The sequence below is a fragment of the Dermochelys coriacea genome, chromosome 1, assembly GCF_009764565.3.
Source record: "Dermochelys coriacea isolate rDerCor1 chromosome 1, rDerCor1.pri.v4, whole genome shotgun sequence".
NCBI lineage: Eukaryota > Metazoa > Chordata > Testudines > Dermochelyidae > Dermochelys > Dermochelys coriacea.
This window is the reverse complement of record NC_050068.2, coordinates 116,896,185-116,951,533: the sequence shown is the minus strand read 5'-3', so window position 1 is coordinate 116,951,533 and position 55,349 is coordinate 116,896,185. Positions and strand designations below refer to the sequence as shown.

Here is a 55,349-nt window from a genome sequence, read left to right as displayed (position 1 = left end):
CTCAGAACATTGGACTTGATTCTTCTCTGACACTAATGTAAATGAGAACTCACTGTGAGATCAAAATCAGGACTATTAATGTAGCCAAGTCTCAGATCTGTGATCAGTTGTGTGGGGTGTGACAGGCCATTACTGCTAGGCATGATAAGTAGGAGAGCCAGACTGAAGCTCTGGATGATATCACAGACCCAGTCACGCTACTAACCACCTTGTACCTATTGTCATGTGTTACTCCTGATGGGGCACCTATCCATTCATACATTCAGCATCAAGCACAGGCTCCTGCTTTGGCCCATTCTTCCCACATCGCAGTCCATCAGTGAACTAGCCTGTCAGCACCACTCAACATCTCCTGCAGACTAAGGACTTGTTTATAGGCAGAGTTAGAGCACGGCAAGTTGGGTTGTAAATCTACACCACTCCAGAAGGCTGCACAGTAACAGACCCTGTGGACAGTTACTGTGCAGTAAAAATTCACTAGTGCACTTAGAGCTACTCTGATTTGACACAGCAGTATGCAAAACACACTAGAGAGCTTTTAGTGCTCAGCAGCAAGGTCCATGTGGCAGTTAGTGCGTGGCACCTTGGAGCATTGTAGATTTACACCCCAGGATGCCATGTGCTAACTTGCTGTATGGACATGTCCTAAGCCAATCCTTCCCTACCATGTGACACCTCCCGGTGATCCATCAACAACATGTACCTATGCCTTTCCTTAGCCCCCATGTACCTCTGTTTCTCAGGCCATGCCAAAGCACCCGATCCCTTCTCTGTTACCAGTCCTTACCCACCATCCTAGCACCCTTGTGTGTCTATTCCTTCCCCTTGGAACACAATCACCTTTGTAAATCTAACCCCTGGCTCTGTAACCCTGACCCCCTCCCAGCAGCCTACTCAGGGTCAGTTGAACCAATCTATCTCTGGAAGTCCTGCTCCTATATGGTAATGACCCAGTCATAAATGCAAGGTCAGAGCACAGTTGGGTGACCCCGTCCCAGCCCATCTTTCCAAGCAGGCCCAGCACCCTGGCGCAGTGCTTCAAACATGCTGCGACTGTTGCCATCAGCCCAAAAATCTAAAAAAATGAGCAGTGGTTTGCAGAGAACATCCCCTAATGCACCCCCTTCTCCTCACATTATAGATAGAGGATGTGTCTTCCCTCTCTACACAAACATTAAGACTATGAGGAAACCACATAGACACAGTTGCGTTCCAAATAAATGTTTTTAATATATATATAAATTGTTGCTCCATACCGTAAGCACTTAGTAGCTTCTGCAATAGAAGACAGGGAGGCCCACTGCATGGCTTCCCAACTATTTAAAGGGGTATTTCCCAATTCCTATACATTACAGGTATTCTGTGTTGCGCTACTATAGTTTGCAAGATGAGCATGCCAGGAATATCCCATTGACCCACCTAGCAGTGTGCCACCAGACAGATGGAGACACCTCCACTGAATCTTTAGGATGCCAAAGGCTTTCTCACTATTACTGGCCGAGTGGTTTAGAGGGTATGATGATAATGGGTTTTGGCTTCAGTCTGAGGGTTGACAATGGTATCATGAGCCATGATTGTGTGAGATATTGTCCACAGGTACCGACTTTCAGCTTTCCCTGGGGGTGCTTCATCCCCGCTCTGCCCCAGGCCCCACCCTTGCTCCGTTTCTCCCTGTCCCACTCCTCCCTGCCCCAACGCCTTCTGCCTGGAACTGAACAGCTAATTGGCGGTGGGTGGTAGGCGCTGGGGGAGAAGAGGGAGGAGCTGATTGGTGGGGTCCACTGAACAGCTGATTGGTGGGTGGCTGGTGGGTGCTGAGCACCCACTGCTTTTTTTCCGTGGGTGCTCCAGCCCCAGAGTTCCTATGGAGTTGGCCCCTATGATATTGTCTATCTCCTGTGAAGGAAACATGTGAAGCAAGCAACCATATCATTATGCATCTCTTGTGCTGTAGTGATTGGCAATAGGCTGGGATGGTTGTGGCAGGCGTTGTTTAAGCTGGGATGAGGGATGCTCATATAAGGTGTACTTGGTCACAGAAGGAAGGGGTGATGTGCTGTGTGTATGTGGGGCGAGGGTGTGTGTAAATTTCCTATCTAGCAGCCACCCTGCTGGGAACTCCTCTTTGATGAAGTGCCTTGAGAGTCCTGATATCACCCAGATGTGAGAGACATGGCAGGACCAGGCCATGACATCCATGAACAGGAGTTGGGCATTGCAGTCAGCCATCATGTTGAGAGTGTACGTTGTATATCTATTGATGTAAGCGTATACATCTATGCTCAGCTTCCTTATGGTGACATAAGTGCCACCCTCAACTCTGAGTACAGATGGGAAATGCAGTGACAGACTTATCAAACGCCCACGTATTCCTCTGATGCGTTTGACTATGCGTTGGGAAACAGATGTAGTCAAGGATGTAGTTCCGCAGGACCTCAGGAATTGGTGCACTATGTAGGAGGCAGTGGACTGGGTTATTCCTGTGGTCTGGCCTATGAGTCTCTGTAATGATCCAGTAGCCAGAATACCCAAGGCAGGGATGACCCTGGTGGGCTCTAGGAGTGCCTGGCTCCATTGTAGGATGGTGTGGAGATTATTGTTGAGCAATTTGCAGAAGTCATGGATGGACTTCTGGGTCAGCCTATATCTCTGTATGCAGACTTGCTCAGGTAGCCCAAGAAAGCTGCTGGGAGGTGTCAGGGTGTGGGTATGAGTATCTCCATGCCCCCTCCAGCTCAACACTGGTCTCCATTTGCACTGTCGCTTTCATCTCTATTAGGAATAGTACTATGTAGCTGTTCCAAATGATTTTCTGCTCTCTGGCCTCTCTGTCTCAACCCAGCAGCCCAGCCTCCTTCTTACTCCCTCTTCCATCCACTGGTGACCCTCCCTGCTCGCTAGCTCTGACCCAGCCCTTTTCCCACTTCCTGAGAATGCCCTCCCCGCTTCCTGGCCCTACCTGGCTGGGTTCCACCTGCCCCACCTTATCTGACTACCAGAGCTTTTCCTACACTCTTCTCTTCCCCTGCTATGTCCCACTACCCCCCTGATCACCTAACCCAATCCCCATCCCTGAACATCTAAACTCTGTCAAACTCAAAAATGTTTCCTCATTCACGTCTATTTCTCTAGCTAATGCCAATAACTCTCACATTCACCCTGAAGTTCCTTCCCATCTTGGGTCTTTTGAATGGGCTTATTGCTGCCACTCACCTATTAGTGGCCCACATGTGGCTTTCCTGATGCAGGCCATAGTAGGTGACAGGTGTCCGGTTTAATCCCTCCATGCCTACAGTGAGACAGGCATGCAGCCACCTAGGTTGAAAAGGCCAAATAGGCACCCAGGGGATTCTCTTTCAGCTAGGGGACTGAAAGGTGGCAGATGTTCTGATGGTTCAGACTGGGACTGCACCTACGTATGATCCCCACATCCTATGGCCGTGGCCCTTTGCCATTGCGTACTGGTTGTCCTTTGAAATGTCAATAGGTACTGACAAGTGGGAAAAGAGGTACCTTGGGAATTTTGGTATTGCTCTGAAAATGTCAATGGTGCTTAAGCAGTTGACTTAGGAACCTATCTGCATCTTTAGGTGCCTAAATACCTTTATACATCTGGTCCTGTGCCTAAATGGTAAAGTTTTACCAGTTAAACCAGTGTAGTTATACTGGTACGGTTATACTAGTCTCCCTCTGTGGGGAAATTCTTATTCTGATATATGGGTGTTTTTTTTTAAAATGTAGCTTAAACAGCTTCCCAAATGATGTAAGCTAAAACTGGCCATCTTATACTGGAATGTGTCCATCCTGGGAATTATGCTGGTATAACTATATTGGTTTAATTTCATATCTTAGCTTATACTAGTATAACTTTCCTGTGTAGACAAGCCCTGAATAAGTCACTTACACTGAGGCCATGTCTATATTACAAAATTATGTCAATCTCAGTTACGTTGGCATACAGCTGCTGCAGTTATGACATCACTTGTACATTTCAACACTTTGCACCTTGTGTCAACAGCACATATCCTCACCAGGAGTTCTTATATCAATGCAGAGAGCAGTGCAGTATGGGTAGGTATTCCACTGTGCAACTTGCCACCATCCAGCACAGCGTGTTTTGGAAAGTTTTTGCAATGCCAACCAGGGGTAATTGAAAGCATGCGATCAATTTTCCATAATGCAGTGTTCTCCATCCCATAATTTCATCTGCCTCCCATAGTATATTACACTAATAATATAGTATATTATTAATAATAATTAATACTTAATAAAGATTAGTTTTGTTCCAAAAATAGAATTTTATTCTTTAACATGAACCAGGCAATTAAAACACATTTTAAACTTGATAAATTAAGGGAACAGAACTTATGAAGGGGCAAGAAAAGCTCCATTTCAGGTACACCTACATCAACAATGGCTTTCACAGGTCACTGTATGGGAAGCTGCGATTGTCTTTAAAGTCCCCTTGGGTGGAGTGGTGAGCATGGAGCTCTGACCACTGAGATTACATAGAATGTTGAGGGGGGGATCCCAATATTGAGATCTCTATGGACTGCAGAGGGAGGTGAGCACAGGATTGTTGAACCTGCAGATCCACCAAAGTCTGCAGCATCTCTGTTCTGTCTGAAAAACGCAAGCATATTCTGCTACACCTCCCTCTCCTTTTCCTGCTCCTTTCTCCTCCCCACTCTGTCCTTCTCCAGGCTGTCTGCCAGTGTGATCCTCCAGGTCCTGGTCTCATTCTCTGATGCAGGACTGGCTTGCAGGATCTCCTGGAACATGTCATCCCAATCCTCTTCTTTTCCCTCTTTGTCTGGCTTAGTCATTCTGAGGGTGTGGAGGTGGAGATACTGATGGCTACAATGTCAGCAGCTGCAGATACAACACACAGAGGCACCATTGTCAGTGTATTCATGACAGAAACTGAAACTTAAGATACTGAACTCTCTCCCCTCATTCCCCAAAAGTTGCAAGCACCACATTTTCACTTCTGTTTGGGATTGACAGAACATGGGGGAGGGAGGAGGGGCGGAGTGTTGGGAAAATGAGGGTGGAATAGCTTGCTGGCATAATTATGGTTGTATAGGGCAATAGAATTGAATACTGGCACCATTTTACACAGGTAATTTTAGCTGATATCTCACTCCTGAGGGTAACAGAGGCAGAGAAAGCACAGCTGGTGCTGAAGTCCCGATGCTCCCTGGGTCCGTATGCTGCTATCCTGTGTATTGCAATGGTGCCTGTTGAAGTAATTGCTGAATGGTGTGGGAAAGTGTTGTACCACAGCAGAAGAAATAAGGCAGCCCTCCCAGAAACCTACAGCAGAGAACTGCAGAATGCCTCCATGAAAATTCCATCTAGAATCCTATAAAGGATTCATAGGACATCCTGGTCCACATAAACAAACTGCTCTGTGTGGCCCCCTCTGCCTAACCCTAGAGGGGAATGAAAAGTAGATAGCAACTCTACTTCTCTTAATTTCTTCACTACCTTTACTAGCACAAGTAAAAGAAGAGTAAATTAACAGATCTATCCTGCTATTTTGGGGGTTCCATCTATGTAATTTCAAAGCAAACTGCATACTTACCAGAGGTTCCTTCCCCTGCATGAGGCTCACCCTCAAAAACATGTTCTAGCTCGCTGCGCAGCTGGATTTCCCCAGTCACCTGTCTCCACTCCTCCTCCTCCTCTTCTTCCCTACTCAAGGCAGGGGCCTGTGATTCAGGCTCTTCGGAAGTACTCCCCGGTGCTGTTGGGCATGGTGGTGGAGTCTCCAATGAGGATGACTTGCAGTTCTATGTAAAAGCGGCTAGTCTGCAGATCAGGATTGGATCGATTGTTGGCCTTCCTGGCCTTCTGGTACGCTTGCCATAGCTCCTGGGCTTTCATGTGGCACTGCTGCTGGTCCCTGTCATACCCCTTTTCCTGCATCCCCTGAGCAATCCGCTCGTAGATGTCCACGTTTCTACTGTTTGGTTGGAGCTGTGCCTGCACAGCCTCTTCTCCCCAGGAGAGCCCAGGAGAGCCGATACATCCTATGTACTCCAGGCAGGAGCACATCTGCAGCGTGTAGCTGGCCTGGTCGGCTGGGCAGTTGCACTCAACAATGGAGAGTTGCTAGGTGTACTCATCAAGCTGGGCAACAACAAAAAGGAATTTCAAAAATTTGGGGGGCTTTAAAGGGGAGAGATGGCTTTCTGTCTACCTGACCCCGGGACCCCTACAGTGTCCAGAGCTATCAGTGTGGGGCATTGTGGGACAGCTCCTGGTGGCCAGTAACAGCTGACATAAGCAACACAGTATCTACTCTATCACTGTGTCGACCTGATTTCATTGACCATGACCTAAGCTGCTTGGAGAGGTGTAGACTGACCACCGGCCATTTGACCATTGTGTAATCTACTCCTGCTCAGAGCAGGTCTAAGGGCTTGTTTACACTTATATTTTATAGCGCTCTAACTTGCTGGCTCTGGGGAATGAAAAATCACACCCCTGAGAGCAGCAAGTCTGAGTGCTTTAAAGTGCTAGTGTAGACAGGCTTTGAGTGCTGGGAGCCGCACTCCAAGTGCTTGGAGCTTATCCCCTCATGGAGGTGGATTACCAGGAGTGCTGGGAGAGCTCTCTCCCAGCGCTTACCCGCGACCACACTTGCAATTCAAAGCGCTGCCACTTTGAAATTTCCAGTGTAGCCATGCCCTAGATGACACAGCCATCTGTATTACAGTTTCCACTATTGCTAGCATTCATGCTAGACCAATGGTGACAGACCTGTCTAAATGTTTAAGTTTCTCTGTTTTTTAGGTACTGTCAATACTTTAGGCCTGGCCTACACTAGAAAATTAAGTTGGTTTAACTATGTTGATCAGGGATGTGAAAAATCCACATCCCAGAGCAGCATAATTCAGATGACCTAAATCCCTGTGTAGACAGAGCTAGGTTGATGGAAGAATTCTTTCATCAACCTAGCTACTGCCTTTTGAGGAGATGGATTATCTATGCAGAGGGAAGAACCACTCCCGTCCGTGTAGATATTATCTACATTGAAGCACTACAGTGGCACACCTGTGCCGCTGTAGTGTTTTAAGTGTAGACAAACCTTTAGTATAACTTTGGTACGGTTAAAAGAAAAGGAGTACTTGTGGCACCTTAGAGACTATCAAATTTATTAGAGCGTAAGCTTTCGTGAGCTACAGCTCACTTCATCGGATGCATTTGGTGGAAAAAACAGAGGGGAGATTGATATACACACACAGAGAACATGAAACAATGGGTTTATCATACACACTGTTACTGGCCTAGTGGATGGGGGTAAGCAATAGACATGATATAGCCTGATTTTAGTAAGTCTTTTAACACAATCCCATGACATTCTCATAACCAAACTAGGGAAATGTGGTCTATATGAAATTACTATAAAGTGGATGCACCTCTTGTTGAAACACTATACTCAAAGAGTAGTTATCAATGGTTTGTTGTCAAACTGGGAGGACTGTGTATATTTCTTGAGATCCCACAAGGATCTCTCCTGTACTATTCAATATTTTTATTAATGACTTGGATAATGGAGTGGAGAGTATGCTTATAAAAATGACTTTGACAAATTGGAGAACTGGTCTGAAATCAACAAGATGAAATTCAACAAAGACAAGTGCAAAGTGCTTCACCGATGAAGGAAAAAATCATATGCACAACTACAAAATGGGGAATAACTAGCTAGGCAGTAGTATCGCTGAAAATGATTTGGGGGTGACAATGGATCACGAATTGAGTACGAGTCAACCATGTGATGCAGCTGCGAAAAATGCTAATATCATTCTGGGATGGAAACAGGAATGTTGAATGTAAGACAAGATGTGTAATTTTCCTGTTCCGCTTGGCACTGGTGAGGGCTCAGCTGGAGTACCGTATCTAGTTCTGGATGCCATGCTTCAAGAAAGAGGAACAAATTGGAGTCCCAGAGGAGAGCAGCAAAGATGATAAAAGGCTTAGAAGATATGACCTGTGAGGAAAGGTTCAAAAATCTGGGCATGTTTAATCTTGAGAAAAGGAGCCTGAGGGGGAACCTGATAACAGTCTTCACATATATTAAGGGCCGTGTAAAGAGCATGATGATCAGTAGTTCTCCACGTCCACTGAAGTAACGGGCTTAATTTGCAGCAAGGGTTTAAGACAAACTTTCTACCGCTGAGGACAGTTAAGAATTGGAATAGGCTGCCATGGGAGGTTGTGAAACCCATCAGCGCAGGGGTTTAAGAATAAGTCAGCAAAACGCGTCCGGCATGGTGTGAATTTCCTTGCTCCTGCCTCAGCCCTGGGCTCTGACCTCGACAGGGTTGCCCGGGGTCCAGTTTTTGACGGGTTTTAAGGGGACCCTTGCGGTCTCTGGTCGGAAGTGGCGACCGGACACCAAAAGTCCAGTCACCGCAACTCTGTCGTGGCCCCGCTGCCACCAGCCCAAAGCCCCTTTCGCCCCCAAGCGCTGGCCCCAGAGCCAGGGAGGGGCAGAGCTGGAGGCACCTCCCAGCCTGGCTGCGCAGGCCACTTCTCCTGTGCAGGCGGCTGCCCGGGGCCCGGTCCGACGTGCCCCCGGGGACCTCCCACGGCTGCAGGAAGCTCCCGGAGAACTCTGTGCCACGAGCTGCTGCCGGCCCGAGCGGGAGAGACACGGTCCCCTCCAGCCTCCCTCTGGTCTTGTCGGCGAGGTAAGCCTTCGCCTTGCGGCCACCCGGCTCTGGGTGAGCCCTCAACGTCCCTTCCAGCCCTCCAGCTCCGGGAGGCGGCGCCGGCCCCCGCCTCGGTGAGACGAGCTGCTGCGGGCGGAGACCTAAGCCGGCAGGGCCACGTCCGGTCAAGGCGGGGGCCGCTGACTGGCCTGTGCTGGGCTGGAGACTGGGCCTCCGTTTCCCCAGCTGGACGTGGCATAATAACGCAGCCCGTGACGGTGATGGGCAAAGGCAGGGGAGCCGGGCCCAGGCCGGGCCCCCTTTGCTCTGGCAGCCGCCGCAGAGGCCAGGGCTCCGCGCAGCAAAGCGCGGCGGCTCCGGGCTGCCCGCGGCCTGCACGCAGCCCGGCGCCTAGCGGGGCGCGTTGCCCCGGGGCAGGCAGCAGCGCTCTGGCTGGGACGCTCCCCGGCGACACCCGCAGCCCGAGCCGCGGCAGGATTTGCAGGCGGCTCCTTGGCGGCCGGCAGCCCCCGAGGCTGCTCCTCCGCGGGCTCGGCCCCGGGGCCGCGCTCCCGGCCCGGGCGCCTCTGCTCCTCCCGGGCCGCTCGGCGCTTCCCCTCCCTGCCCAGGGCGCGGCTCCCCCTCGCCCTCCCGGCCCGCGCGTGAAGCGCGGCTCCCGCTCAGGCCGGCTTTCTCCTCCTTGGCCGCTCCCCGCGTCGAGCGGGGGCTGGGCTTGGCGGGGGTGAAGCCCCGGGGAGCCGAAGGGGCGCCTCGGCACCGGCCACGAGGCTCTGTGGCCCCGACTCTTCCCCGGCCGGGCTGGGCCAGAACCACCGCAACTTCTTCCGCGAGGTGGTAGCCCGGGCTAGCCCCTCCTGCAGCCCCGCCGCCCTCGCCGGGAAGGCGGGACTCTCCTGCCCCCCGCCCAGCGCAGCAGGTGCAGGAGGCGGCTCGCTCGCCCTGGAGCAGGGAGTCCCGGGGCCGCGGTCCCCTGTGCGAGCGCAGATCCGCGGAGATGGATTCGCTGTGTGCCGGCCTCCTCCCTGCTTTGACACGATGTGCTGCTTGCCGCCGTGCTAGTGGGTATCCGCAAAAACAACAGGAGGGCTTGTGGCACTTAGACACTAACCAATGTAGGAGAGCATAAGCTATCCGATGAAGTGAGCGGCAGCTCACGAAAGCTTAAGCTCTCCTACATTTGTTACAGAGTAGCAGCCGTAACAAGTACTCCCTTTCTTTCTACATTGGTTAGTCTCTAAGGTGCCACACGCCCTCCTGTTCTTTATGCTACTTGCCTTTCTCAGCGCCAGTAAGCAAGGCTTTCAGTGTATCGGAGCCAGGGGAATCCCCCCCCCCCCAGCCCCAGCTCACTGCCAGTTTCCTAACTGCTCGTTCAGTAATTTCCCAGGCACAGATTATTCATTTGTTCTCCTTTCTAAGTTTGTCTTCCACGTACATGACCGATAAGATAACCTATGTGTATACTATGATACACTATTGAACAGCTGGTAGCTCTGAGACCGCGTTGTGACTGTCTTTGCTGATCCTTGGCACCCTGGAAATGTCACAGAATCAGACTGGCTTATAGAAGGGCTAGTTCAGGGGTGGGCAAACTTTGTGGCCCGAGGGCCACATCTGGGTATGGAAATTGTATGGCGGGCCATGAATGCTCACAAAATTGGGGGTTGTGGTGAGGGCTCCGGCTGGGGGTGCTGGCTCTGGGGTGAGGCCAGAAATGAGGAGTTCAGGGTGCAGGAAGGGGCTCTGAGCTGGGGTTGGGGTGCAGGGGGAGGGGAAGGGCTCCAGATGGGGGTGCGGGCTCTGGGGTGGGGTTGGGAATGAGAGGTTGGGAGTGCAGGAGGGTGCTTTGGTCTGGGACTGAGGGGTTCAGAGGGTGGGAGGGCAATCAGGGCTGGGTCGGGGGGCTGGGGTGCAGGAGGGGGTCGGGATGCAGGCTCTGGGCAGCACTTACCTCAAGCAGCTCCCAGAAGCAGAGGCATGTCCTCCCTTGGGCTCCTATGTGGAGGCGCAGCCAAGCGGCACTGCATGCTGCCCCGTCCACAGGCGCTTGGGTAAGGGCAGCGTGTGAAGCCCCCTGGCTGCCCCTACACAAAGGACTGCATGCTACTGCTTCCAGGAGCCACGCACAGTGGGGCAAACCCTGACCCCACTCCCTGGCTGGAGCGCTGGAGTGGGGCAAGCCCTGGACCCTGCTCCCCAGTGAGAACTTGAGGGCTGGATTAAAACATCTGGATGGCCAGATGCGGCCCCCAGGTCGTAGCTTGCCCACCCCTGGGCTAGTTTAATCAGGCCAGCTAATGCCATGCAACAAGGAATATAACATACCCAAGGCTCCGGTATGTTATATTCTCCTTAAAACCATTGTAACGGCAGCAGGAATAGTCGCTTACTAAGAAATTTGGATTGCAGGTCCCTTATTCACCAATTCAGAAATACTAGCTTCTTGACTGCATATTATCCATTGGGCAGTGAATCGGTGCTGATAAAGAGATTTAAACTTCCTTGCCTCTTCTAGCGTTCCCCTCAAGTCTGCAGTTCACACAGAGCCGCTGAGCATTCTTCCCTCTTCAGTCTTTAAAGTCTCAATTCAGCAAAATGCTCACGAGTATGCATAATTTTAAACATATGTTTAAATGCTTTGCTGGATTGAGGCCTAATATAAAGTAATGAGAATTGTTTTTTCCTAGTTTCATCTGGAAACCTGTCATTCCCTGTTATTAACATGTCACTTTGTCTGGTGAGTTTTCCTGTATTCTTCAGATATCGGACTTGATGTTTTATCGACAGGAAATGTTCTCTTGGTTTGTTCTAATACCATATTTTAAAAATAGTTTTTTCATTCCTTTCTGAACATCACAACTTCTTCCTCTTTTTTGAAAGAATCTCTTTTTATAAGACAAATGTCAGCGGAAACAATTCCCTCCCACATTTTTCCTGATCATGACATGAAGATGGTTGCAGATAATGTGGCTCAGGGGCTACAGTTTGCTAGCATGAGTGGAAGAAACCCAAGAGAAGCATTCAGGTCTAGCAGACTGAGATTGAGTGCGTCTTGCCTATGAGGAGCAACTATTAGTCACAAGTCCAGATATTATGAAGTATTTTGCATACCACTCTGTACCTTAACCTCCCTGAACACTCTTCTGCCTATTTCAAAGAATAGTTTGAATCAAGAGTGGAAACTCTTAAAATGTGCTGCTAAGAAGGAAAAACAGCAGCAGCAACAAAACTGTGCTACTAAACGAATGGATGAGAGAGTGAGGTTTAAATAGAGTAGATATTAAATGGTGCCCCGATTCTGTATCAGAAGTTCCAGTCATCATGCTGGTATGATCTGCTAAAAAGGAATAGGATTTAAGAACCATAAATTGTCAGATTTCAATTTCAAAGCTTAGGTAGCTGTCCACATTTTCACTACCTTTTTCAAAGGCTGTCTATGATTTTTTATATCTCACCCAGTTAGGATGCCTGCCTCTAGAAAAAAAAAAGGTTCCACTAGAAAATATGCAACCTGATAGAAACACAAAGAATTAAACAACAAACAAATCTTGCATTAGTTTTTATGCATAATCCCTGAGTCTTTGTATTCAATTCAGGATAGAGTATGGAACCTTATTATTCATATAACTTTTGTTTTTTAGCTCAGTGGTTCTCAACCAGGTATACACATACCCTTGGGAGTATGCAAAGGTCTTCCAAGGGGTACATCAACTCATCTAGATTCATAGATTCATAGATAGTGAGGTCAGAAGGGACCATTCTGATCATCTAGTCTGACCTCCTGCACAGTGCAGGCCACAGAATCTCACCCACCCACTCCTATGAAAAACCTCACCCATGTCTGAGCTATTGAAGTCCTCAAATCATGGTTTAAAGACTTCAAGGAGCAGAGAAGCCTCCCTCAAGTCAACCATGCCCCATGCTACAGAGGAAGGCGAAAAACCTCCAGGGCCTCTCCAATCTGCCCTGGAGGAAAATTCCTTCCCGACCCCAAATATGGCAATCAACTAAACCCTGAGCATATGGGCAAGATTCACCAGCCACATACTACAGAAAATTCTTTCCTGGGTAACTCAGATCCCATCCATCTAATATCCCATCTCAGGGGATTTGGCCTATTTACCCTGAATATTTAAAGATCAATTACTTACCAAAATCTCATTATCCCATCATAACATCTCCTCCATAAACTTATCAAGTAGAATCTTAAAACCAGATAGATCTTTTGCCCCCACTGCTTCCCTTGGAAGGCTATTCCAAAACTTCACTCCTCTGATGGTTAGAAACCTTCGTCTAATTTCAAGTCTAAACTTCCTGGTGGCCAGTTTATACCCATTTGTTCTTGTGTCCACATTGGTGCTGAGTTGAAATAATTCCTCTCCCTCTCCTGTATTTATCCCTCTGATATATTTAGAGAGAGCAATCATATCTCCCCATAACCTTCTTTCAGTTAGGCTAAACAAGCCAAGCTCCTTAAGTCTCCTTTCATAAGACAAGTTTTCCATTCCTCGGATCATCCTAGTAGCCCTTCTCTGTACCTGCTCCAGCTTGAATTCATCCTTTTTAAACATGGGAGACCAGAACTGCACACAGTATTCTAGGTGAGGTCTCACCAGTGCCTTGTATAACGGTACTAAAACCTCCTCATCCCTACTGGAAATGCCTCTCCTGATGCATCCCAAAACCGCATTAGCTTTTTTCACAGCCATATCACATTGGCAGCTCATAGTCATCCTATGATCAACTAATACTCCAAGGTCCTTCTCCTCTTCCGTTACTTCTAATTGATATTTGCCTTGTTTTAAAAAGCACTAGCTAAGTCAGTACAAACTTAAATTTTATACAGACAATGACTTGTTTGTACTGTTCTATATACTATACACTGAAATGTAAGTGCAATATTTATATTCCAATTGATTTATTTTATAATTATATGGTAAAAAGGAAAATAAGCAAATTTTCAATAATAGTGTGCTGTGACACTTTTGTATTTTTATGTCTGATTCTGTAAGCAAGTAGTTTTTAAGTGAGCTGAAACTTGGGGTACCCAAGACAAATCAGACTCCTGAAAGGGGTACAGTAGTCTGGAAAGGTGAGAGCCACTGTTTTAGCTAATTACTGGCTTGAGCGTGGGCAACTTTCACATTTCTTCCCTAGCTAACTGGACGTGAATCAAACAAGGAAGAACAAGTGCTCCCAGCGCTTCAGGAAATCAGGTGCTTCAATGTACATGCTGTGATTTCACTCATGGGAATAGGACATTTATGTAAGGCTACAAAGTGGAGGTACCACCTTGGAAAAGAAGAAATACGTTATGTGTCTGAGGCATGTTGAAATAAAATCTAATATGAAGAAAATTGAAGACAGCTGGCGTGCTTCCTGATTTGCCAACAGATTTTTGTATTTTTATCTAGAACTACAGATGCATCCAAACTATGGGCTTGATCTTATGTTTATTGAAGTCATTTGCAAAATTTCCATTGACATCAATGGTCCAATCCTGCAAACACCATAATCATGATGGAAAGCCCTAGCACCCAATAATTAAGGTTTGCAAGATCAGGTCTATACTTTGGATGCATCTATAGCTAGAATGAGCAGCATTTTATAATGTAAAGTACTTAATCAGATATGAGTCGAAAAGAAATGGTATAGAACATCTAACATGAAATATAAATAGTGGATGGAAAAACAACCATTCTCTCCAACGGATATGAACCTTGCCAGTAAATCTCCTGGATTATGACCTTATACATGTAAATATGCTTTGATGATAAAAAAAATTTCCAGTGGAAATCCCATCTTCACTACACTTTTGTTATATTACTCATGAACTTAGTTTTAGACAAATTTGTTGTATATGTGATGGATCATGTATATTTGTTTTTCTTCCAATACTCTGTCAGTTAAACTAAGAACACTTCCCTTTTTTCCAGAGAAGACGCTAGAAGTCAGTCAAGAAAATGGCTTTTGAAAGTCTGATTATCCCATTTTTAATGTTCCTCAGCAGAGCTACAACTGGTAAGCACAAATCAGCATCACTGTGACAGTAAGACATGGCATCATTTGGTGAATATTTGGTATACTCTAGCTGGGAGAATTTTTTTGAATGAATAGTTTATTTGCTGAAAAATGCAGTTTTGGGTTGACTGACACTATTTGTGAATTTGGGTCAAATTGGCAGATAGTTTAGGCCAAACACAAACTCTCTTTTTTTTTTTTATTGAAAAAGTCTAAATGTTTCCTTTCAAAAAGTCAAAATGAAACGTTGCAACTTTTTGTTTTGAAAAGACATTTCATTTAGAAATGTAGTTAAACAAAGAAACTAACAAAGAGTAACAAATACTTGAAAACAAAATGAAATGGAAAAAAAAAGTTTTTTGTTTCAGTCAAGCAAAACATTTTGTTCAACCCAAAGTGAAATTTTGTTGGATTTTCATTTCAGCAAGAAAAACTGAAGAATTTTCATTTTGGGTTGATTGGTTTGGCCACTGAACTGAAAAATCAGTTATTTGCTCAGTTCTAGTTAGTAACACATCATGCAATGACATTCTGCTCCTTCTCTCTGTTGCAGTACTGGAATCTACAGTGCATATCAGGAATTAAGTAGAACAATGGATAGTTATTTTAAGTTAGTAATGGGTCTGAACCAAACCCTAGACCAAACACTTCCAAAAGTTTGGTAAAGTTCCAGATCCAGTTCCAGACTTTGCAGTTTAGATAGACCCATCTTCAAATAGCAAAATTGTGAAAGGAGAGGAAAAAAGATGGTCTTAGAGACCAGATTCTGCCACCCTCCCTCACTAAAAGTAGTACCTTAGGTCCTGATCCAAAGTAGTTACAGTCAGCAGAACAATTCCAATTGATTAAATGGACTTTGGATCAGGGCCTTACTCTGTAAGTAGCCCCACTGAAATCAATTAAGTAAGGTACTATCCCACCTGAATAAGGATTGCAGAATTGGGCTGTGACAGAGAGCTGGGAACCAACAGCTGAGCCAGCACTCTGATCACTTAAACACCAATTAAATCCCCCACCCCCAGGCTGGACCTGACTGTGCCTAATTAGTGGATTAGAATGGTCCGAGGAAGACTAAAAAGGTAAGTAACCCATTAACACAGACGGTAGAAGAAAGCAGAGGAAGGAAAATACTGTGGAGGGGCAAGCTAGTGGAGCAGAACCAAAAAGGGTCTATGGAAGGAGAGATTTCTTCCCTGTACTTGGCAGAGGAGAAATTGATGCTGTAAATGATGTGGTCAGTAAAGCGGGAGAAGAGCAATGTAAATAATTATAGGGTGGTGTTTAACAATAGAAAGTCTCTGAATGATCTGTGTAGAAAGAGTAGAAGACAGGAGCAGGATCATGCTCTATCACACAGACCCTTACAGATGTTTCCTGAAATCCATGGGGAAACACTCCCATTTCCCACCTTTCTCTAGCCATGAAAAGTTTTGCCTGAGTAAGGGCAGAATAAAGATTTGAAAACTGGGTCTTCAGGTTGGAATAAATGTTGATTCCCTCATATGGCTACACTCTTCAGCAGCTATTAGGTCTGCTGGAAGAAAATCTGTTTAGAAAGAAACCAGATAGACAGCAACTGTCATTAGAATCAGTCCAGTCTCATTATCTGAAAACAGATGCTTCCTAACCATTCTTTTTTCTGTGAAGAAGAGCTGTGCCCCGTGCGTCGCTCCATTGATGTACTTGAAGGGGAATATTTTTTCCTTTGCTTCCCTGGATCAATACAAGATAAGCTTCGCAGTAAAACATACACAGTGACCTGGTTCAAAGAAAGCGAAGGAAAGGTGAATTTGATCCAAGAGACACAGAAACTTGTTTTAAATGGGAGATTTCTGGAGTTTTGGCCAGCTGAACTCAGTGACCTGGGGAATTACATATACAGACTCAGGTGGGTACGCATGCCCAATGGATAATGTAGAGTCTTTGCAACTGTATAAAAATAGGACCTGATCCTCTACTATCAGAACCTTGTGTAGTCATTAGCACCTATGCAAAGGGGTACAGAAAGCTACATTTACCCAAGTAGTATCATGTTACATTCATGTGCACAACTTTAAATAACTACACAGAATGCAAAGCAGTGGAGAATTGAGCTCATAAAGTTTACAATTAATTGCAGGTAGACAGAACCTCTAAAAGTTTAAGCAAAACTTTTGTTAAAGAAGACTAGTGGTTTTTTTTGTTCCTCCCAGACATGGCACATTATCTATGCTTAAAAACTGATTAATAACATACTTCTTTCAACTGATATGGAAGAGTCTTACTTGCGTTGAGTAAGTAACTGAGTGTGTGAGAGTGTTCCCTTTGAAATCAATGGGACTAATTGTATGTTAAAGTAACACACAAGATGAGTAAGAATGGCATAATTAGGCTCAGGCTTTTATGCAGAACTTTACATCTTTGGAATTATTAAAAGCACAAATAGAATTTGTTGATTTTTAGTTGAGTATGCTCTTTCACCTCAGAATAGCTTTTACAAAGCAGTGACTCAAACGGAGCTGTAAGACTAGTGCACTTTTACTTGTGATATTGTTCAGTAGGGCAGGAAGAAAGTGTGGTTTAACAATGGTTAAATCAAGTTTTGAAAAGGTGAAGATGTTTCTATTATAACTGACTTATACTGAAACTACAGTACATTTCAAGACAAAGGCTAAAATAATAATTCCTTTTTAATAGTGTATTATGTAAGCAGTGGTTTGTGCTTTGATTGCCGGAAAATTTAAAGGCTCTTTCCTGTTAAATAAAATACAGAGTAGATGTGTGACTGCAGATATATAGCACTGAAAAATACAAAACTCAGTTCTCCAGTAATAAAAAGGGCTAGAATTTCATGGACTACAACTTTATATTAGACCTAATTTACCAACAGAAAGCCTCCATTATTTTTTTAAATGTCCAAAAATTGTAATTAGTTTATAATATGATTTTATTTGTTGATTTTTAAATTAAATTTATTTAAATATGAACTTAAAAATTATAGGAATGATTTTAAGAATATTTGATAATATTATCAAATATTCTTAATCAATTAAATTGTTGATTAAAAGTATTGACATTTTTCATAAAAATTGAAAAACATCAACAATTTTTTCAAGAAATTTCATTATAGAAAAAAAGTCATTTTCAGTTGAAAATTTGCAACCGGCTCTAATGGACAATGTACTAAAAGAAATAGGTGAAATGTATTGAATTATTTGTTCATGTTATATTCTTTACTCAGCTGTTTTGACCCTGAAGAAAAATAGAGGTTCCTTAGATAAAGCAGAAATGCACCAGTGAAACATTTTTCACAACAAATCACAGTGTTCTGATGGGAAAAGCAAACAATAAAAACAAAATCAAACAAACCAAGCCCCTCCCCCAATAAATAAATAAATGAAATGAGTGCAGTTTTGTTTATTGAGTCAATTTAACAGTTTAGCACAGAGTTGACCACAGTTAGCCCCATTTCTTGTCATGAAGGTTCCTGCTACATTTGACAAGTGGAGTTGACTGACAATCTTTACCACACATCTGTGATGGTGTTTGTACGGTTTTGTGCATCACATATCCTAAATTCCTGTGGTTACCAGAAATCAGGTCAAATAAGCTCTTCCATAGTAGTGACCTTGTAACTAGGTAAATTGTAAATAACTGGAAAAAAAAATAGAGGTGGAAGTCAGTGACAAGCAATTGACACACTTTAAGACTCTGAGCCTGCAAATACTTACGCATGTATTTAGCTTTATGCATGTACCCTGTTGAAGTCAATGGGACTATACCCATTCTTGAAGCTGAACATATGCTTACATGCTTTGGGAACAGAATGCTCAGCACTCAACTATAAAGTGGTAATACTAAGTCAAAATTTGACCTTGATAGTGAAATGGCTGAGGGGTGATTTGTAATCTAATATGTATTCAGTACTTTTTTTTTGTAAAATCTTAATTGCTACTTTATGAATTTTCACTCTCCAATGTGCTTTGCTGAGCTGGCTACATGTTTTGCGTTTTACCCAAATAGTGATTTTGTAATACCATATTCCCCACAAAGTACAACCAAAGAACTAAAGTGAAAGCCAAGACAGAAAGATAAAACCTCATAGAGTGTAAGAGACAAGGATGTCTCTTAATGCATGTTGACTAAAATCTTATATGATTGGAGATGCTCCAAGCCAAATTCATACCTAATGTAAGGGTCGTCATCTGTAGAGTTGCACCTGTTTACCCCAAGTCTGAATTTGGCCCAACATCTTCAGTGTGTTGTACAGCTAACTGTGAAGTTATTTCACAGAATGTGTTATCACAGAGGAAGGGCCTCTCTTATTATGCTGAAGAACTGTCTAATGGGAGGAAGTATGACCTTGCGGTTGAGCACTGTGCTAGGATTAAAAAAAGATGTGGGTTCAGTTCCTCATTCTACCATAGGCTTCCCATGATTTTGGGCAAGTCAGTTAGTTTGTCCATCTCTATTCTCCATCTGCAAATTCTAGATGATAATACTTCCCTACCTCACCGGGGTGTTGTAAGGATAAATCTATTATTAATTCTCAGGTGACAAAAGTCATGTTGAGCATATAAATAAATAGGTTAACTGTTCCTGCTTTCTTCGTTTTCCCTCTTATGATACACAACTAATTTTTAGACTGTGCCAAGCCAATTTTTTTTGGATTGGTTTACTCTGACTCCACATACATTTATTAATCAGAACATGAGGCCAATGTTTAATCCACTCCCTTCTTCTGAAATTATGACTGTTGTATAGATCATTTGAAAACAGTATCAGTGGGTATTTCCTCTAATAGAACTATCTCCAACTCAGTCCAGACTAAATAAAACAAAAGTAGCTTAGTATTTAGTTTAGGATTGAACAGAGAAATTATATATAAAATAAAGGATGTTTAACAATGTTGTTGAGGGTCATACAGAAGGCTGATAAAACTACAAAACATATTTGGTACACTAGAATTGGAAAAACGTTAAAATAATTTAATTGAGTAAAAGCTGAATTTGCTTTGGTGGTATTCATGACTCTTTTTATTGCAAATATTTTTATTTGTGATATTTTTTGTTAGCAAGTATGTTAACATAAAACAAAAGTTTGTGAGTACTCTTGCAAATCGAGCTACTTGTTTAGATGCCTTAATGTATAATTGAGAACTTCACTTTAGCACCTTTTTTGAAACGTTGATTATTGCCTTTCAGTGACATTCATCTTTCCCCAATATTTTAATTCCCCCAAGACTCCTCCAGATCCCTTTGGCCCACATTAATGTACATTAATGGGAATATTCAACAATGAAAGTATTTACATATTGTATCAAAATAATTAATATGGTAATGTGTAGCTATGAAACAAAGTATCTTTGTTCAGTAGTAATTTGAGCTTCTCCATGAAACCCTCAGGATTTGTGAACATTTTCACAAATACTTTGGTGGTCACATATTCACAAACAATGAATAATGTGACCACATGAACAACAGCAGAGTGAGCTTGCCAAGTTTATTTGTTCATAAATATTCACAAATCACTTTTTAAATTATTATCACTACATCAAACCTTAGTGAATTAGATGAGTAAGTCTATAAACCCACTAACTAGTCATTTTAAACTACTTGAGTATCATTATGCTAATTTGTATGTATACTTGCCACCATATATTGTTATATTATTATAAATAATTATGAAACTGAATGGTTTCATGATTCTGTTTTGATATGCTTGTCTGTTACTTAAGCTGGGCCTTTACTGAAAATAACACCTAGTTTTATGTGGGGAAGTAAAGAAAAGGAAGTAAAAGAAAATGGGGCAATATTAGTATGCTTTTTTTCTAATGATTATATTTTAGGTATATATTTTTTATACCCTACCTACATGACTTTAAAAAACACCCAAAATTGTTTTTTTTTATTCCATAGCAATGGAACATATAATGTCACATCACAAAAGTGGTCCCTGAATGTACTCAAAAGAAGTAAAGACAGTTGTTTTAACACAAATCATTTATCCAGGCAAGTGGAAGATGTTGGAAGAGGTTATACACTGAAATGCAATGCTGTGCACCACAATAAAAATGTCACTATAATGTGGTACAAGGTAAGTAACCAAAAACATCACCACCCAAATTAGTAGTAAAAAAAAATAATGAAATGTTAGACCTTAGGAAAAGTAGATTACAAACTTAGACATCTAAAAGGTTTCAGAGTAGCTCTACAGTCATGTAAAAATCTTCAGTAATTCTGGTAAGTGACACAGTTCTTAGTACAGACACACAAAAGAAAACCCATTTGTCTACTTGCAAAGATTTGCAAGATAAAGTATATTAGCAATTAGGAATTGCTTATGATCTCAGGGTTGGGGAATGGTAAAATATTTGATGTTTGAACCTACCTGATAAATTACCCAGCCTCAACTCTCTTTAGTGCATGTGGGATCCTGACACTAAAAGGAGTGCAAAGGGACTTACCTGAGTGTTGGGATTTGCTTATACAGTAGTTGGCAGCTTGGAAGTTTTGGTGTTTCAGATCATTTATGGCATTAAGAAATGTAAAATAAATTCCATTGTTTAAAGTGAACCTTTAAGTCTCTTCTGTACTACAAATACACCAATCAGGGGACCTGATTACAACAGTTGCAGTTGTAGTGAACTGTGTTCTATAATTGGGCTATAGCCTTGGACACATTCCTTTAGTTTTCCTATCTCTTCACCATGTTGGGTAGCCCTTTCCATTCCTCCATGAATTTATATGGATGCTGTTTGTCCGCTCCCAACAGTTGGGAGCAGAGATGTCTCATGCTCATTTTGGAGCATAGGAGCTACCTACTAGATCAGATCAGTGGTCAGTCTGTCCTGTCTCTTGACAGTGGTCAATATCATTTGTTTCATAGGAAAGTGCAAGAAATCCTGGAGTAGTCAGTTATTAGTTAACTTGCTCCAGGGAAAGTTTCCCCCTGACCCACAATGGTTAGAGGTTGGTGTGTGTACTGAAGCATGGGGGTTTATATCTCTTTCCAAACTCTTATTTGCTTTTTAATTTTTACTTTATAACCCTGGAAATATTTATTACCCATATAAATGTCCCATCCTCCTTTGAACCCAGCTAAGCTCTTGGCCTCAGTGGTAACTTGTGACGATGAGTCCAACAGGCTAAGTGTACATTGTGTGAAAAAGTATTTCCTTTTATCCGTTTTATATGTGCTACCTTCAGCATTCATTGAATATCCCTTTCTTCTTGTATAATGAGAGGGTGAAAAGAAGTGCCTTATCTACCTGCTTTATACCATTCATTTGTAAAGCACTGGTCTAATTTGGGAATAGTATTCTACCAAACAGAATTTTTTGTGAAATTCTTCACAACAATTTAAATCTTTTTTTTAATCAAAACCATTATTGAAATGGTTAAAAATTTTGAAAAAAAAATGACAAAGGGGTTGTTTTGAACCCTGGAAACAATTCTGAAATGTTGATTCCCCTTACCTTCCCCCCCATTTTTGACGAGTACTATTTCCATGTGTATGTAAATCATTAATCTTTGAACAAATTCCAACTGAGGCAATGCTGAGACACACACATGGCACACTAGAGAACAACTGCTTTGAGTAATGGATTGGCTAAGCTTGCAGAGCCTAGCCAAATTTTTGAAAAATGGATACTTAAAATTCAGTGCCTAAATCTATATTTAGACACCTTGAGTAAATGGCCTGATTTTCAAAAATACTAAGCAACCATGGGGGGATTTGAAATGAGATAATTTTTTAAAATCTTGGTCCCAGTTTTCAACATGGGACTCTCTCTGATGTCCAAATCCTGTGATCGAGTACTCAGTTTGGTACTTAATCTACATGATTATTTTAGATTACTCTTATTTCTTATTTTGTGTGCTATATTGTCATTTGGATGTCCCAATGCTGTATTAGGATGCCCATGTTTGAAAATTGGACCTCAGCCTCTCTTAGCTGTCTCTGAGCATTTTCCCCCAAAGGTTTCATTTTAAAATATTTATTTTCTCATTTGAAGCTTCAGAGTGTATCCATAGCATGAAAATTATTTAAATTTTCTTTATTGAAACAGAACTGTAACATCTATAACTCTGCAAATGAGAAGGAACTGGATTTTTCTAGTTTAAAGATTGAAGACTCTGGGAATTATACATGTGTTGTTTCAATTAGTCATGCAGGAAAGGCATTCAACACCACAAGTACAACAGAGCTGATGGTGAAAGATGGTAAGATTGTTTTCTTAGGAGTCTGAAGACCATATAATTACATGTTTAATGGAGGCTTCCTATGCAAAGTCCATTTTTTCAGGCTTTGTGAAGAGGAAAGGATGTAGGTCATTATCTCTAACTGTAGATATCATTAGGTCATGTAGTTAATTGCATATTGTGATCAATTCAAACTGGACAATGTTGTTCAGTCTAATTGTTGAAGAGGCACCACCTACCAATATAAGCGTGCTGAATATTTTAGAATTCAACATTTAAAAAAAATGAAGATGGGCTATGGACTAGAGAGAAGCTCTTTGAAATGAAGTAAAATCCTCTGAAATATGCATGATCGAGTGAACTTGAAACATGTTCCAATCTACTGTAGTTCTTGTTATGTACTGTACAGTGTACACAGCACTATCTCTCTCTCTCCCCCCAGGGAAAGCAAAACTCTTTGACTTTGCACTTTGACTTATTTTATAAGTAAGCTTCTTAATAATTTTAAAAGCAAAAAGAGACAAGCAAAAAAAATCTACTGGTTTTATTTAGTCTTATGTGAATGTTCTGATTTCTCCTCCTCTCCCTCTGCCGCCCTCGCCACATTCCACCTCTTCAGTTCTTTTCAATTTAGCCACAGTAATAAATGCAACAATTTCAGAAGTGGTTTTGGAGATGAATCTTTGAGGACCTCATAAACGGAACACTTTATGAGTTCATGAAAAAAATTCATTTTTTTGCTGGACGTTTTGCTGTTTTAAACTAGTTGGTATTGCCAGAGCATCAGCTGTTACTCAGATGAAATTATACCGCTGATTCATCAGTGTTCATAAATATATTACTAGTAGACTGAAATCTATATGATATGCTTAAGCATGGGTTTTTGAAAAAGAGCCAAGGTATCATTTTACAGAGGTGGGATGTTAGAAAAATAGCATTTTAAAATATTGCATTTTTTTTCTTAGGTGCAGCTGAAGTTGTTCAATTGGAGATAATTGAACCTGGAGAAATTTATGTTGAAACACAAATAGGTATCTAATTATATGAATAATCTTTGTGAATGTATGTTGTTTTGTTCTGATCTCTATATGGTGTATGGTCTGGTTGAGTTTAGTGAAACTCAGAACTGTCTGCAAGTTCTCTTTGCTCAGATCCATAGCTCCCTACTGGGCCAAGTGTTGATTTGTGGCTTCCCTATTTCAGAGGAGTCATCATTGGTAGTAATGGGCATAAACATTCACTGAGTTCAGCTTCCCTGTTCAAGAGAAAACTGAGATGCTCACTATGGCCAACAAAAGGAAGTTCTAGTCATGTTTCCTGGTTCTGTAGACCTCAAAGCCCCATTGGATGGCTGACACAAGAGGGATAGGTCATCAAGTGGATAGTAAGGTAGAGCAACCCCTTTAACATGTGGTTCAGTGTGTTTGAGGATGCCTTTCTGTACAGAGACATGGAAAGTAGGAAGGTTGGCAAACCTGTTAACACAGCCAGTTAGGCAGACCTGTCTGAACTGCAGAAGAACTACTGTAGTACACATTTGTGACGAGCACTAATAAAGCCAAAATCTTGTTTACCCCAGTGGATAGGAGCAGTGCATTAACTAACTTGTATGTGGACACATATTTTGTGTGGTGTAAACCAGGTTAGTTTATTTAAAAACACATTAGAGCTACACTTTGGGTGAGCAGCGGATATACTTTTCAATCCCTGCAAACAGTGATTCAGTATTTAATGTGTGTAGCTGAGTTAGACAGATTTTCATATGGATCCTATAATGAGGATTCTAAAAACAATTCCATTTGAACCGTGTGCTGTGACAATGGTGCTCAATCTAGGTCAACTTCCTATAGCCATTTATTTAAAATGTGCCTGCACAAACTTTACAGACTGACAGTTACCTTATAAAATGTGCAGAGATATTTTAAATGAAGTTACTTTGTGGCTTATGGGGACACAGTACCTTGAAAGTGTGGATGGGTACTGACATTGCATTCTTGGAATGATGTTTTAAGTTAAAAAATAACTGCAGATCAGGCTTCATGTGACAAATTCCTTAGAAAATTGGCTTTCTAGTAATACCTGAATATCAGTGGGTTAGAAAATGATCTCACTGAATTCTTTGAGAACAGCATACCACATCCTGTTCTGTATGGTGTCCTTGATCATCTACAGATGGGGGGAAAATACTCTGAGTTGTCTTGGTACAAGAACTGGCCCAGGGACACAATTAACTTTTAGCACAACTGGTCCTTTGATTGCAGCTTAGTCTGGACTCGGTTTAGCCTCATGTACATTGATGCAGATGATACATTGGTTCATTCTTATTGGCTGCGAAGCTTGGAGGAGGTCAGCAACACATACTTCCTGCTCCTGGAGTCTGAGGCCTGGATCCAGAAAAGATCTTAAGTGTTGTAATGCTGAGCATCACAGTGCCTAACTTCTAAATGGCTAGAAAATTACAGGAACACCATTGCAATCCACAAAGCTTGAGTTAGGTTCCTAGGCTCCTTATGCAATGAATGGGGAGATATAGGCAGCTTACAGTGTGATCCCCAAGCCAGCACGCTAGGTGGGTACCCACCTAAACTATCCAATAAGAGATGCTGATGAGAGGGGTGTGTTCTAGGACAGGGAGGCACCTGTCTCTGCTTAATGATCCATGAATGGGAACTCACCACCTGGAGTCAAACAGCTTAGGCACATAAGGCATTTATTGAGGTAGGTACCTGCCTTACTGCCATCCACCAGATGTCTGAAGGAGTTAGTGGTGCCCACCTTATACCTTTTACCCCAGTAGTTAGAGCACTCGCCTGAGATGTGGGAGCCCCAGGTTCAATTCCCCCTGTCTCTGCCAGAGGGGAAGAAAAGATTTGAACCGAGGATCTCCCACTTCTCAGGCAAGTGCTCGAACCACTGGGATATTCTTGTCTGGATTCTCTGTCTCTCTTAATGAAGTTCTTCCAGTGTGTTTAAATGATGATCTCTCTCTTTCTCTCTGGCCTAATGACTGTTTAAGTATTTATCCACAATGGAATGGCCACTGGGCAAGTGTGAGCGAGAAAGTGAGCAGAAATCTGTAGCCTGGTGGTTAGGAAACCCATGTGGGAGACCCAGGTTGCAGGCCCCCTGCTCGAGTTGTTCCTTCATTATTTATCCATAGTGCAACAAGAGAGTCTGAGAGAGCCCCATGTCAGCCTGTCTCATAGCTTGGTGGTTAGAGCACACTTCGATGCGATGGGAGACCCATTTTCAAATCCATTCTCCCCTTCTGGCAAAAGGGGGAATTGAATTCTGGTCTTCTATGTCCTATGAGAGTGTGCAATCACTGGGCTAAAAGTTACAAAACCAGCATCAACACAGCCTCCTCTGTCCAGATTTTGAATGGGACCCACTTTGGTAGGTGACCACTGAGCAAGCCTATTGGATCCGGCCCCACACACGACTTGTGTGGATGAATGTCTGCCTTTCTCAAGTTTGTGAATCACTCTGGAGCTTAGGTGGGAGATAGGTGTCTGGATGCCTAGAGAGATGCAGTATGCTCAAAGGCAGAAACTTAGGCACCATGGGAACTTTTACCCTGACATAGGCGCCAAGTGAGTTTAGGCACCTACAAGGTTCGGCAGGAGTTTTGAGGATCACAGTGGTGCCAAAACTGGAACTTAGGCACCTAAACCCCAAGCCTCTTTGGAACTGGGCCCGAGCCACCAAACAATGCCCACGGAGTTCTAAAATCAGGCAACTATTTGACCTCTAGGTTTACGTTGCATACAGTGCATAGCAATAACAAAACCAAGAATGTTTCTCTGAAAATGAAAAGGAGTACTTGTGGCACCTAAGAGACTAACAAATTTATTAGAGCATAAGCTTTCGTGAGCTACAGCTCAAGTGAGCTGTAGCTCACGAAAGCTTATGCTCTAATAAATTTGTTAGTCTCTAAGGTGCCACAAGTACTCCTTTTCTTTTTGCGAATACAGACTAACACGGCTGCTACTCTGAAACCTGTCTCTGAAAATGAAATGCTATTTAAATTAACCTTACAGTATTTGAGAGTCTCTAAGCTGATTACTTTCACAATACGTGGGCAAAAGTAGTTGCAAAATGTCGGTACCTGTAGCTGACACAGCTACAATGCTTCATCATTGCACAGAAAATAGCTTGTGATGTAGGGATATAAAAATGGGGGGATATTTCTTCTAGTATGGAAGACTTTTGTGTGGAGATATGAGAGAAGGCTTTTGTAATCTTGTGGGCCACCTACTCATCACACACCTGGCTTGAATATATATTGTTAGTTACGTAACAGGGGCATATAAGGTGTTAAGAAGGAAATGGCTCATCACCCCTCAACTATAGGACATCTGAATGTCTATCAGTTGAAAATTGTCATCAACTGAAGTGATCCAAATGCATTGCTAGTATCTCAACTGTTAAAGGGCTCAAAATGCTTTAAAGAGTTCAGTCAATTTTCAGTGCACTTGTGTAGATACTGTAATACACAGAAAGGTTGGCTGTATTTTTCGACATGCTGGGAGCCACACTGAAGGTTGTCGTATGACATCCAGATTGCATCTCTAGCAATCAGAATCCCCATTGCATTGTGAAGGTTTACACTATTCCTATGAGTGGATGTTAATTTTTACATTGGTTTGCCTAGGTAAAGAGGTGATACTCAACTGCACAGTTTTCTTGGGTTACTCAGATGCTGCCAAGCCAATATACGTCCTGCATTGGATAGACAAAAATTTAAATTCATGTTCAGAGAGCACTAAGGAGGAACAATCAATATGTGAAAAGGAGTATGCTTTGTAAGTATGTTTACTGCAAAATGTTTTTCTTCAGTGTTTGTGCAATATAACATATTGCATTTTGTGTTCTGCTAGCTAAGTGTAACATCTGAGTTTCCTTCAGTCCTGTCTCTCACAATCTACCTATCAGCTGGCCGTCGGTTTCCATGCAGGATGTCTGTGATCATGACTTTTAATGTAGCTTAACATTTTTTTTAAGACTATTAGGTTTTCACTGTATTTACATGTGCAATGCTGTAGGCATAGTCCTAATTATGTTGGAGTCTCCCATTGTTCTGCTCTTTGCCTCAGTAGAGGCTTCCTTGGCAATAGCTTCGATGTACACTCCTGCTGCAGTTTAATTGTGAAAATTAACAATGAGAAGGGGAGAAAAATATGTATCAGTAGTAGAGCTATGCAGGAACTAGAATTACTGTTCCACAAAACATTCTGAAATACTGAAATTTCAAAATTTTCCAGGAAAGGAAATTATTGGAAAAAAAATCATTTTGGGACAATGAGACTGGTTCTGTTTCACTTTCGTAACAATGAAACATTTTGCTCTGAATTTGATTTAATTTTTTTAAAAATTTCTAAACTAGAAATTATTTTAACATTATAAATCAGAAAAAAATCCGATTTTTTTTTCTAAATGAAAATTTGAAGAAATCAACACATTCCCACAAAAGATTTCAGTTTTGACAAAATGACATTTTCTGATGAAAAAACATGGTCAGAATTTTTTAAACTAGCTCTAATCAAGAGCCATTTGGTGGGTAAACTATACTCCGATTCCAGGGGCCTGAAAAGTGTCACACATCCTGTACTGATGTGCATGTTATGAACATGCCTAGAGTTCTAGCGGTTGTACTAAGAGAGCTATTGTACATTCAGCTCAATGATGACTGAACAGATTATCACTAGCTTGTTTGAATAGACCAGGAAGGAGAACTATCAGGCTTCCCCATACATATTAGTGTTAGGGGCTGGCTGTTTCATTTGAAAATGGGGAAACTGAAGTTACCGAGAGTCTGCAAAGGCATCCAGCCTCTTAAATACTGGCTAATTTTATTTAACTGTTGAAGGTGTGAAATGCCAGTTATTGGCCAACTGGTAGCTTCAGCACAAGTGAAGCTCTGTGCCTGATTAAGGGGAGGAGCTGTTTGCTGTGAGGATAGAGTGATATTTCCTCTCCAGTTGACTGGGCTTTAAATATGAAAGTTACAGATTATGATGACAGAGGTGGGGCTAGCTATGTAATGAATATTGAACACGCTAGATCTTCAGAAGAAGACCTCTGTTGCACATGGACAAGTGTTGGGATTGATTTTGGTTGACTTGTTCATGTGTCTCTAGCTCATTTACTACATTGGATTGAACTGCTCTTTGAACAAGTGGTATTTTACTCCTCGCCCAGAGATCAAATTTTAAAGGTTAAAAGACTTAAGTCTAAAAGATTGTGTGTTGGTAGCATTTAAAATTGGTGGGTGGTTAAGCAGATTTGGGGTCTGAGAGATAGTCTTTGTTTTAGAGGATATAGAATAGATAATCATTCTCTTAATGGTTCTTTTTTACTTTATCTAAACGGTTCTCTCCCTTGCCTCCCCGCCAATTACAAGAAAGGGTAAGGACAAGGACTCTTCCAAAAATTCTGTTGGTGCAGGTGTACCAAGCTGGGTTGGCTCTAGATTCTAATACACAGAAGTTAACAGGTAATCAAAGAGTTGAAGAAGAAAGAATTGGGGAATTAATTATAACCGTAAATCCAGTGGGGCGATTTGTACTGGTAATTTATAAATTGAGAATGCTGGTACAGAAATGACTTGACCAGCTAGATGGTGCTCTACAGAGCTTTTATAAAATTGTTATTAAAATTATATCATGGAACATTAACAGCCTCAAAAGTAAAGCTCGTGATCTGGAACTTAAGACTAATTTAGTGCAATTTGATATAATTTTTTTAAAGAAACCTGGCTTACCAAAGATGAATCTTTGTATCTCCCAGGCTATGAATTTTGTTTGGAAGGATCTATTAAACATGTTAAAAAGGGCAAATCAGTTACTGGTCAAGCCGTTTTCATTTCGATCCATTTCCAGCGATAGCTAATGTATTAATTGTGGATAATCCCTATCCTCAAGCTTGTAGTATCTAGATAATATTTTAATGAACGCTCATTTGATTCCCCTGTTACAACAAAGCTATGGGAAGAGTTAGAATCTATTATTGAGATGCTGGCTGCTTGGAAATTATCCAATTCTTATAGGTGATTTTCCTGCTCAATTGGGTGGGGAAGATAAGAAATTGCAACGTCTTTCAAATAGTACCTTTTAATGACCAGTTGTTTGTCCTTCCCCCCAAAAAATTCTAAAGATAAAGTAACAAACTCAGCAGGCTGGATATTTTTGGTGATTTTGGACAGATTCGGGCTGGGAATACTAAATGGTAGGGGCAGTGATGACATAGTGAGTTATTTGACTTATACCTCTCTTAGAGGGGCAAGTAGGACTGACTATATTGAAGTTCCAATTTTAAGTTGGCCTTATTTTGCTAACTTTTCAGTGGCCCTTAAATATGATAGTGACCTACTACCCCTCCAGGTTAATTTTTGCTCTCTGGTCCCATTACATCAGTTGATCCCTGTTGGACAGTATTTCACTTCTAATTTCAAAGGCTTACATGCAAGGTGAAGTAAGTGTAATCCATTGGTTAAATCTAAAATTAAAGAGACTCTCTCCTGTAATTATCAGCTAGGGTGAAAAAAACCACATCTTTTAGACCTTAGAGATGTGCATATATTCCTTAATGTGTGTAATAATATTGTTCATAAATTACAGGTACCAAAAAGGGTTATTCCTTCCCCCTGAAAGATAAAATAATTTGGTATGACAGCAATTGTTTTCATAAAAAAGAAAACTGTTAGATGATGGCAAGGGAGGCCAGGAAAGGAAGCTCACCGGATTCTACCCAAAAGCTAGTTAATTTTAGGAAGCTTTATAAAAAATTGCCAAAAGAAAAAAGATGGAACTTTGCATGGCATTGTGGAAGGAATTCAAATTTGCTGCCAAAATGAAAAATTCTTTTTTGGAAACTGGTAGCAATGGGTTCCAAGAAGATCAGGATTCAGAGTAGCAGCCGTGTTAGTCTGTATTCGCAAAAAGAAAAGGAGTACTTGTGGCACCTTAGAGACTCCTTTTCTTTTTGCGAATACAGACTAACACGGCTGCTACTCTGAAACCTGTCATTATGCAAGGCACTGAATTTAGCCGTATAGAGTGGAAATCTGTCAACTTCATGAAAAATTTTAATTTGTTAGTATCTAAGGTGCCACAAGTACTCCTTTTCTTTTTAAGAAGATCAGGAGTAATATTTTTCTGTACTTCATAATGATAGGCCATCTATCACGACCCTGAGTCCCTACCTCACGGCAGACTGTAAAAAAAGGGCAGACCCCAAACTGGTGGTATGTTCTATAATTGTATTTCACCAAGCCACCAGACAAATGTGAACTCCTGGATCATAGAATCATAGAAGATTAGGGTTGGAAGAGACCTCTGGAGATCATCGAGTCCAACCCCCTGCTCAAAGCAGATCCAACCCCAACTAAATCATCCCAGCCAAGGCTTTGTCAAGCTGGGCCTTAAAAACCTCTAAGGATGGTGATTCCACCACTTCCCTAGGTAACCCATTCAAATGCTTCACCATCCTCCTAGTGAAATAGTTTTTCCTAATATCTAACCTAGATCTTCCGCACTGCAACTTGAGACCATTGCTCCTTGTTCTGTCATTTGCCATCACTGAAAACAGCCTAGCTCCATCCTCTTTGGAACCCACCTTTAGGTAGTTGAAGACTGCTATCAAATCCTCCCTCTCTTCTCTTCTGCAAACTAAATAAGCCCTGTTCCCTCAGCTTCTCCTCATAAGTCATGTGCCCCAGCCCCCTAATAATTTTTGTTGCCCTCTGCTGGACTATCTCCAATTTGTTCACATCCTTTCTGTAGTGGGAGGCCCAAAACTGGACGCAGTACTCGAGATATGGCCTCACCAATGTTGAATAGAGGGGAATAATCACTTCCCCCGATCTGCTGGCAGTGCTCCTACTAATGCAGCCCAATATGCCATTAGCCTTCTTGGCAACAAGTGCATGCTGTTGACTCCTATCCAGCTTCTTGTCCACTGTCACCCCCGGGGTCCTTTTCTGCAGAACTGCCACTTAGCCTGTCAGTCCCCAGCCTGTGGCAGTGCATGGGATTCTTCCATCCTAAGTGCAGGACTCTGCACTTGTCCTTGTTGAACCTCATCAAATTTCTTTTGGCTCAATTCTCCAATTTGTCTAGGTCACTCAGGACTCTTTTCCTACCCTACATAGTATCTATCTTCCCCCCCAGCTTAGTGTCATCTGCAAACTTGCTGAGGATGCAATTAATGAAGATGAAGATGTTGAACAAAACCGGCCCCACTACACTTGATACCAGCTGCCAATTAGACATTGAGCTGTTGATCACTACCTGCTGAGCCTGACGATCTAGCCAGCTTTCCACCTTATAGTCCGTTCATCCAATCCATACTTTTTTAACATGCTGGCAAGAATTCTGTGGGAGACCGTATCAAAAGCTTTGCTAAAGTCAAGATATATCACATCCACCGCTTTCCCCATATGCACAGAGCCAATTGTCTCATCATAGAAGGCAATCAGATTGGTCAGGTATGACTTGCCCTTGCTGAATCCATGTTGAATGTTCTTAATCACCTACCTCTCCTCCAAGGGCTTCAAAATGGATTCCTTGAGGACCTACTCCATGATTTTTTCCAGGGACTGAGTTGAGGCTGTAGGTCCCCCAGATTCTCCTCCTTCCCTTTTTAAAAGATGGGCACTATATTTCCCTTTTTCCAGTTTTCCGGGACTTCACCCAATCAACAAGTTTTTAAAGATAATGGCCAATGGCTCTGCGATCCCATCAGCCAACTCCCTCAGCACCCTCGGATGCACTGTATCCGGCCCCATGGACTTGAGCACATCTTGTGCACAGCTTTTCTAAATAGTCCTTAACCTGTTCTTTCACTGCTGGGGGCTGCTCACCTCCTCCCCATATTGTGCTGCCCAGTGCAGCAGTCTGGGAGCTGACCATGTCTGTGAAGACCAAGGCAAAAAAAGCATTGAGTACTTCAGCTTTTTCCACATCATCTGTCACTAGTTGCCTCCCCCATTCAGTAAGGGTCTCACACTTTCCCTGACCACCTTCTTGTTGCTAACAAACCTGTAGAAATCCTTCTTATTACCCTTCACATCCCTTGCTAGCTGCAATTCCAGTTGTGCTTTGGCCTTCCTGATTACACCCCTGCACACGTGAGCAATATTTTTGTACTCCTCCCTAGTTATCTGTCCAAGTTTCCACTTCTTGTAAGCTTTCTTTTTGTGTTTAAGCTCACTGAAGCTTTTTCTGTTAAGCCAAGCTGGTCGCTTGCCATATTTGCTATTCTTTTTGCACATTGGGATGATTTGTTCCTGCGCCCTCAATCAGGCTTCTTTAAAATACAGCCAGCTCTCCTGGACTCCTTTCCCCCTCATATTAGCCTCTCAGGGGATCCTGTCCATCAGTTCCCTGAGGGAGTCCAAGTGTGCTTTTCTGAAGTCCAGAGTCCGTATTCTGCTGCTCTCCTTTCTTCCTTTTGTTAGGATCCTGATTCAACCATCTCATGGATACTACTGCCCAGGTTGCCACCCACTTCTACTTCCCCTACCAATTCCTCCCTGTTTGTGAGCAGCAGGTCAAGAGGAGCACGACCCCTAGTGGTTCCTCCAGCACTTGCATCAGGAAGTTGTCCCCAACACTCTCCAAAAACTTTCTGGATTGTCTGTGCACTGCTGTATTGCTCTCCCAGCAGATGTCAAGGTGATTGAAGTCCCCCAAGAGAACCAGGGCCTGTGATCTGGTTGTCTGAAGAAAGGCTTGTCTTACCTCATGTCTGGTGGTCTATAGCAGACACTCACCATGACATCACCCTTGTTGCTCTCGCCTCTAAACTTAACCCAAAGACTCTCAACAAGCTTTTCTCCAGTTTCATATTGTAGTTTTGAGCAATCATACTGCTCTCTTACATACAGTACACCATTTCTCCCCTGCCTGTCCTTCCTGAACAGTTTATATCCATCCATGACAGTGCTCCAGTCATGTGGGTTACCCCACCAAGTCTCTGTTATTCCAATCACATCATAGTTCCTTGACTATGCCAGGACTTCCAATTCTTCCTGCTTGTTTCCCAGGCTTCTTGTGTTTGTTTACAGGCACCTAAGATACTAGCCAATTGCCCTACTTTCTCAGTGTGAATCAGGAGGCCTTACCTGTTGTATCCTCCTTGTGTTTCTTCCCGATATCTCACTTACCTCAGGGCTTAGGTCTCCATCCCCTGACAAACCTAGTTTAAAGCCCTCCTCACTAGGATAGCAAACCTGCTTGTGATGATGCTCTTCCCTCTTTTTGTTAGGTGGATCCCATCTCTTCCTAGCAATCCTTCTTCCTGGAACAACATCCCATGGTCAAAGAATCTAAAGCCCTCTCTGCAACACTGTCTACGCAAGCACACATTTACCTCCATAATTCGATGGTCCCTATCTGGGCCTTTTCCTTCAACAGGAAGGATGGGCGAGAACATGACTTGCACCTCAAACTCCTTTATCCTTCTTCCCAGAGCCATATAGTCTACAGTGATCTGCTTAAGGTCATTGTTGGCAGTCTCATTGGTGCCAACTTGGAGAAGTAGGAAGGGATAGAGGTCCGAGAGCTTGATCAGTCTTGACAGACACTTCGTCACATCCTGAATTCTAGCTCCAGGCAAGCAGCACACTTCTCAAGTTTCCCAGTCTGGACAGCAGATGGATGACTCCATCCCCTTTAGGAGGGAGTCCCCAACTACCACCACCCGTCCCTTCCTCTTTGGAGTGGTGGTCTTGGAACCTCCATCCTTAGGACAATGCATTCCATGCCTTCCGGCCAGTGGGGTCTCCTTCTGATCTCTTCCCTCAGATTATTCTTCCAAAGCATTCTCCACTGTAACACCTGTGCAGAGCTTGAAAATGGTTTCTAACCTCTATCTGCATTGGGGGTACATGGGTTCTCCTCTTTCTTCTTCTGGAGGTCACATGTTGCCAGTTTTCTTCCCCATTCTGCACTGCTCTCTCTGATTCTTCTGCATGCTATGTCTGCAATATCAAACGCTGACTTATATCCAGAAAGTCTTCATTTTCTCTGATGCAACACTGGGTTGATACTTGGGTCTCTAGTCCTTTAACCCTCTCTTCCAGTATGGAGACCAGTTTGCACTTCCTACACACAAAGTCACTTCTATCCTCTGGGAGAAAGACAAACATGGCACATCCTGTGCAGGTCACAACAGTTGATCACTCACTATGCATATTGTCTTCCTTCTAAAGAGCCTCTTCAGATATTGTGTTTACTGCTCACAGAAGCCTGAAAGGCAAAAAAAAAAAAAAATCACTGTAACATGGAGTCATAGCCCTTAGACTCTCCAGTCTAGCTTGCCATCCAGGCAAACTATACTTAGTGATAAATGATCACTTACACCAAAGATCACAAAATATTCAGGTTGCTTCCAGTCCCAAGAGACCAGTCATGTACCCCAGATGAACTGGTACCCTAGAGCTTACACCAAAGACAACACCTGTAGTCAATTCTGTAATAAATTATCTAAAGGTTTATTAACTAGGAAAAATAAATTAAGTTATTTACAGGTTAAAGCAAGCCAACATATATACACAGATTAATTGCAGTTTAAATTCTAAGAGTGATAGAGTTGTAGAGATCTGTCAATTCAAAATGTCTTTCAGGCAGACCTAGGGATAATATCTGGGGATCTCTGGCTTTAGTTTAGTGTCTCTCCACTCCGTGAGAGTTCAAACAGTGAAGAGATGCGTCTTTGTTTTATTTCCTTCATTCAGCCTCCAAGTCCATAGGGTGAGCTTCCTTGCATGTAGCATTTTCAAGGTGCCATTGGGCCATTAACCAATCCTTTGTATTGTGACGTTCCTTGATGACTTACCTGATTTTAATAGTTCTGGGCCGGAAGAAATACTCCTTCCCATCTGAGTTCACAAGTTTAGAGCAAACATTTTCCAAATGATACAGCAAAACTTACATATTTCCTTATAGCATGGAATACAGACATTACATTAATACATGCAGCAACTTACAAACATTCTATGGACTCTAAACACTAAATACTTTCTTATAAGACTAATACCTATTTTGAGCAATGCTAATACATAAGTGAACTGGTCCGGTCTCCAGCTATGAGTTTGTCAGCTCTTAACTAATGCCTGCTACCTTGGCAAGAGCTGGCACCTGGCCTGCCAACATCACACCATCTAATAACTTTTTGGCACGATCAGCTCTGGTAGCCTCCATTCCCTGTTCCCTTCCAGATTGTTCTGCAGTATCCAGTGAGGAAGTTAACTTTTTAATTGATCAATAATGCTGTAATAAAGCACCATGGAAGGATTTTATCCTGGTAGAAATATTTAAGGTTAACATTGACTAGTTGGCACCTGTTTTGGCTAAACTTTTCTCTAATATAAATAATACAAGGATTTGCTCCTCAGGTTGGGCTATCAATATTATTATTCCACTTTATAAAAAAGGGGAATAGAAAAGACTCTGGGAATTGCCACCCAGTTAATTTATTGGACTTAGGACTAGATATCTTTTGGCAAGATGAGGGAACTGGGCAGGAAAAGATAATTTATTTGCTGAGGAACAAGCTGGTTTCCAAAAGGGCCACTCCACTACAGATAATTGTTTTTTTTTCTTATTTGTTTCACAAATATGTGCCTCCTTCAGGGGAGGAAATTGTATGCAGCTTTTCTTGGTTTAAAATTGACCTTTGATTGTATTGATGGGGATCGTCTGTGGGGCAAATTGGAGATTGCTGGAATAGATCCCTGGTTACTTTTTCTTTTAAGAGCTCTTCACAGACAGACAGTGACCAAGACTGGGATAGGCTTGTGGATAATTAATTGATTCTATTCCAGTTACGAAGGAGGTTCAACAGGGCTGTCTTTTAGTCCTTTTCTTCGTAATTTTTATATTGATGATTTTATTCTAGCATTAAAACGGGCTCAGTATTTCCCCCCCGTAAAAACCATGAATCACACTGTGATTATCTATTTATATGCAAATATGGTTTTACTGTCACAGACACCTTTGTGACTGAAGTGGTTTTTAAATGTTTGGTTTATACTCACAATGGGAAGGTCTCTTGATAAATTATGCCAAAGATAAAGTAATTGTCTTTAGTCAGAGACGGAGGTTGCATAAATGGAAGTTTGATGGCATTATATTGAACAAGTTAGCTCTTTTGGCTATCTGGGTATCTGGTTCTCACAAAATGGCTTGTAGGATAAGCATATTCAGGTAACAAAAGAGAAGGTCTCAGATTCAGTGCAACAGTGTTAACATTTTATCCGGACTCCTGGGGTCAATTGAAGTGCACTAGCCCTTAGAGTGTTTGAGGCTAACATATAAGCTCAAATTTTCTATGGCACAGAAATGTGGGGGTAGAATGAGCCCCTGGGACTGGAAGTGATTCCATACATTTCTTAGGAAGGTTTTTGGTCTGCCAGATAATACTGCACTCATCCTCCTTAGAGCTGAGACAAGTATGAACTCTATGCTGTCTAAAGTCCTAAACTGTAGTATTAATTTTTGGATTTGAATAGGATGTACCCACAGCATTTGCCAAGGTTATGCTTAGAGGAACAGCTCAGCTGAACTCTCATAAATGTCCTTGGTTAGAGCATATTCAAAATTCTTTGTATTCTCTAGGTTTCACAGAATGGAAATGATTAGATTTAAGTTTAAAAAGGTGAAATCTCTGATCAAATCAGGAATAAAGGATATTAATAAGCAATTGGATATGGCAGTTGTCTCTATTTCAGATGTCACCATGATTTCCCCTTGTTAAAAAAAGACATATAGTTATGCCAGATATTTAGACAATCTGTGTAATAACACACTGCCTTCACAGCTCTCCATTACCTATTCATGCAGACAGCTTATTTAGAAGGCTGGTATGCTGGAATTGAGAATTGTAACCGCCTTTGTCCATGTAATTTAGGGCATGTGGAAGATCTATCCCATCATTTATTACACTGTAATTTGGATTGCCACTTGAGGTTAAAAAGCTTTCTATATTTTTATCCTGGATACCTTGTTCTATGACCTCTCAAAAAATAGATTTCAGAGTAGCAGCCGTGTTAGTCTGTATCTGCAAAAAGAACAGGAGTACTTGTGGCACCTTAGAGACTAACAAATTTATTTGAGCATAAGCTTTCCTGGGCTAAAGCCCACTTCATCAGATGCATGCAGTGGAAAATACAGTAGGACGATTTTATATACACAGAGAACATGAAACAATGGGTGTTGCCATATAAACTATAATGAGAGTGATAAGTTAAGGTGAGCTATTACCAGCAGGAGAGAAAAAAAACCTTTTGTAGTGATAATCAAGATGGGCCATTTCCAGCAGTTGACAAGAACGTGTGAGGAACAGTAGGGGGAAAAATAAACATGGGGGAATAGTTTTACTTTGTGTAATGACCAATCTTATTTAATCTTTTTATTACTGACCTTGGCACAAAAAGTGGTAGTGTGCTAATAAAGTTTGTGGCTGATACAAAGTTGGGAGGTATTGTCAATTTAGAGAAGGACTGGGATATCATACAGGAGGATCTGGGTGACCTTGTAAACTAGAGTAATAGTAATAGGATGAAATTTAATAGTGAGAAGTGTAAGGTCATGCATTTAGGGATTAATAACAAGAATTTTAGTTATAAATTAGAGATGCATCAATTAGAAGTAACGGAGGAAGAAAAGGACCTTGGAGTATTGGTTGATCACAGGATGACCATGAGCTGTCAATGTGATATGGCCATGAAAAAAGCTAATGCGATCTTGGGATGCATCAGGCGAGGATTTCCAGGAGAGATAAGGAGGAGTTAGTACCATTATACAAGGCACTGGTGAGACCTCACCTGGAATACTGTGTGCAGTTCTGGTCTCCCACATTTAAGAAGGATGAATTCAAACTGGAACAGGTACAGAGAAGGGCTACTAGGATGATCCAAGGAATGGAAAATTTGTCTTATGAAAGGAGACTCAGGGAGGTTGGTTTGTTTAGCCTATCCAAAAGAAGGTTGAGGGGAGATATGATTGCTCTCTATAAATATATCAGAGGGATAAATACAGGAGAGGGAGAGGAATTATTTCAGCTCAGTACCAATGTGGGCACAGGAACAAATGGATATAAACTGGCCATCAGGAAGTTTAGACTTGAAATTAGACAAAGGTTTCTAACCACCAGAGGAGTGAAGTTCTGGAATAGCCTTCCAAGGGAAGCAGTGGGGGCAAAAGACCTATCTGGCTTCAAGATTAAACTCGATAAGTTTATGGAGGAGATGGTATGATGGGATAACATGATTTTGCAATTAATTGATCTTTAACTATTCATGGTAAATACGCCCAATGGCCTGTGATGGGATGTTAGATGGGGTGGGATCTGAGTTACTACAGAGAATTCTTTCCTGGGTATCTGGCTGGTGAATCTTGCCCATATGCTCAGGGTTCAGCTGATCGCCATATTTGGGGTCAGGAAGGAATTTTCCTCCAGGGCAGATTGGAAGAGGCCCTGGGGTTTTTTTGCCTTCCTCTGTAGCAAGAGGAAAGGGTCACTTGCTGGAGGATTCTCTGCATCTTGAAGTCTTTAAACCATGATTTGAGGACTTCAATAGCTCAGACATAGGTGAGAGGTTTATCGTAGGAGTGGGTGGGTGAGATTCTATGGCCTGCGTTGTGCAGGAGGTCGGACTAGATGATCATGATGGTCCCTTCTGACCTTAATATCTATGAGTCTAATCCACTCCCAACCTTTATTCAAGCCTAATTTAATGGTTTCGAGTTTGCAAATTAATTCCAATTCAGCAGTCTCTCATCGGAGTCTGGTTTTGAAGTTTTTTTGTTGTAATATTGCGACTTTTAGGTCTGTAATCGAGTGACTAGAGAGATTGAAGTATTCTCCAACTGGTTTTTGAATGTTATAATTCTTGATGTCTGATTTGTGTCCATTGATTCTTTTATGTAGAGACTGTCCAGTTTGGCCAGTGTACATGGCAGAGGGGCATTGCTGGCACATGATGGCATATATCACATTGATAGATGTGCAGGTGAACGAGCCTTTGATAGTGTGGCTGATGTGATTAGGCCCTATGATGATGTCCCCTGAATAGATATGTGGACACAGCTGGCAATGAGCTTTGTTGCAAGGATAGGTTCCTGGGTTAGTGTTTTTTGTGTGTGGTTGCTGGTGAGTATTTGCTTCAGGTTGGGGGAGGGGTGGCTGTCTGTAAGCAAGGACTGGCCTGTTTCCCAAGATCTGTGAGAGTGATGGGTCATCCTTCAGTATAGGTTTTAGATCCTTGATAATGCGCTGGATGGGTTTTAGTTGGGGGCTGAAGGTGACAGCTAGTGGCGTTCTGTTACTTTCTTTGTTGGGCCTGTCCTGTAGTTGGGGACTTCTGGGTACTCTTCTGGCTCTGTCAATCTGTTTCTTCACTTCAGCAGGTGGGTATTATAGTTGTAAGAACACTTGATAGAGATCTTGTAGATGTTTGTCTCTGTCTGAGGGGTTGGAGCAAATGCGGTTATATCGTAGAGCTTGGCGGTAGACAATGGATCATGTGGTGTGGTCTGAATGAAAGCTGGAGGCATGTAGGTAAGTATAGTGGTCAGAAGGTTTCCGGTATATGGTGGTGTTTATGTGACCATCGCTTATTAGCACTGTAGTGTCCAGGAAGTGGATCTCTTGTGTGGACTGGTCCAGGCTGAGGTTGATGGTGGGATGGAAATTGTTGAAAGCATGGTAGAATTCCTCAAGGGTTTCTTTTCCATGGGTCCAGATGATGAAGATGTCATCAATGTAGCGCAAGTAGAGTAGAGGCATTAGGGGACGAGAGCTGAGGAAGCATTGTTCTAAGTCAGCCATAAAAATGTTGGCATACTGTGGGGCCATTTGGGTACCCATAGCAGTGCTGCTGATTTGAAGCATTTCACATTGTCCCCAAATGTGAAATAGTTATGGGTGAGGACAAAGAATATTTGTTAGGAACTGATGGTGTGTCTGTGATTCAAGCAGTTATCCTATTTGCATGGTTAGCCACTAAAATAAGGCAAAAGCAAGTGGCACGGTGATCATATACTCTTTAATGATGTATGTCCTTTTTTAAATCTGAATTTATGAGTATTGTAATATATTATAATTTTGGATTTAGTTTTAAGTTTTGTTGTAGTACTTTTTTTTTTCTGCATTGGCCCAAGGCCAAGGTGCTATTAATAAACTACTATGAATTTTAATTTCTAATAAATCTTGGGTTTGCTCATCCATAGGGGCCTGTGGAGAACAGGACCATGCTGACTCTGCTCCACATCTCGCTGATAGAATATATTGTCCTCAGTGAAAAGCTTAATTTAAGTTTGACAATGAGAAGGAAAAGGGAAGCAATGTAGTTATATATATCTAATGTATGAGTTGGCTTCTTCATTAACTGTTTTTTTTTTAGTACAGAACAGCTAGTTCATTCTGATCTGCAGTCCTAAAGAATCATAAAAACTTAGTTTCTTATTATAATGATCTGTTAAACATCAGGTTTTATATCTTAACTGTGAAGGTGAAGAAGAAGAATATCTTGAAAGGGTTATTTGTTAGCCTATTTTTAGACTTACAAAATCCATACTGGGTGTGAATATTAAGAAGGCTATTGGAAACAGCCACCCCTTTAAGACCACATTACATATAATATTTGTGCCTTTAAATTACTTTATTGAAATGACTCCTTTGGATGTAGTAATGAGGAAAGACTGTTCATTAACTCTGCACTTCTGTTGTAGTAATTCAGGAAACAAGAAGTATACCTCAAAACTATTGTGGATTAAAACGGTTAAAGAGGAGGACTTGAAGTGTAATTATACCTGCCTCTTGAAAACTACAAATAAACCACAATTTAAAATATTTAAACTGAAGAAAGGTACAGTATGATATAATACTCTTACTTCTGCTATTTAATGACTTACAAATACTATGTGTTGGCTTGGAAGGATTAAATTTTTATTGGTAAATGTCAATTTCACTATACACGCAAAAATTGATGACAATATATTTCCATCGATAATAATCAAAATATATAGCTAGGCAAAGTAAGAAAAATGCTGCTTGAGAACTTATTAAAGTTTGATTTAAGGATATTTACTATGTATATTTTGACATGTGAAGTTGATGATTTGTATTTTAATGGTTATAAAGCTTTGACTATTTGAATCTCTTTTTGAAGTCTACTATTGTTAAAACTTGTCTGAAGCCCTCCCCATAATTTCCCATAACTATGAAAATTTAAATCCATAAAAATAAAAAAATGCTTAAAAATAGACATTGACATCATCTGTTGAAATTATTCTCCCTCCCCCCCACCCATTATGCCAAGCCTAACTATATCCTTTAAGAATCAGCACTTTTTAAGGTAAAGCCTGGAGGAGGGGTATTTTTCTGCATCTCTATTAGTACCCCCAAAGATCCCATTTCCTCCTATGTATCTCCTTCTGGCTGAGGAAAACTGGTTTCAACACTACATGGCACGCATGTTGTCATGGTTACTGGGCTAACTACACCACTGTCCCTTCTCAAGGTCTCTTTGAGTGGGCCCCAAGTTAGTAGTCACAGAAGTAGATTTAAAATAAGAGTCCTGCAGGCATATTCCCTTACCTAAGCATAACCTCTCTATCCATAGCTCAGGCAGGCCTGGCTTATTCCCCACCTCTGAGTTCACAGAAGCATCCTACACTGCTTGCGGTCTTCTCCCTCTGTCTCTGTGGGTGTGATTGCAACTCGAGTAGACATATCTGAGCTAGCTTTAAAATAGCTAGTGAAGCTGCAGCAGCATGAGCTTCAGTAGCATCTAGTTCCACAAGAAATTACCCAGGATCCCAGATGGGTTTAGACAGCCCATGCAGAAGTGCATGCTGTCACAGCTTCACTGCTCTGGTATCCAAGCTATCTAGATTACAGCTAAATTGGGTATGTCTACAGTGCAGACATACGCTGTGTCTCTCTCATACTGAGAAGGTGGGTGCGTTAATATGTTTTATTGGACCAACTTCTGTTGGTGAGAGAGACGAGCTTTTGAGCTTACACAGAACTCTTCTTCAAGCTTATCTCTCTCACCAACAGAAGCTGGTCCAATAAAATAAATTTGTACTTCACCCACCTAATCTCACTAATATCCTGGGACCAACACGGCTACAACAACACTGCATAAAGATATCTCAGGCAGACTGTCAGCCTTTTCACTGACATATCCTGGCCTGGATAGAGCTAACTAGGTCAATTCTCCCACCAACTGGTGGGCCAGCCATTGTTCTCTTCTAACTCCTTTGAATCGGTGTATGTGAGGATTACTTATCTCTGTCATCACCTCACCTTTCCTCCCAGGTTCTGTAATAACCCCTTTACAGCCTCCTGTGGTTTAGCTCTATTCAGTCAAGCAGCATTACCAAGCTGAATGGGGAAACTGAGTCACATACAATATTCATCAAGTGTGACATTTTGGGGTTCTCCCAGACCAGTTCATTTCACCCAGCTAAGACTGTCTATTTGGCTTTATGTGGGTCAAGTGTGGGGCTGAGGGGGTAAAATACATCTTATTTGGGGCCAGGGGCAGGGTGGCAGTCTATGGAGTAAACCTTGAAAGCTTTGTCCCATGTTTCATTCCCCATTTCTGTACAAACTGATGGATAGCCACATGAGATGTTACCAGGAAAGGATTCACATTGGAAGTAGAGTTCTCTAGTTCTAGCTGTCAGATGATAATAATGACTTTTTTAGTAAGAAAAATCATGTCATCAGCCACTTGTGTCACAAAGTTGTAATTTCTTGGGCTTTTGTTTTACAGGGAACCCTCCAGATCTCTCCCAACATGTATTTACTACTGGAATTATTGTGGCTGTATTCTTTTCATTTGTTCCTGTGCTCCTGGTGGTTCTCTCTGTGATATTCAGAGTTGACTTAGTTTTATTTTACAGGGACATCATTGGAAAAGATGACACAATAGGAGGTAGGATTTGGCAAATGCTGCCATTGAAACAAGTTCATTTAGTGATATAAAACTATTAATAAAATAGTGTACTCTGGCTTCAGGTAGGTTCTATAAAATAATGAGATGGAAACAAAAGAAAATCCAGGAGAGGAATCCATGTGTAGGAACAGATGGAGAGGGGTAAACAAGAAAGGACTTGGCTAGGAGAGAAGTGTCTGGGAGTTGGAAAAAATAGCAAAGGTCTGATAGCATTACATACTGTTTTAGCATGCGTCATCCTATAATGTGTCCTGATTTTTTCATTCTGAAAGTCAGGGATTGGTTGGTGGAGGAGAGAAAGAAGAGGCGATTCTGAGAAGACGAGTACCCTGGAGCTGTCAGATTCCTTCTGCGCTCACCTGACTTGTGCTCTAGATTCATGTGCTTTCTGGAGATCACTGGAGAGATGCTGGTCCAGTGTTAATGGGGGTTGTCAATGTCTGCCTTAAGGAGGGCAGGCTGTCACAAAGAAGCCATCACTTGTTGTTGACAATTGGCCAACTTGTTCTGGGTCTGATCTTACCTTCATGGTTTAGTTTCTGAGACAGTTTTGGTGAGACAACCCTCATAGTATCTAGATACCTCAGATTTCCTTAACCCTTGTCAGTCTGTATATACAGTACCTAGACTGCACTAGTTGCATTGGTTGGTAATCTCTTAATAATGCATGAAGATACATTGTATGTGCCAATATTTTTTCTATTCTAATTCTATTGTTGACCACAAAGCATTGTTGACTCACTTGAGGACCTCAGAGTGCATGGTTGGGGCTACATTCTTGAGGAGATCCCAGAGAGCCCTTAGGGCCTCTGTCATGTGGAGTTTTACACAGGTTTTCACTTTGTTCCCTCCTGTTAAACATGTATAGGAGGGTTAGTAACAAAACTTGGGTTGTGGTGTTGACACCCAACTTGGTGTTTCTTCGTCTTCTGACTCAGATGGCACAGTGGGAAGCTTCTCCCAGTGTCTGGTAGAGATCGGGACATGGAAGAGAGTGAGGTGACTGACCTTTGATCCAGATAAAGCAAAATTGATGTTAGTAGGCTGGGGCGAAACAGTGGAAGCTAGGAAGAGGATTATGTCCATTTATTGTGATTGCAGATGTGTGTCCTTGACTTGTTTCTTGTATCCACAACTTGGGAGCCTGGTTAGATTCCCACTTTTCCCTGGATGACCAGATTTCATCAGGACTAGGGCAGTCTTTTTCTTTTACATCTGGCTAGGCGGTTGAAGCTTTTACTCTTGGATACAGACCATGCTAGTGTGATTTCGTGCTTGTGTTACCTAACTGGTAGATTACTGCAGTGTGCTTTAATTGAGTCTTGATCTTAAAGCCTGCTTGTTAAGGTGGAGAATCTCACCAGAAACGTGTTACACTGGTGCTTCATAACCGATAAAGGTAGACTATTGGTTTCTGCATGTACCATAAAGTTTTTGTCCTATAAAGTACTAAATAGCTTAGGACCCACATACTTGAGAGGACCCACCTCTTTCCCCGTATCATAGTGCCACAGTTGAGATCAGTTAGAAGTGCTCAAGATGGAATTCTCTCAGTAGAAATGAGGTGGACCATTTTTTTATGAGTACCTCTGAACTTTGGGACTTGCTTCACGGCCCTTGGTCTGAGAGAGCCTCAATTTGTTGAAAGAACAGGAGTACTTGTGGTGCCTTAGAGACTAACAAATTTATTTGAGCATAAGCTTTCGTGGGCTACAGCTCACTTCATCAGATGTTCTTGAGCTATCCTTTGTTAAGCTATCCTTTTTACAATGGATTTTGGGAGGCGCTGCTTGAGGAAACTATATTTGAAGAGGACAGGGTGCAATATTTCATTGTTCAGTTATAAGGTTTAATTAATTGCTATATATGGTGGAAGTTGCTGCTGAATTTGTCTTTATGTTTTGATGTGTGTATTTGTGTGACTAACTGCCAACAGCACTTATGGCCTGGGAAGGTGCCTTTTTTTTGTTATGCTATTATAAATCTAAATGCATAAAATAAAATATATCCTGATTTTTTTCCCTTTTGACAATCCCCACACTGCAACACTGCCCAACAGTGGAATAATAATAATACCTACCTCTTATATAGAGCTTTTTCATCAGTAAGTGGTTTTCATCATCTCAAAGTGGTTCACAGTCTTTAATGTAGGAGAAGAACTGAAAGAAACCTGGAATCCCACAATGCTGTTTTTACAGACTTACTTTTCAGGATAAAATCATAGTTTAATGATGCAAGTTTCTATCAATAAGTTCAGTTTAACTAGGTATGATTAGTACTGGTCAAGAAATTTCACATTTCAATAATTTTCAATAAAAAAGGGACACAGTTTTTGCAACGCTTTTGGAAAACAAAGTGGGTAGATCTATTTGTGTCAGATTGAAATTGATCCTGGATATATTGTGTGAAAGGTGACTGGACAGATGGATGAGAGAAAGCTCTTATCTCAAAATCGTTGCCAGTGGGGCAGTAGTTGTAAGGGTCGGGGTGAAGGGTCAGCTATCATATGTGTAATGGTCAGATCAGTTCAGTCACCAACAGGAGAAAAATTGGTCATTTTTTTCCAGATGGAAAAGAATATGATGCTTTTGTGTCTTACCTGAAAGACTCCATATCTACCAATGTAGAAGAAAGAAAATTTGCTCTGGAGATATTGCCCAGGACATTAGAAGACCATTTTGGTTACAAATTGTGTATATTTGAGCGGGATGTATCTCCTGGAGGAGGTAAGCAAATGGAATGTCCTTGGTATTAAACTGATACAAAATTCTCACAAAGATGCCAGGATCTGTAATTAGAAAGATCTCTGCAAATGTGGCATTTTTGCTTAAGTGTCTCATTTTCAAAGGGGATTCTATTTTGGGGTGCAAATGACAGAATACACATCAAACATGCATAAAAAATCAGACTCTGTTTAGAAAGTTCAGACTTATTCTGTCCTTCATTTCAGTGTGTGGAGGTAACCAAAGGAAAAGTTTGATCCAAAGGCTATTGAAATTAATGGAAAGATTCCTATTGACTTAAATGGTCTTTGGATCATCCACTAGGTGCATCTTGGCCACAGTGCATCGAGGAGCATGGGGGAGTACTAGCTCTATGACATGCTCTTTCCCTTTCTAGAACATGAAAGGCCTACAGGATTGGGTATTCATAGCTTTCAGAGACAAGAATGAGAGAGGGTGGAGCATGGTAGCAGCAGCTCTCTGTGCCATATTCTTTTCTGCTTTCTGGCATACAAACTGTGACTTAATGCTTCTTCAAGCATCATTAACACCCATAGACTTCCTGCCTTGGCTGCTACCGTGCAGCTTGAGAGCAGGTCAACCATTGACAAGACAGTCATCAGATTTCCCAGGATTTGCACAGATTTTATAAGACCCACTAGTTTTAGAAGGCCAACACCTTTTCTCTTTCCAGCAGTGCATGGAATTGGAGCAGATTTTGAGCCCCGATGGAAGAAAGACCATACAATTCTATCAGTTAAAATATGTCACTCTGCCCACCAAACAATAATAATCTGTGGAGGATAGAACATTGCCCTTTATCCAGTTAAATGCTGAGATTAATTCAGAGGAGAAAAACAATTTAGCTGTAGTGTTACCACAGAATGTGAAAGTTCTGCTTTTGACTTTCTTCCTTTTCAGAAAGCTTTCTGTTTACAGCTTGTCAGAAACCGTAAGCTTGGCTTTACAATACAACTGCTCTTGCTGTATCTGTCCTATGAAACACACATTTCCCCTATTTCTGCAATCTTTAAAATGTAGAAGATGAAGCAGCTTTTATTAAAACTGAATCAGAGTTATAGCTGACACCAATGTGATGGGTGCTGCAGAAATACTTTAAAATAGATAGATGCGATAACATGGAATTTTGAATATACAAAGTCTATAAATAGATGACCCTTTACAAAGGCTGCAATTCTCAGACAGTACAGTGGGATTCCATGTAGTTCTGAGGTCTATAGGGGGAAAAAATGTTTAGGTAAAGTTTTGGCCCTGCATGAGCATATTGTTACATGTTGCTTGCAGGATATAGGGCATCTCCATTTAATTTCATTCACTGTTTTTAATAACAAAATTATTCTGCAATCCCTCTTTTAAAAAAGCACCAGGTTTTGAAAACCTGTGAAATAATGGTTTGCTAGATGTCATTCTGTAGTAATCTATACTGTTACATTTGACAGAGGGTGCTAGTATTACACACACTTGAGGTTATCTATGATACAGATATTACTGAATAAGAAGGTAAGAAGGTATCTGGTAGTACAAAAGGTAGTAAAGTGAGGATTAAAAGTTTAGTGAGCATTACAGGAGATGGTTAGCTGTGCATGGCTGATGACTTAATTTGGAGGTACTCTGATGCTCAGGATGGACCTTTATGGATGATCTTATTTGTTAAATAAGGAATAGCCAGAGCTGATATGTTGGTTTGTAATTGCTTTCCAACATGAAAGAAATGTATGCTGACTACAGGCAAATTAGGATTCCATTGCTGTTTTGCATAAATTGATCGGAATTAAACATCTGAGTTTTTTTTCCTCTTTTTTTCACATTACTTAGTAGAGTGATAGATTAGGAAGGAACAAAACATACAGTAATTTAGTCACTTTGAAATGTGTACAGTAGTATCACTACTGCTAAAAGATGTCTTGTCAATGCCTGTACTTTCCACTGATTTTAATAATGACTGTATCTTTCAATTTACAGCTGTTGTTGATGATGTCCATTCATTTATTGACAAAAGCAGAAGATTAATCATTATACTGAGCCAGAACTACATTTCTGACAGAGTCATGTATGAACTTGAGACTGGACTGCATAAGGCACTGGTTGAAAGGAAGATTAAAATAATATTAATTGAATTCATGCTCATAAGTGATTATAATTTCTTGCCAAAATCACTGGAGCTTCTACCATCCAGGAGAGTTGTGAAGTGGAAAGAGGATAAGTCTCTTCCTTCAAATTCCAGATTTTGGAAGAACCTTCGGTACCTGATGCCAGTGAAAGCTTCCAAGACAAACATCAGAAGTCACAATAATTCTATGAGCCCTACCTCGGAAGAAGAAACCCAAGTGTTGGGAGTCTAAAACATTCTTATAACCAAAAACTGGAAAAGAAACATGCTTCAGAAATGAGTACATGGTGTTACTTATATGGAAGATATTAAGTGCACGTGTTTTAGGGAGGCAACGTGGTCCAGTGAATAGAGTACCGGCTGGGACTTGAGAGATGAGACAAATCCTCAGCTTGTATAAATTGTCATAGCCCAGAGGTCTAGGTTAACCCTGCCCCTTACCCCTTGGGGCTCTGACAGTTTACACAAACAGAGGAACTGCCCCAAGGAATCTGACCTGACTCTGCCTTGGATTCATTGTGGACATGGGGCAGATAAAAATCTTTCTGTGTCACAGTTTCTTCATTTCTCATAGAAAAACATTAATTCCACGTATACACTTTTGTAAAGCAATTTGAGGGCCGTGAATAGTCTATATTTTCAAAGTATTATTATTTAGAAATGTGATTACTATTGTTATTTATGATTTCTATTGTGATAGCATGTAAGGACTCCAATCAGGGATCAGAGCCACATTGTGCTAGGCCCTATACAAACATATAACACAAAGACAGTTTCTGCCCTAGGGAGCTCAACATCTAGGATTTAGACAATATAACACAGGTAAATAAAGTGATAAATGGGAGGAGGGGAGTGATGGGTTGGAAGAAGGGGATGGGGAGGACAAGATAACAGTAGAAATATGGTGAATTTGCGTATATCAATCCTAATAGTAGTCTCAGTAGTTACAGGTAGTCAATGCCATGACCAGTGCCAGATGGTAGTTTTTTGTAGGCATCATTGCAAAGCAATATTTTAGTCCCTGGATTAGTGTTATTCAGGTCAGAGTACTCTGAATAACTGTTTAGGTAAGGGGAGTGGAGAATAACACTTTCTCCAGAGAGGCCAGTACGTACAACTTGTATCTGAGCTGCTTCCAGGCGAGGGGCCTGAGGCGATAGAGTCGAGGGTCTAAGGTACTTTGATAGAAGGAAAAATAATTGCCAATATTTAAGATACCAGTCTTCGTTCTCCAGTGCCTTGGCATTGTGAATAGTTATTTACACCAAGTCAGACTGGTCACGTTTTATACAGATTTTCACAGATATAAATGGTGACATAAGGTGCAAGACAGTGGTGAATCTAGGCCTCTATTTTGGCTTCTAGAGCAGCAGATCTTCCAAGCTTATTCAGTATTTACAAGATCCAAAGTACAAAGCTATGCAGTTGCACTTGGTCAGGGTTTCTATGATTGTGTTTTTGAACATGGCTTTCAGATATGCCCATGATTATTTCTTTCTGCTTTAAGCACATGAGGACTTTTAGGAAAGTGTTCAAACTCGGCCTCTTCACAGTGTTCAGCAACATCAATCAAGTGCATAGTTGATAGTAACTCTCAATAGATGGTTTAATGGGATAGTGTGAATTTCCTTGACTTTTTTCAACCTGATGCTCCTAAATCCTGCTACTACTAGAATGTTCTTGCTCAGTCTTAGGTCAAATATGGAACTGGTTGGGAATTTTCAGTCAGCGTGATTTGTTTCTTGGCTACAGAGGAACCTGCAGGGAGAAAACAAAATTGACAAGAGGCTTCCAGGCAGGCAGCTGGCAAGACAAAAAATTCTCTTTTGGTCCTCTCATTTTTTGAAATTTTGTCCCAAATTGGGGTGAAAATGTTTTCAAAAACATGACATTTTTTCATAGGAAGGGATTTCCATTTTCCAGCCAGCTCTAGTCAGATATCCCACTGGATCTTCACAGACCAAGCTGAGGAAAAATAAATATGCTCTCAAAATCCATTCAGGTGCTATGATTCAAGACTACCTCTTTGGTACTGGAATCTGAAAGGGGCGTGGTTCATATTTTTAAAAAAGCCCCCCAAAAACAAACAGTACAAAATTCATTCCATCTGTAGCTATATTGACTCCACAGAATTACAAAAGGGTTAATTTAGCCCTTGGAACGTAATCCTGTACACCAGGGAACAAAGGGGGGAAAAAAATCAAACATAAGTGAAGTGTCAAATTCTAAACTGTACTTCCATTACAAATACTGCAGAAGTCCAATATAAAATACTAAGTAAGACAGGCCTCACTGATGATGAATAAACCTTAATTGTGCCCAGAACGTGGGAGAAATTGTTCAAGAGTAGTTCATTATAGGAAATGTTACCTCATTAATGCCCACTGCTGTTAATGAGACTCTGGATTGTTGGCTGCATGCAGCACTGTATAGAGAGTCTAAGAGTATAGAGCCACAGTACTGTTTAAGGGATAATACATAGTTCCCTCATCCCAGCAGGAATTCCAGGAATTATTTTTTCTGTTTGTAAAATTCTTCCCAGGGCACAAAGGGAGCACAGTCACTGCATTACCTTTGGAAAATATCTCTGCTGGCCTCATCCTCTCCCCATTCATTGACCACTCCCTTTGTGGAAGCCAGTGTCAGGAACAACCATAACCCAATGAAATTCTTGTATTCTCTAGAAGATGTGGGGGATTGCCAATACTACTTCTGTCCCCTGCCTTTAATGCAGGATTTGGAGGGTTTGGGGACAGGGAGAGAGCAACACTTTGATACCACTGGAGTTGTATCACCTGCCCATGCTGTTTTGTATATGTTCAAACTTTCTGTTACATATGCTTTATTTGTACCTGTGTTTACAAGGCATTTCTTACTTCCTAAATGTCCAAACTACATCTGTTTAAAGGCAGATTTCTAAATGGAATTCAATACCTCAGTCATATTGGAAATATCATTTATTAATGACAGTACTTTCTCAAAAGTCTTTTCCTTTCCCCCTTGATACCTTTTGTAAAGGCCCTTCCTGTTTTTCCTACCACCAGACCTCTCAGATAGCAGAGATGGAAGCTGAAGTGTGGCTGTACTGCAAGGGGCTACATTATGAAGTTACAATCACTTTTGGTGAAAGGGAATATTCTGCTTGTCGTCGGTCAAAATTAAGTGAAAATAAGATCTGCACTTTTTATGGATAGAATCTGTTCAAAATAAAGACTGTTGTAACCTTCTGGGACTTTTTAAATTTTGAATTATTTTTAAAAGTTTTAAATATGGATAAGTGTTGTAATTCCTGATCATGTTCATAATAACTTAATGTTAGCAGCATGGCAGAAGATATGGCATATGTTTTGGTGTTGTATAGTTATTTCCCTTTTTCTTTCTTTCTTCCTTTCTTTCTTTCCCTTAAGTATGAACTTAAGTAAATGACTGTTTCTTGCTATAAAATACATATATGATTTGGATCCAATGTTTGTGTCTCTTCCACAGCTATATAAGTAGTTAACCTTTGAGTGTACAGTGCCTGTTTTATTCTTTATTATAGCACCATAAATTTATTTAACACTTTAAAACCGTAGGGTCAACATTTCTATTGGCTTTAGTGGTGGCAACATTGGCGTCTGTAGGGTAACATTCATTTCCTGCACCAAAGAGGTTACAATATAGCACAGATTGAAAAAGAAAGAAAGTTGAAAGATGAAATCTGATGATAAGAAAATTGAATTTGATGCACCAAAACAGAGAAGCCAGGAATGGGATCCCGGAGGGGAATGATGGGGTCAGAGCATTTGGGAGCAGCATTTTGAACAGACTGGAAGGGATATAGGTGAGAAGCTGGAGCAGAGAAAGGTATCAAGGAAAGATGAGACTAAAATGTGGACAAGGAATTTATCAGTGGGCAAAGTGATCAATTGGTGGATCTGGGTTATTTAAAGGATTTAGAGAGTTGCTGTGGGGGAGAAGTAGTGAGAGAATTCAGAGGTGAACCTGAAGTTGTTAGCTTGCGTCATGGGAAGGGTAATAGAACTGGCAAAGGTGATACAGAAGGAAGTGGTGTAGAGAGATTAGGGAGAAAGATGGGATGTTTACTTTTGGAGAGAATGAGTTTCAGATGTCATTGAGTCATCTGAGAGGTGATGTCTATAAAACAATTGGAGATGTGAGAACAGGTAGCAGGTGGGGGTCAGAAGATGAGAGAGAGATTTGAAAGTAATTGGTATAGAAGTGGTAGCTGAATCAGCAGAATCCTCTGCTGTTAACTGTTTTTCAACTAGCTTGTAGAGCGGTCACAGTGTTTGGAAAATTTGAAATTGAAATGAAAAATTTCAACATTTTTTACAATTTTGTACCTGCATTTATTGACCAGCCCTAAAATTTAGTAGCTTTATACATGGCACCCCCTCAGAACCATGGCAAGAATATGAGTGGAACAGTGTGTAACTAGCATTATGATGACTACAAACAATAGGTAAGATACTGAGCTGCAAGAGTTCAAAACTAGAAATTCCAATTGTGACAAACCTAGCACAGCTGCCTGTGGGTCAGCCAGGGGAGCTGCTTCCTCAGCTTGACTGAAAGCGGCTGCAGATAGACCATGAGTGTCCTATGTTTTCATTTCAACTTCAATATAGGTTAGATACATAGGGGAAGTCTCCAGCTAGGGAATTCTACTGGTTGCTCTAGTGTCTGGCCTCTAGGGGGTAGAGAATGTAAGCACCATTCGAAATGTAACTATCATATTAATTAATGAAAAAGGATTCCCACCAGAGCACAGAATATAGCAGGCTCATGGCTCAGTGTACTCTGTAATTCTCAAGTCCACTGACATGCTTAAAACTTTGTGTCACTCTTGTGGAGGAGACTTTGGCAGGTCTGTGGCAAAATTTTAAAAGATGATTACAACAAGGTTCACTTTACTGTACATTGCAAGACATCACTGTGCTTCAATTGCATCAAGGGACTACCTTGCTGTGGGAGGCTGGCACAAAGCAGTATTTGCCACCCTGTAGCTGGGACTTAAGACTTTTAAAAACTGAGTGGCTGAATTCAGATCTGGTGTTAGCACTCACAGTGCCATCTGAGGCAAAATATGGTTGAGCACTGATGTCTAAGGAGTAGCTTCAAGGTTCCCTCCCCACTCTGAACTCTAGGGTACAGATGTGGGGACCTGCATGAAAGACCCCCCTAAGCATATTCTTACCAGCTTAGGTTAAAAACTTCCCCAAGGTACAAACTTTGCCTTGTCCTTGAACCATATGCTGCCACCACCAAATGTGTTTGACAAAGAACAGGGAAAGAGCCCACTTGGAGATGTCTTCCCCCAAAATAACCCCCCAAGCCCGACACCCCCTTTCTTGGGGAAGGCTTGATAAAAATCCTCACCAATTGGTACAGGTGAACACAGACCCAAACCCTTGGATCTTAAGAGCAATGAAAAATCAATCAGGTGCTTAAAAGAAGAATTAAAGAAAAGGTAAAAGAATCACCTCTGTAAAATCAGGATGTTAAATACCTTACAGGGTAATCAGATTCAAAATATAGAGAATCCCTCTAGGTAAAACCTTAAGTTACAAAAAGACACAAAAACAGGAATATATATTCCATCCAGCACAGCTATTTTACCAGCCATTAAACAAAAGGAAATCTAACACATTTCTAGCTAGATTACTTACTAATTTAACAGAGTTTCAGGGACTGCATTCCTGATCTGTTCCCAGCAAAAGCATCACACAGACAGACCCTTTGTTTCCCCCCCTCCAGCTTTGAAAGTATCTTGTCTCCTCATTGGTCATTTTGGTCAGGTGCTAGTGAGGTTATCTTAGCTTCTTAATCCTTTACAGGTGAAAGGGTTTTGCCTCTGGCCAGAAGGGATTTTATAGCACTGTATGCAGAAAGGTGGTTACCCTTCCCTTTATTTTTATGACATGCCCCCCAAATCACAGATAGGGTGAAAACACTGGCTGTGATTTCTTCCTGGAGCTCTAGGAGAAAACAGAATTAATAAGACACATGCGCCTCTAAATAGACTATCAACTGTATAAAGACTAACAATATTTTCCACATCTCAAGGACGATTTTAGCCAGTTGATTCTGGGAAACTTTCACGGGAGAGTGCATCAGCCACTTTGTTTGAAGTTCCTGAGATGTGTTGTATGTTGAAAATCAAAATCTTGGAGAGCTAAACTCCACCAAATAAGTTTTTTTTTATTTCCCGTGGTGGTATGAAGCCACTGTAGCACAGCACAGTCGGTTTGCAGATGGAAACGCCGTCCCCAAACTTATGGGTGTAGCTTTTCCAGAGCGTAGACAATGGCGTAACATTCCTTTTCACTGATTGACCAGTGGCTTTCCCTCTCAGACAGCTTCTTGCTGAGAAACACGACAAGATGGAACTCTTGATTCGGTCCTTCCTACATTAAGACTACTCCCACACCACGTTTGGATGCATCTGTGCTTACTAGGAACGGTTTGTCAAAGTCTGGGGCCCTTAGCACAGGGTCAGACATGAGTGTTGCTTTAAGGCCTTCTGACACTCTTCAGTCCACTGCACTGCATTTGGCTGTTTCTTTTTGGTTAGATATTTGGCTGTTTGCAGTACAAATCATCTGTAATATCTGGCCAAACCTAAGAAGGATA

The 55,349-nt window shown here is 41.6% G+C and overlaps 1 protein-coding gene across 6 annotated transcripts; it reads left to right on the top strand.

The window, feature by feature from the left end:
- The first annotated feature begins 8,563 nt into the window (after window positions 1-8,563).
- On the top strand, window positions 8,564-52,275 carry IL18R1 (interleukin 18 receptor 1). 6 transcript variants are annotated; one of them, XM_043513712.1, is made up of 12 exons: window positions 8,574-8,702; window positions 11,372-11,421; window positions 14,621-14,705; window positions 16,356-16,593; window positions 20,603-20,780; window positions 22,756-22,909; window positions 23,854-23,919; window positions 27,543-27,693; window positions 41,626-41,762; window positions 43,680-43,841; window positions 46,430-46,588; window positions 48,569-52,273. In XM_043513712.1, exons 3-12 carry the CDS (start codon window positions 14,648-14,650, stop codon window positions 48,946-48,948), a joined length of 1,683 nt encoding a protein of 560 aa, XP_043369647.1. In that variant the 5' UTR covers window positions 8,574-8,702; window positions 11,372-11,421; window positions 14,621-14,647; the 3' UTR covers window positions 48,949-52,273. The 6 variants fall into 6 exon arrangements, with proteins under 6 accessions (XP_038242838.1, XP_038242841.1, XP_043369647.1 ...); XM_038386912.2 differs by having other exon boundaries at window positions 16,353-16,593; XM_038386911.2 differs by lacking the exon at window positions 11,372-11,421 and adding an exon at window positions 13,842-13,900 and having other exon boundaries at window positions 8,576-8,702; window positions 16,353-16,593.
- The last annotated feature ends 3,074 nt before the right edge of the window (window positions 52,276-55,349 follow it).

What these genes read in the sequence shown, in the direction of transcription:
- IL18R1 (XM_038386910.2), top strand. Translation starts at nt 14,648, where the DNA reads ATGGCTTTTGAAAGTCTGATTATCCCATTTTTAATGTTCCTCAGCAGA. An exon ending in AGAGCTGATGGTGAAAGATG is followed by an intron (nt 22,910 to 23,853) that starts GTAAGATTGTTT and finishes TTTTTTTCTTAG; the next exon opens with GTGCAGCTGAAGTTGTTCAA. An exon ending in GGATGTATCTCCTGGAGGAG is followed by an intron (nt 46,589 to 48,568) that starts GTAAGCAAATGG and finishes TTCAATTTACAG; the next exon opens with CTGTTGTTGATGATGTCCAT.